The 57,596-nt window shown below is 36.5% G+C and overlaps 4 protein-coding genes across 4 annotated transcripts; all 4 read left to right on the forward strand.

Moving 5' to 3' along the window:
* The first annotated feature begins 7,249 nt into the window (after positions 1-7,249).
* Positions 7,250-9,368, forward strand: LOC129424584 (uncharacterized). Its single transcript, XM_073856633.1, has 8 exons — positions 7,250-7,552; positions 7,693-7,755; positions 7,864-7,889; positions 8,011-8,419; positions 8,509-8,603; positions 8,682-8,791; positions 8,870-9,043; positions 9,270-9,368. The coding sequence occupies exons 4-8, from the start codon at positions 8,277-8,279 to the stop codon at positions 9,366-9,368; spliced, it is 621 nt and encodes a 206-aa protein (XP_073712734.1). The 5' UTR covers positions 7,250-7,552; positions 7,693-7,755; positions 7,864-7,889; positions 8,011-8,276.
* A 1,894-nt stretch (positions 9,369-11,262) lies between these two features.
* On the forward strand, positions 11,263-16,033 carry LOC141351023 (uncharacterized). The gene is made up of 7 exons (XM_073857026.1): positions 11,263-11,516; positions 11,598-11,667; positions 12,076-12,207; positions 12,287-12,477; positions 14,958-15,061; positions 15,327-15,788; positions 15,881-16,033. Exons 1-6 carry the CDS (start codon positions 11,398-11,400, stop codon positions 15,449-15,451), a joined length of 741 nt encoding a protein of 246 aa, XP_073713127.1. The 5' UTR covers positions 11,263-11,397; the 3' UTR covers positions 15,452-15,788; positions 15,881-16,033.
* A 466-nt stretch (positions 16,034-16,499) lies between these two features.
* On the forward strand, positions 16,500-18,688 carry LOC141350828 (uncharacterized). Its single transcript, XM_073856634.1, has 6 exons — positions 16,500-16,640; positions 16,729-16,869; positions 16,995-17,206; positions 17,449-17,555; positions 17,779-17,901; positions 18,501-18,688. The coding sequence occupies exons 1-6, from the start codon at positions 16,515-16,517 to the stop codon at positions 18,686-18,688; spliced, it is 897 nt and encodes a 298-aa protein (XP_073712735.1). The 5' UTR covers positions 16,500-16,514.
* An 826-nt stretch (positions 18,689-19,514) lies between these two features.
* On the forward strand, positions 19,515-56,208 carry mslna (mesothelin a). The gene is made up of 37 exons (XM_073856635.1): positions 19,515-19,538; positions 19,624-19,724; positions 23,741-23,763; positions 23,865-23,886; positions 23,978-24,005; positions 24,091-24,190; positions 24,277-24,417; positions 39,001-39,212; positions 39,315-39,454; positions 39,842-39,960; positions 40,041-40,196; positions 40,286-40,494; positions 40,609-40,694; positions 43,561-43,691; positions 43,766-43,891; positions 44,008-44,198; positions 44,299-44,390; positions 44,682-44,814; positions 44,910-45,035; positions 45,117-45,234; positions 47,172-47,387; positions 48,820-48,990; positions 49,096-49,248; positions 49,339-49,388; positions 50,421-50,553; positions 50,650-50,732; positions 50,819-50,948; positions 51,027-51,217; positions 51,332-51,422; positions 51,520-51,643; positions 51,745-51,932; positions 52,018-52,173; positions 52,268-52,401; positions 54,528-54,673; positions 54,929-55,023; positions 55,132-55,378; positions 55,525-56,208. The coding sequence occupies exons 2-37, from the start codon at positions 19,706-19,708 to the stop codon at positions 55,611-55,613; spliced, it is 4,569 nt and encodes a 1,522-aa protein (XP_073712736.1). The 5' UTR covers positions 19,515-19,538; positions 19,624-19,705; the 3' UTR covers positions 55,614-56,208.
* The last annotated feature ends 1,388 nt before the right edge of the window (positions 56,209-57,596 follow it).

The raw sequence follows: 57,596 nt of genomic DNA on the forward strand, positions 1-57,596 counted from the left end.
AACATGATAAATAACAAAAAAATCACTTAGAGCCCATGAAATTGTGAAATACTGACATAGTGTTTTATAGTATTAGATGAAGTTTAAGAATGTACAACAACTTCCCAAACATATTTCATAAACAAGCCATTTATAATTTATATTTATTGCTTCACAGCGATGCCATAGAAGAAACATTTTTGGTTCCTCAAAGAACCATTTAGTCAAAGGTTCTTTAAATAAACATTTCTTTTATACATTTTTATAATCGAAAGAACCTTCAAATGTTAAATGACACACTTAGACAAAAAAGGTTCTTCAATGCCATCGTAAAGCACCTTCATTTTAAAGAGTCTGTTGAACACAATAAAAGATGTGTGAAATGATGAGACCTTGCAGAAATGCACCCCAAGATTGTTTATTACAAGACGTTATTTAAACCGAGATAATTTTTGCATTTGAAAACTTTGCTAAATAATAACCCTTGCGTGCAGACTTGCCTGCTGAACTACATTATTTTAGTAAGATTAGAAAGGTATTTTTAACATGTCTGGTACTATGATATCTCTTTTCAAAAATCCAACTGAGCCGTTGCCATGCGTCACAACCAATCAGACCGAACATACCGCAGACATAAATAACAAGATACACCTGTTTCTTATGTACCAGATTGAAAAAAGATGGTTTTCGTGTTTAGTTTTTTTTTCTCCCTTTTAAATCTCACATAGGGGCAGTTTTGCGGACAGAGTTTATCCTAGTCCCATACTTAAATGCATGTTTGAGCTGCCTTCATTTAAAAACACTTTGTACTGACATTATCCTAACATATATCGGTGTCATTGTTTTGTCCCAAGATGCACATCAGAATTGTTTGTGAAAAAGTACTTAAATGTGGCCTAATCCTGGATTAATCTAAACCCTGTTAGAGAAACCACCCCAATGACCCCCTAAAGATAAAGTGCCTGATTATCTTGTGACAGGGTGTGACTATGACTCTGAACACATTTTTGTCATTGTCTTTTTTTCTATTCTATTTCTTTTTGTGGTTGACGTTTCCTGGTTTACAGTTGTTTGGTAGATCTGTTAGATGTTTGCATGTCTACATTTGACATCTTTGGATCTTATTAAGTGGCCTGTGGAGACAGCGTTTTTAAAGTTTTGATCAGTTGGAGTTTTCATTTTGTTCTTTTGTTTCTGTGTTGCCATTCCATTAAATTTCTACCCATCCTCCAACATACAGTTGTTTTGGTCGATACAAGGACGTGTATCAAATTGACAGATTCATAAAATGGTAACAATACCAGCTGTAAAAATGTTTGTGATTGTGTCATCGAAACATAAATTTATAGTGCTATATTAAGAAAATATGCATATCAAAATGTTCAATTAGTAATGCTAACTGTAAGCATATTTGTAGGATTGTAATCAGAATGTTTTATTAATAATATTATTAAGATAATATGTATATCAAATGTGTCCAACCCTGTTCCTGGAGGGCACCTGTCGTGCAGATTTCAGCAAACACCCCTCAACCTGCTAATTAAGTTGTGTAGGGCTACCTGCGCTAGCCCCTGAAAAGATGCATGTGTGTTGAAGAAGGGTTGGAACTAAGTAAATCATGCAAGACAGATGCCCTCCAGGAACAGGGTTGGCGACCCATGTTATAAATCACATTAAAGGGACACTTCACTTTTTTTTGAAAATATGCTCATTTTCCAGCTCACCTATAGGGTTAAACATTTAACCTAGACATTTAACATAAACCCAGAGATCGGCTGAATGGATTCCAAAACGGTAAAAATCAAATGTTTAACATAAAGTGGAGTGTCCCTTTAATATTCTGAAAATTCAAAAAATAAATAAAAATTTGGCAATAATACTATAAAATATACAATAAGCTTCTAAGACCTGGTGTGTCCACATACGTGGACATCACATGTTTTGTTGTTATAAAAAACGTAATACTTAATTCTGTGTTACTGGAACCTGTTGTACACAAACATGGACAATTACACTGCTTCATGTTCAAAGAAAAATATTTGGTTATTATATGTATTCCTAACCCCAAATAGCTGGAAGAAATCTAAAATGCAAGTCAAACCAAAGTTTGGTTCTTACGAGGTTAAGTTTATATTATACGGAGCCCCTGAGGGGACATGGAGCAAAAATGAAATAAAGTTTAGTTTCGCGTGTGCACGTGAAACTTCCGCATGCTTACATGAGACTTTTGTGCGCTCACGTGAGACTTTCGCGCGCTCACGTGAAACTTTTGCGCGCGCACGTGAAACTAAACTTCAAAAAAAAATTCTGCACATGAAACTAAACTTTAGATTTTTTTAGGGCCAGGACTCGATTAAAGCGTAACTAAACCCCTGGTCAGAGCCTGACTCCGCCCACTGGCAATATTTGAAAAATGCAAGAAAAGTGGGCAGATCCCAACGGAGATAGAGAAGTGTGTGGTGAGATCGTAACAAGGGCGTGGTGAGCTTGAATCTGCTTACGTCACGAGTCATTTTTTGGACTCAACATCCAATAGGAAAATTCAACTGCAGTAGCCACCGTTCAACCTGAAGAGGGCAGCACTCATACGTTTTTACACCATATATTGCAGTATTGAAACACTTTATATCCAAATGTCAAAAAACTTATTAAAATCAATGAACAGCTCTAATAAAGCATCATTCTTACAGATCATTAACTAAAAAAAGTTGGTTTAGGGTTTAGTTACTCTTAAAAAAATGTAGCTAATTAATTAGAGGCTTTGTAATTAATTAATCGAAATTAATAATATTTTAATCGCATATAAGTATTTGACCTGAGAACAGTGAGAAGTTACTTTTTTCACATGGATTTTTAGCATACCATTGAATACATAAGCTTAACCGATAAAATATTGTTTATTTTTGTTCAATAAAGTCCAACAGACTAATCCAATTTTTGCCATTAAGCGTAGCAATAACATATTTAAAAAGAAATATAGTACATTGTACATAGTACATGAGATGATACTTGAGGCTTGATGTGCTGCGGTGATATGCGAATTCCTTGTTGGTACATTTTTTTTATTTTTGTGTAATTAATTAATCTTAATGAACGCGTTAAAGTCCCGGCCCTAATTTTTTTTACTCCAATGTCACCTTAGGGGCTCGGTAATGTTAGGCATTACTGGTTCAGAAAGAAATAGTAGTGTCTACAAGGTTGAAGTCAGAGCATTAAGAGATATTTGTATATAGTATAACAACCCACTAAAAATCACGTTTACTTAGCATGAAAAAAAAACAAATACTTCATGTAGACACAACATGACTGAATCATATAAACCCAAAACAAAACTGTATAAAACAGTTTGTTTAATTCACGCTTTGATAACTTTTATCTAACTTTTTAAACAATGCACACTGACATGAGGGTCAGAATCAAAAGCTGATCATGGCATTAATTAATATAATGCCTTTAGATTAATGAATGCCTTCAGATCAAGTAACAGTCTGTTCGCCACCTAAAACCTCCAACATAACACAAAATCAACAGAACACTTAAGATTAATATGTTTCCTTATTTGATCTTGATTAAAAATGCACAAAATAGTACTTAATTTCTACATTTGCTATCCTGTGCAAATCATGCTGAATTAAAATGTTTAAAATAAGCAAACTGGATGAAGATCAAATTTTTTTATTTTGAATGTTTGATATACCTGACTGAATCATGTTCTTAATAAAAATAACATCATGTTAAGCCAAATACAATTTCAATTAAGTTTAAAATAATGCAGCTATGTTTGATACAGAAACTGCATTAATCATATATCAAAATTAATTGCTTGAAGTGAATAGTATAAAAAGTAAGTGCATTTCCAGGCGCTACAGATTCTGATCATGATAAATGACTTTCCACAATGAACATTCCACACATTTTTTAACTTATCTTGACATTTTTCTGAGGGTCCAGGTAACTTTTTTTAATGCCATTCATTTTTGTAACATGCACTCTGAATGTGTATGTACCTATATGACTTCATCAGATTTAATTTTGTAACACAGAAATGGGTCATAAATGCATGTACTTTTCTGCAGATTATTATATGCATTTTTGACTGTTCTTCAAGTATTTTGGTTATGTTTTGATTTTACTACTGGAAATACATTAAATATGCACACAAAATGTGAAAATAAAATAAAATGACTTTTTTTTGGCAATGGTCAGTATTTAGTGTGACCTTTTTTGGCACTTAATGCTGACATCTTTTGACCAAATTAAAGTCCTGAAGTCATTCGATTAGAATTAGAAATTAGGATGTTATTTAATTTAGGTTTAAGAGAGACGGCAGGTTTCTGGGTTGTAAGAGGAAGTCACACCAAATATTTTTCACTTAAGCTTATAATTTCATTCTGCTTTTAAGACTGCATACAAATGTACTGTAGTTTCTGGTTCTATTCTAATAAAGAGACTGTGAAATAATTATTATATAAAACATTTACTGGATTTATGGTGTCCTAGTACTTGCACAGTAGCATATTTCTCAAGAGCCATGGCAGTGCACACCAGATGAGCTACAGCAAAGCAGCAATGTGAATTAACATATCCAAATTGTTTTTCCATTGGATTCCTTAACAGTGAAATGTCACTCAACTTTATTAACATCATTCAAATCACAAGAATCTCAGCTTTAAAGATATGTGATATGTTTAGCTAAGTTTTCTGTCAAACAATGCAGTGTTCCTCTCACGGTACATTGCAACTTTAAGTGGTTTAATACATGTGTTACAATGCATACAACTGTCCTACTATTGTCAGAAAATACCTCATCAGTTGTATTTATTTAAATTACATGGCAAATTTCTACATAAAATTATTAGGTCAACATAAAAAGAGTTTAGTTTCATCCAACAAACATATACACCTATATGCAACATAAAATAATTTTACGTGAAAATTTGCCATTTAAGTTTTATAAACTAAACTGTTCTCACTTTAATTGAACAATTTAAGGTGAATAAACTTATTTAAAAATGTATTTATTTAAAAATATTTAACCTTAAATATTTAAACATTTTTTAACTTACATTTTTCACTCAAATGTTTAGGTTTTACCAATTGATCCAACTTTTACTGTTTACAGTGTATCATCCGTTATCTCACTTGAACTTTAAGTGCAAGATTAAGAGTGCAAGATTAACAGCTGAAACAGGTTTGGTTTGAGAATCATTGATTGTTTTAAGTGACACTTGTCTTTCAGTCATAACTTAAAAGCACTTAAATGCTTTTGTCTCAAAGTATGTTGTAAAATAGTACTCAAATAGTAAGCACATTTTATGAAGTGTATTATACAGATCACTTAGTTTATTATAGGATATAGGGGTGGTTTCACGGACAAAGATTAGTTTAAGCCATGACTAGACTTTAGTTTAATTAGGAAAAATTACTAGTTTTAACAAACATGCCTTACTAAAACCTTTACTTGTGTATTTTGAGGTAAAACAAAGGGCACTGATGTATTTTAAGAAATGTCATTGCAAGTTGTTTTCAGTTTGGAAAGCTCTTAAATTTATTTTAGTCTAGGACTAATCCCATCCGGGAAACTGCCCTTAGTGTTTTGTCATTTTACTATAAAAATATATATATATTTCATGTGGAGGTATGCATGATAATAAAATAACCTAATGAAATATAAAAAATATAAGTATAAAAAAACAATTGAAAAGGGTGTAAAGAAAACAGGTATTTCATTTCGGAAATAGGGAAATGTTAATAGAATATTAGAATAGAATAAAAATATTAATAGCTGAAAAGAAACCAAAAGTTAAACAGACATATTCTGCCCCCACTCTTTTGTTTACCCCATACTGTATTGTACAATTGTTGTTGGTCTTGTTTTGAGTGACTGACGTAAGTGAGGAGGTTTAAATATAAATGCTGTAAAGAGAAAAGTAAAATGGACTATACACTAACGAAATTCCTGATGCCATTGGCTCATCTGTCCAAAATTTTAAGAATATTTTGGAATTCACTTGATAATTTATTTTGGAAAAGAAACATACAAATATTAATTACAAACAAGAAATAATAAACAAAATAAGATAAAAAATATATATATTAAATGTTTTATTAAAATACAAGTATTTATTGATAAAAACATCAACATTTGGGAATTTTTCCACAGTCACAAAAATCAAAAACCGAACATATTTTAACATTATGAACAGAAGAATGCAGATTTGATACTTTGATAAGAATATAAGAGTTAAAGTCTCCACTAAAAAAATTAGCTCTTTTTTATTGTAGAAAACTTTGGTGACCGTGAAGGAAGTTTTGTCGTGACCACGGCATATTAACTTGTGGGAACGTGAAAATATGAAGTGGCCACGAAATATAAATTCATGGGAACACCATATATCTTAAGGGCACGATATGTTAACTCGTGGGAACATGAAAATATGCCGCAGCCACAAGATCATTTTGTCATTTGATTTGACATTTGATGACATTTATGTTGAGAGAATGACATCAGACACAAGAAGACTACACTGAAAAAAATGATTCATTGAATTTAATCAATTTTTTTAAGGTAAGTGGTTGCAATCAATTTATTTAAGCTACATTTAAACAAAAAAGATTAGTAACGTAAAATGAAATATAAAACTTTTGTTTTAATGTAGCTTAAATAAATTGATTGCAACCACTTACCTTAAAAAAATTGATTAAATTCAATGAATCATTTTTTTCAGTGTAATACGTCTTTTTCATATGCATTTAGCTGGTTGCATATGAGATCTTCAAATGCAATTTAATCCTGGCATAAGCAGGAATTCCTTAATATAATTTATTCACATATTGTCGCAGTTATATTGTAAGATTTATTTCATGAAAATTTTGTTTACAGAAAGCTTGTTGCACTTTAAGTTTATCGTGAATTGCTGCTAATTTAGTTCTATTGTAAAATAAATCAAAAAGGACAAGCAAGATGTTTAATTTTAAGAAAAAATCATTCAGATTCATGTCTTAGGATCAACGGGAAAGCCAAAGTAAAGCACGGTTAACTTCAGTGAAGTCTCAGCCTGATGTTGTTCCCTCAACATAACATTTCATGGCCATGAGAAGATGATGTTGTTTCCTCAACATAAGAATTCAAACAAAGGACACTGCATTAAATCGCATAGCCATGGCAACAAGTTTGTTTTTACCTCGACAAAATGATCGGCATATTTTCACATTCCCAAAGTCAACACACCATGCCCCCAACATACTTTAGTGTTACAAATTAATATTTCGTGGCCACTATAGAACATAATAATATAAGACAATATTTAAGCAAAAAGGTTGGAAATTGAAAATCTATTTTACATCATATCAGATAATCAAAATAGACAGAAAGAAATAAAAGAAACGTTTCCTGCTTCCACTCTTTTGTTTATCTCAGTACTTGTAGTTAACGGTTGGTGTTGGTATTGTTTTGAGTGACGTAAGCAATGAGTGAGCATTTAGTTGATCTGCACACATTTAATACCTCACTTGACAGCTGTGCACCTGTAGGGAAGACTGACGGACACACACACAGATACTCCTGTAACTGGTAAGTCATAACATTTTTGTTGAGTAAATGTGAATCAGAATATGAAAGGGCTTAACTTAATCTGGTTATTTAATAATACATTTAATAATTGATAAATACAATCTATAAGAAATAATACCACGCACCTGTTTTTTGTTTAGATCAGGGGTGTCAAAGTGTGAAAATGAGGCACTTTCAGCTTTGTCTTGTCCTTTTTGGATTTGGTAAGTGAAGCAATTCTTATCACTTACATAGTATGACCTTTAATACACTTTTTCTTATAATATTTATAGATGCTATGTTGATATATATACAATGTGTCTGTTTAACAGGCTTTATCACAGTGACAAACAGCCAGGTATTTAGCACTTTCTAAACTTTCAGAGATGTTGCTTATAAGGCATTTGTTGTGAGATATTTAAAAAAAAAAGCTTTGCTTATTCTGCACTGTTAAAAATAATTCCCAATTTCTTTTACAGTATACGGATGCCACACTAAATAGCACTCTTAGCTGTTCAGGGATTCCCCTCACAGATGCCAGCAATCTCAAGGGATTCACAGATGCCACCTTTGATTTGTACACTGCACTGGTAAACATCAACATCAGCATATATAAAACTCTTTTCATTCTTTTAAGGCAAGTCAATGACTTTTTAACCCTTTGTAATCATCCACACTGAGATCCAAAGTTTCAGTGAGTCCCAATGTCAGCAGCGTGATTGACACCATCAGGGCTGGATCTCAGATGTCGGTTTTGTTAAATGATTTGACTAATGCAAGGACTTATTTCAACCTGAAGTTGAATCCATACCTCCCATCGTCGTTGCCCAAAGAGACCCTCTTCTGTCTGAGTCAAAGCAGCCTAAGCTGCGATACCTTTCAATTTTTGTATGTATTTACAGACTATACTATTTACACAGATTCAATAGACACAACATTGTCAAAGAACTTACCATTGAAAATGTATTGTGTTTCAGTGTAAGAAATTTTGATACGTCAACTAGCCCTGAAAGGAAAAAGATGGTATATCAGAACTTCATAAAATCTTTCCTGACAAGAAACGATATTGATGGTAATTTTTTCTTATGCATTTTTTGTTTTGCCACAATTGTCGTCTTATAATGCTAAAGTTCAGTTTTTTTCTTTAAAGTTCGCTGCAGCAACACATCGGATCAGGAATGGCTTTTGCAAAACTTCCACAATTTTTCCACTTTCGCAACATATGAAGATTTTCTAACTTTGAAGCCAGATTTTAATGGGGTAAAGAACGGAGCTATTTATAGTTTAATATTACATATTGTTCAGAATTGTTGCTGAATACTTTTTGCCTTTTTGCAGGTGAATGTCGTAACACAGCTCACCCCAGAGCAGAGAGCCGAGTTGACATTTAATCTTCTAGCATCTGGTACTTTAAACAATGACACTGCCTATGCGATATTCAGCAGTTTCCTTAATGATCTCCAGGGCGTAACACTTAACCTAACCATCGGAAATTCAGATGGACTTAGTAAGGTTAGATTTGAGTTTTGTGAACTGATTCATTTTTCAGCTTTCATTTGGTCAGTAAAAAATGCGGCATAAAGTTAAAACAACTTGGTTGTCAATTCAACCTATTATTTGAAGTTTTGACCTAATAGTTTTAAAAACAATTTAATTTTTTTAGAATAAAAATGTATACTGATTTAATAAAATAATGCGCCACTCAGCTAAATCTCATTCTTTTCTCATTCTTGTTCAGAATCTCACAGACTTTCTGGTTTTACTGAAACCATTTGGAAGATTCGTCAAATCATCAGTGAATAAAATTATAAGTTTTGTCTCTTTAGAATTTCGCTGACACCTGATAACCATTTATTATCTGATTATTTCAAATGCATAGTTTTGCACTCTCATCTGCTATTTTTAGACTGATTTTACTTCCTGGTCATGTTGTCCCAAAACACTCGTACTGTGTATATGGAAATAATAGTGAACAATTTGAAACTAACCTGTTGTGGTAAATCACTTTTGCACGCTTCCCATAAGCACCCTAGAACATTAACCTTTATAAATAGAAATATGTGATCCTACATGTGAAAACCAGCTAAAGTCTTTTTTATTCACTGATAAAATAATTGAACATAATGTCAGAACATCTTGTGAAAATATAACCGTGATATTTTTAATATTGACTGCACTTTGTATTGTATGCGGTAACTCACTGGCAACGTGTTACTGTAACTGCCCCATTACAGTACCATAACAGTACATGTTTTTTACAGTATGATGCCTTTACCGCAGTTCCATTTTACAGTATAATACCATTACTGTAACCTAGTTTTAAAAAATATATTGCGTTGAAGGGGAATCGAAACTCAGGTCGCCCGTGTCATAGGTCCGTAACACTACCACAGTGCCACAGAGTCACTTAATAAAAGTTACTCGCTACACTCCCCCGACACTCCGAGGAGCGAAATCTTTATTTTTCCATTTTATCACTGTAAAACAAATTCCGTAGAAATTGCAGCTGGGTTGCCGGTAACTTACCGTAGATTTAAATATATGTTTTTTACTGGCAACATTTTGTTCAAAGTTAAATGAACATTAAGCATTTACAAGTCTTTGTCTTTACAGAGTAAAACTAAAAAAACAGCATCAAGCAAAACATTCTGGGAAACAAAATCAGAAGTAAAAAAACAGAAAAAGATTGATGATGATTTCTGGTTCCCAGAATGCTTTGCATGAGGCTGTTTTTGTATAGTTTTATTCTGTAAAGATAAATACTTGTTAATATTTAAAATGTATTTAACTTTGAACAAACTCTTGCCAGTAAAGAACATATATTTAAATCTACGGTAAATTACCGGCAACCCAGCTGCAATAACATTGTAATTTCTATGGAATTTTTTTACAGTGTGCTTTTATAACACTGTTTTATTCAACTACAGTAGCACTACTGCTGTTTTACAGCAGTCTACCGCAAATTTAAAACATACAGTAAATAACTGTAAATTAAATGTTAATACCCATAATGCAATGCATATTACAGTAATGAACCGGAAAAGAAAATGATGGTATTTTACTGGGCATTTTGTGGTAAGTAACTGTAGAAGTTACAGTTAAGTCTAACAGTGTGAGCAAGTCGTGTCAAAAATTAAAATCATATAGAAATGAAAGATTAAAACAAACTTTAATAAGCGTTATCTCAGAATTCGATTTTTTGAGACTTTAGCACTGTTTTTCATGTGTTTAAAAACATGCTACACTGTAAAAAATTAGCTGTAATTATGCTGGTTGCCAGTAACCTACTGTAGAAGATAAAGACTGAAAATGTTTCATGTTCATTTAACTTTGAACAAAGTTGCCAGTTAATAACATAAATATAAAATCTACAGTAAGTTACTGGCAGCTAGTTCCCAGTAATATTGTAATTTCTACAATTTTTTTTTTAGTTTACCCTAAAAACTTGACACATCAGTTTACATGTTAATACAGTTTTTAATACTACATACACATTTCCTGTATTTTCTGGATGTATTCTATTTAAGAGACTGAGAAACAATTATATGATCACTATAACATTGCAAAAACAACTAATCTAATTATGGCATGGTGGCTTAAGACTTTTGCACGTATCTGTAGGCATGAATTGGTAACTGCTTTTATCAAAGTGACTTTGCAGTGCATTACAATATATACATTTTTTTGCAGTACACTGTCAACACTGGGGTGGTATCCTTGTTGTAAGAGATATATAACGTAATTGCTTCTGTGTATCTCTTTTTCAGATAAATACACCCAGTCTGAGTAGCAATGTAACACAGCTGTTGAACTTGACGCTGAACTATCTTCATCTAAGCGTGTCTGTGGATACCATATTAACTGCTATGAACAGCACCAATATTACTGACTGGACACAGAATATCATTATTCCTGTGGTGCAAATGTATCTGGCAAGTGGCCAGACTTTACCAAGCATAACCTCAGACATAAACAGCATTGTCCTGTGAGTAGAACATATGTAAGTGTATTTTATTTTTTAACTGTTGCAGTTTTTTTAACTGTTATATGTTTATGATTTGTTCAGTGCCACAGACCCTCCGCTCACAGATCCTGCTGCAATCTGCACAGTGCCCAGCAGTATCAGCACTTGTCGCGTGAGTTGTCACCTTTCAATCATGCACACTAACTAACCGCACCTGACCAGGTCCAACAGGCCATCTGGCTTGTCATACATCTAAAGAATGTGAAAATTGAGACTACTACATAGTGCGGTTTTGTTCTCAGTCCAAAAACTGGAACAACTTGTAAATGATGAATTGTGCAGATATCAGTTTTCCACAAAACTTGTTCTGTTAAAATGCAGATAGGAGTTACGGTATTTTGTTACCTGACCTTAAAATGAATTTAGTTTACCTCCTTCCATCCGTTCAAAATATACAGCTGTAGGTTGATTTAGTCATAAAATATGAGACATTTTTACCAAATTAAGCACATTTGTATTGTTTTTTTCCAAACATGTTTTACGGTTCATAAAGCTAATTATACATTTTCTTCTATCACAGACTGCAGAACAGTTCGCCAAAGCACTGAACTGTTTTGCTAATTCAAATTTAATTGTATCTGAGGACAACCTGCGACTTCTGATCGCCGGACTGAACAACAAAGTGCTGACAGCGGCCAGTCAGTCCACCGGGGTAAATTTTTTTTTTACTTTATGTGGTATAATCAAAAAGACTGCTTTCTAAAACGCATATCGATGTTATTTCATTGTAGAACTCGAGCAGCCTTTCAGCTTTATATGGAGAACTTCCAGCTGACAGCTTTTCACCTGAAAATCTTGTTGATGTGGATTTCGTGAACTTTTGGTTTCAAATCAAGATGATACCCTTACTACCCACCGTCTCGGGAGAATACCTGTCTTGCTTGAGCACACGAGAGTTCAGCTGTCAGGTCTACAGGCAACTGTATGTTTGTCACGTTCACTTATATCTGATAATCATTTATTATCTGATTATTACAAATGCATATTTTTGTCAAACCCTTATCTGATGTTTTCAGATTGATTTACTTTCTGGTCATGTTTATTCTAGAAACTCTTACACTAAATATATAGAATTAATAGGAATCAATTTGAAATTAAATTTGAAACTAACTTTTAACTATATGTAAACATGCTACATACACTGTAAAAAGTAAAAGTTGGATCAATTTGAAAAATTACTTTAATTGGTAATGTTAACTTCAAAGTTCTTTCAACTTTAAGTGAAAACTCACTTTAACGCTTTCACCGCCACTGATGAGTTATCTCGTCAATTAAGAGAAAACATTTCCCTGCCAATGACGCTTTCTTGATGAGTTTTTACAGTAATCTGCAATTCCGCTATTATCCACTAGATGGATATTACCCAATTTATAAAAAATTTAAGGAAAAACAAAATTTTCAACAATTTAATCTCTGTGCATGTTTTGATAATCGTTCTGAATCTGATCTCTAACAAAATTCCTTCACAAAAATTATTTCAGCTTTTTGCTCAAAATTTGGCATTTTTGATAAAACATACCCATATTTAAAGGACAAGTTCAGTATTTTACACTTAAAGCCCTGTTTTCTGATTGTTTATGATGAAATAAAACGGAAATTTGGACATATGATGCTGGCCTGAGAATTTTTGGATGTTTGTTGTTTCACCTCCCACCTCTACAATGGGTGTATAGATGCACTGGAACAATCATTCCTAAAATGCATTAAACTTTCGTTTACAAAGACGTGAAACTCACCGAGTGGTCAGGGGTGTTCACTGATATGCTCTCACAAACATCACTGTAAAAGTTGCATTCTAACAGGTGTTTTAGCATTCGTTGTAAACTTGTGGACCTATTTTTCCAAACGCCCTACACCCGTACATTCTTCCGTTGAGAGCTTGAATAATTGACACTCCAGCCCAGTTGGTGGCGATAATCCGCCTTTGCCAATTGCAAGAATACAAACAAAGTTCCAGACGCGGACTAATACCAATACCGTACCTCACAGCACATCTGATACAAGTCAATGGAGTTGGACAAAAACTACCATAAAACCTGTTGGAAAGCATCTTTTGCAGTGATTTTTGTGTGAGCATATCAGTGAACACCCCTGATCACTCGGTGAGTTTCACGTCTTTGTAAATGAAAGTTTAATGCCTTTTAGGAAGGATTGTTCCAGTGCACCTATACACCCATTGTAGAGGTGGGAGGTGAAACAACAAACACCCGAAAATTCGCGGAACAGCATCATATGTCCAAATTACAGTCAAAACCGTTCTATTTCATCATAAACAATCTGAAAACAGGGCTTTAAGTGTAAAATACCGAACTTGTCCTTTAAGGTTAAAAAAGAGAACAAATGAAGATAGGATGAAAACGATTCTTTATTTGATATATTTGTATGTTTAAATATTATAAAAAAGGCATTTTGTGAAACTTTTGTGTTAAACACAAAAAATGCTGACGGGCAACTTTTTTTAAAAAGGCTGGTGAGGAAAAGGTTAATTGAAAAGTTTAAGTTGAAAATATTTAAATATTTAAGGTATTTTCAATTGAATACATTTTTTTAAGTAGAGCAGCTTTCACTTTTTACAGTGTAGTACAAATGCTAAATTATTACACAATTAGGAAAGTCAATTAAATGTGTAGTAAATGTACTGATTATTTCTTCATCCCCATGTCACTCAAGTCTTTTTTTCTTCAGCTGAACACAATCAGAGTTATAATCAATTATATCCTGGCTCATTCCTACCTTATAATGGCCTTGTGGATCAATGTTTCGAAGCTCCAAACGTGCATCCATCCATCATTAAAGCACGTAAGCAGTGATTGACGACAGGCCATTGAATTGTAAGAAAATAATGCACACCCATTACACCGCGGGTGTGCATTGTTTTCAAATGATTCAGGGGACTGGAGTCAATTATTCTGCTTATACCACGGTTACAACAAAGATTGCTCTGGTGCCTATTTTTAAGACATTTGACATGTTAGGTGTGCGGTTATCAAAAATAATGCATGCTCGTGAAACATTTCTCAACAGCATATGGTATAATCCATACATAACTTTTTTAAGAAAAATATTAATATTTTGAGCTTTTAGCAATAGTTACGACACATATATAACGTAAAGAGACAATAACAACTGTAGATTTTAATATGGCTTCATGTGAAATCGCGTTGACTAGTCATCATATGAGTTATGACGAAATGAGACATGCGAGAACCAATGCGATAACTCTGTTTGTGTTTGGCTAAACAAAGAGAGACATAAACATTTTGGATGACATGGGGGTGAGTATATAATCAGTCATTCTTTCATTTAACCATTTAAATGCTTGTAATTTGTGGTCAATGTTACATAAATACATTTTAATATTAAACATGGCTTATTTCATGTCTTCCTGTTTTACTTTTGCAGTGTTGCTGGTTTAAGTAACAATAGTGCACTGATGGGCAATCCGACCCAAAGGCTGGTCTACAATAACCTTATCCGTCCATTCCTGACAAGAAGACTAAACACAAGTATGTCATACCAATCTCATGGCACTTCGTACATATAGTACGAGGTGGAATTGGTTAGGGCTCGGGTTTTATTGTTGTTTTATAATGATAATCTTACATTTTTGTATGATTCACTTTGCACAGATTCTTGACAAGTTCTCATGAAATTAGGCTGGTCATACTTATTGGCTTGAACAAACTTAACTGATAAAGATAGCTTCTGTATATTGAGCTGGCCCAATACTGCAGTCCTGAATTTTAATTTGGTACACTTTTTTATTTTCAGGTGGTGACTGCACACTCAACAACAGTGTGGACTTCATTCTGCAGAATTTTGGGAGCTTCTCCGCTTTTGCACAGCTTCAAGATTTCTACAATTTAAGCCTATATTTCTCAGCAGTGAGTCAATAGATTTTCTTTTGCTTATACAATGAAAACGTATTTTCTTCTATGATGAACGAGTAATTGCTGACCTTACATATATACAGTATACCTAGACTTAACACATCAAGCATGTCAATTCTTTGTCAATTTGAGTAAACTGAGAGCATCTCTTATCTAATTCTCAGCACTGGATGCTATTCCTGCTCTCTCAGTGGATCAACTAAGTCAACTTGTGTTCACACCTCCTGCTAGAGTAGGTGACAGAAATGAAGTCCTCAGAAGAGTCTTTGACTTCCTTCTTCAACCATCTAACAGAGACAAACTCATCAACTTCCTGCCTTTTCTTCAGACACAAGCCCGCCTGGTATCTTAACTCTTAACTTACTAACTAGTGTGTGAAAATGTTAGTTATTTGTTCCTATTTAACAATGTAGTAAACTTTCTTTGGTCCCGCAGACAAACTTCAGTTGTGAAAATTACAGAACCATGTAAGTGATTGGAAATATTTAAAACAATGAATGTTCAGGTTACATTAGCTTGAATTTATGTTTTTCTTTCTTTGTGAACCATCTTTGACAGAATAGATCAGACTTTATCATCAGTCCTTCCTAACCAGACTGACGCTCTGCTAACTATTAGAGATTCAATAATGATGATTCCTCCTGATGGTGAGACACACATTTAACAAATCAAATGTGCTCTCAAATAATCTGATAACAAAAAAATCCTTAAAGTTTGAATTCTGTTTTATTTCTCTCCAGAGTGCATATTGAGAGACAGTCAAGTAAGTGATGATAGACGAAAAGATAATGTTCATGTTTTATTTATATCCGTTTTATTATATTTCAGTCTTTACTTCAGTTAATAAAGTTTGTTTTGATTTCTTACAGTGTGCAGTAACTCCTGTAAATGGTAAATGACTCTGATGATGTTATTATGATTTTAACTTGAATGATTTTAGATGTTATGAGCTCTCTAACATTGACTCTCTTCTCTTTTACAGAAGCTGTCATCTGTTCAAGTGTCAACAGGTGAGATGTTTAATCTAAAAGTTTAAAACACTGAAGACACAAATGTGAGTTTATATTAAATGTTTTCTGTTTTTCTGGTCAACAGCTCTGCTTTGAGTCAGTTCTTGAATACAGTAACTGTGAATGCAGCAGGATCACTAAATGTTTGCAACTTCAGCGTCCAGCAGTTTGCCTGTCTGCCAACGGTAATATTGCATTAAAGAAACTCAATACATTTCATTGTCTTATTATTATTTCTGTATGTGTGTGTCATTGTTTTATTTTTGATATCAGGTTTCAAGGTTGAACCCTCAACAAGTTGCTGATCTGTTGGCGTGTTCACTGTCCACTAATGTGACAAAAGACATCTGGAAACTTTTCTTCAGCAAACTCGGCACACAACTTGATGATGCACTGCAGAGATTCACTAACACGGTATGATGCTCATGATTGAGACACATCTGGAAATATTAACATGTACTTAAACATCACTTTGGCCAATGAAATGAAGTCCTACAGTATCTTTAACAGTATATATTATAATTTTTTGTATATATTAGACTCAGAGTCCCAGAAACATTTCCTTGTCCAGTGTTATGGATGTGATCGTTGAGGTCCGGATTGATCGCTTGAGTCCTCAGAGACTGAGAGATCCTGCCTTCGTTGACACATGGATGCAGGGGAAACTAAGACCCTTCTTACCATCACTATCTCAAGGAGCTCTGTCCTGTCTCAGCACCAAAAACTTCAGCTGTGAAAGTTATCGTGCTATGTAAGTTTATCTTTGGTGTATTTAAAATGACAGTATGTTCAGTTTTATGACATTTTCATAGCAGTAAAACAATGTTTGTTAGTTTGTTTCTCATTAAAGGGCTTTAGGGATCCAGTACACAACATTAGACTTAAATGTTTTGGAGTGCAATAATTTGTAAACAGTCTAATTCAGATGTAATATTGCAAATATAAATTATGCATCATGCCTCATTATATCTCAAACTCTTTTACTTTCTCAAGTTTTATGGCGCTAAATAATAATAATACTGGACCGATGGGCAATCCGACTCAAGAGCTGATCTACACAAACTTCATTCGTTCATTCCTGACACAAAGACTGAACTCAGGTAGATTTTCCTGTTTGATGAATTGTGAAGAAGTTACAATAATGATGTAGCTTTTCTCCATGAATAAAGCAAATACGATATAAACATTAAGAGAACAATCATTATCACAATTTAAAATTATAATTTCTTTATCTTGTTTTAGTCACATGAATTGTCATGTAAACCTCATGTTAATGCCAGTCAGTTTTGAAGTTTTATGAAGTATTTTATTTATTTATTTCAGGTGGTGACTGCACATTGCCATTTAACAACAGTTTGGACTTCATCCTGCAAAACTTTGGGGTTTTCTCTCATTTTGCACAACTTCAAGATTACTACAATTTAAGCAGCAGTTTCTCAGCCGTGAGTAAAAAGATTATCAGTGATGATTAACTCTTTCGTTGCCAGCTATTTTTTTAGAAATTGCCAGTCAGCGCCAGCATTTTTTATGAGTTTCACAAAAGTTTAATGCCTTCCCGAAAATGTTCTTCTTTAAATATATAACCATACAAATATATTAAATGAAAGAACGAAGCCTCTGCTTAAAAAAAAGTTTCATCCTACCTTGATTAGTTCTCTTTTATCACCTCTCAATTATGGGTGGGTTTCTTCAAAAATACAAACTTTTAACCAAAAAGCTGAGATAATTGCATTTTTGTGAAGGTCTTTTGATAGAGATCAGATTCAGAGCGATCTTCAAAACATACACAGAGTTTTTACTGTTTGCCCAAAGGGTTGCTTCTGGGCTTTATAAGTTGGGTAAGAGCACTACCTGGTAGATAATAGCGGTATTGCGGATTGCAGGAAAAACACGTGATTGACATGTTTTATATTAATTGATGAGTTAACTCTTCAATGGCGGGGAAAGAGTTAAAATGAATACTTCCTTTAAAATCTGTATATAATCTGAAGAATGTCAATGCATTTAAATAAGTTTAAGTTAAATATCTCTTATCTTATTTTCAGCCCTGGATGCTCTTTCTGTTCTCACACCGATGCAACTGAATGATTTGGTGTTCACACCTCCTGCTAGAGCGGGAGACAGAAACGAAATCCTCAGAAGAGTCTTTGACTTCCTTCTTCAACCATCTAACAGAGACAAACTCATCAACTTCCTGCCTTCTCTTCAGACACAAGCACGCCCAGTAACTTAACTTTCTTACTAGTGTAAAGAAATACTCAAAGGGACACTCCAGTCTTTTTTTAAAAATAGGCACATTTTCCAGCTCCCCTAGAGTTAAACATTTGATTTTTTCCGTTTTGGAATCCATTCAGCTGATCTCTGGGTCTGGCGCTAGCACTTTAAGCTTAGCTTAGCGCAATCCATTGAATCTGATTGGACCATTGGCATCGCGCTAAAAAATAACCAAAGAGTTTCGATGTTTTTCCTATTCAAAACTTGACTCTTCTGTAGTTACATCGTGTACTAAGAACGACGGGAAATTAAAAGTTGATATTACGCACTGCCAGAAAATAGTCCCCTTGGTTACTTTCAATAGCAGTGGAGTATTTTCAGGCACTACATAATATCATTGCGCCTCCTGCAACCTTGTTACAGCAGCAAAGTCCTTGATTATTACGCCAGTTTGATAGTATAGGTCTTAGCCATATCTGCCTAGAAAATCGCAACTTTTAATTTCCCATCGGTCTTAGTGCACGATGTAACTACAGAAGAGTCAAGTTTTAAATAGGAAAAATATCGAAACTCTTTTGTTATTTTTTAGTGCAATGCTAATGGTCTAATCAGATTCAATGAATTATGCTAAGCTATGCTAAAAGTGCTAGCGCCAGACCCAGAGATCAGCTGAATGGATTCCAAAACGAGTAAAAATCATGTTTAACTCTAGGGGAGCTGGAAAATGAACATATTTTCTAAAAAAGTGGAGTGTCTTTTTATTATTTGCTCAGCCTCGATTATCTCTCTATAATCTTTGTTTCCCAAAAACAGTTTAGTAAACTTTCTTTTGTCCCGCAGACAAACTTCAGTTGTGAAAATTACAGAAACATGTAAGTAGTTTTCTGAAAATATTTAAAACAATGAATGTTCAGGTTACATTAGCTTGAATTTATTTTTTCTTTCTTTGTGAATCATCTTTGACAGAATAGATCAGACTTTATCATCACTCCTTCCTAACCAGACTGACGCTCTGCTGACTATTAGAGATTCAATAATGATGATTCCTCCTGATGGTGAGACACACATTTATTAGTTGTAAGATTTAATAACAAAATATCTGTAAATTAGTTGATCACATCAAAATAATATAATATAAAAAAAAATTAATTTGAATTCTGTTTTTTTTTCTTCTTTCCAGAGTGCATATTGAGAGCCAGTCAAGTAAGTGATGATAGACAAAAAGATAATGTTCATGTTTTATTTATATCTGTTTTATTATATTTCAGTCTTTAATGCAGTTAATAAAGTTTGTTTTGATTTCTTACAGTGTGCAGTAACTCCTGTAAATGGTAAATGACTCTGATGATGTTATTATGATTTTAACTTAAATGATTTTAGATGTTATGAGCTCTCTAACATTGACTCTCTTCTCTTTTTCAGAAACTGTCATCTGTGCAAGTGTCAACAGGTGAGATGTTTTATCTAAAAGTTGAAAACACTGAAGACACAAATGTGGGTTTATATTAAATGTTTTATGTTTTTCTGGTCAACAGCTCTGCTTTGAGTCAGTTCTTGAATACAGTAACTGTGAATGCAACAGGATCACTAAATGTTTGCAACTTCAGCGTCCAGCAGTTTGCCTGTCTGCCAACGGTAATATCATATTAAAGAAACTCAATACATTTCATTGTCTTATTATTATTTCTGTGTGTCATTGTTTTATTTTTGGCATCAGGTTTCAAGGTTGAGAACTCATCAAGTTGCTGATCTGTTGGCGTGTTCACTGTCCAGTAATGTGACAAAAGACACCTGGAAACTTTTCTTCAGCAAACTCGGCACACAACTTGATGATGCACTGCAGAGATTCACTAACACGGTATGATGCTCATGATTGAGACACATCTGGAAATATTAACATGTACTTATACATCACTTTGGCAAATTAAATGAAGTCAAAAAGTATCTTTAACAATATATTTTATATTTTTTTGTATATATCAGACTCAAATTCCCAGAAACGTCTCCTTGTCCAGTGTTATGGATGTGATCGTTGAGGTCCGGATTGATCGCTTGAGTCCTCAGAGACTGAGAGATCCTGCCTTCGTTGACACATGGATGCAGGGGAAACTAAGACCCTTCTTACCATCACTATCTCAAGGAGCTCTGTCCTGTATCACTACCAAAAACTTCAGCTGTGAAAGTTATCGTGCTATGTAAGTTTATCTTTGGTGTGTTAAAATGACAGTTTTATGTTCAGTTTTATGGCATGTTTATAGCAGTAAAAAAAAATTGTTAGTTTGTTTCTCATTAAAGGGCTTTAGGGATCCAGTACACAACATTAGAGTTAAATGTTTTAGAGTGCAAGTAATTTGTAAGCAGTCTAATTCAGATGTAATATTTCAGATATAAAGTTTGCATCATTGCCTCATTATATCTCAAACTCTTTTACTTTCTCAAGTTTTATGGCGCTAAATAATAATAATACTGGACCGATGGGCAATCCGACTCAAGGGCTGATCTACACAAACTTCATTCGTCCATTCCTGACACAAAGACTGAACTCAGGTAGATTTTCCTGTTTGATGAATTGTGAAGATGTTACAATAATGATGAAGCTTTTCTTCATGAATAAAGCAAATATGGTATAAACATATAGAAAACAATCATTATAGATATACACAGTTTAAAAAGATAATGTCTTAAGTCACATGAATTATCATGTAAACCTCATGTTAATGCCAGTCAGTTTTGAAGTTTTATAAAGTATTTTATTTATTTATTTCAGGTGGTGACTGCACATTGCCATTTATCAACAGTTTGGACTTCATCCTGCAGAACTTTGGGATTTTCTCTCCGTTAGCACAACTTCAAGATTTCTACAATTTAGGCAGCAATTTCTCAGCCGTGAGTCAAAAGATTATCAGTGATGATTAACTCTTTCAGCACCAGCGATAAAAAAAATTTCAGCCAGCGCCAGCATTTTTTATGATTTTCACAAAACTTGAATGTCTTCCAGAAAATGTTCTTCTTTAAATATATAAGCATACAAATTTATTAAATGAAAGAAAGGATCCTCCACTTTCAAAAAAAGTTTCATCCTACCTTTATTTGTTCTCTTTTATCACCTCTCAAATATGGGTGGGTTTCTTCAAAAATACAAACTTTTAAGCAAAAAGCAGATAATTGCATTTTTGTGAAGGACTTTTGATAGAGATCAGATTCAGAGCGATCTTCAAAACATACACAGAGTTTTTACTGTTTGCCCAAAGGGTTGCTTCTGGGCTTTATAAGTTGGGTAAGAGCACCACCTGGTAGATAATAGCGGTATTGCGGATTTCAGGAAAAACTCGCGATTGGCATGTTTTATATTAATTGATGAGTTAACTCTTCAATGGCGGGGAAAGAGTTAAAATGAATACTTCCTTTAAAATCTGTATATAATCTGAAGGATGTCTATGCATTTAAATAAGTTTAAGTTAAATATCTCTTATCTTATTCTCAGCCCTGGATGCTCTTTCTGTTCTCACACCGATGCAACTGAATGATTTGGTGTTCACACCTCCTGCTAGAGTAGGAGACAGAAATGAAGTCCTCAGAAGAGTCTTTGACTTCCTTCTTCAACCATCTAACAGAGACAAACTCATCAACTTCCTGCCTTCTCTTCAGACACAAGCACGCCCGGTAACTTTCTAACTAGTGTAAAGAAATACTCAAAGGGACACTCCAGTTTTTTTAAAAATAGGCTAATTTTCCAGCTCCCCTAGTGTTAAACATTTGATTTTTACCATTTTGGAATCCATTCAGCTGATCTCTGGGTCTGGTGCTAGCACTTTTAGCATAGCTTAGCACAATCCACTGAATCCGACTAGACCACCAGCACCGCGCCAAAAACAACCAAAGAGTTTCAACATTTCCCCAATTCAAAACTTGACTCTTCTGTAGTTACATCGTGCACTAAGAACGACGGGAAATTAAAAGTTGATATTACGCACTGCCAGAAAATAGTATCCTTGGTTACTTTCAATAGCAGTGGAGTATTTTCAGGCACTACATAATATCATTGCGCCTCCTGCAACCTTGTTACAGCAGCAAAGTCACTGATTATTATGCCAGTTTGATAGTATAGGTCTTAGCCATATCTGCCTAGAAAATCACAACTTTTAATTTCCCATCGGTCTTAGTGCACGATGTAACTACAGAAGAGTCAAGTTTTAAATAGGAAAAATATCGAAACTCTTTTGTTATTTTTTAGTGCAATGCTAATGGTCTAATCAGATTATGCTAAGCTATGCTAAAAGTGCTAGCGCCAGACCTGGAGATCAGCTGAATGGATTCCAAAACGAGTAAAAAACATGTTTAACTCTAGGGGAGCTGTAAAATGAGCATATTTTCAAAAAAAGTGGAGTGTCTTTTTATTTTTTGCTCAGCCTCGATTATCTCTCTATAATCTTTGTTTTCCAAAAACATTTTAGTAAACTTTCTTTTGTCCTACAGTCAAACTTCAGTTGTGAAAATTACCGAAACATGTAAGTGGTTTTCTGAAAATATTTAAAACAATGAATGTTCAGGTTACATTAGCTTGAATTTATGTTTTCTTTCTCTGTGAACCATCTTTGACAGAATAGATCAGACTTTATCATCACTCCTTCCTAACCAGACTGACGCTCTGCTGACTATTAGAGATTCAATAATGATGATTCCTCCTGATGAGTGAGACACACATTTATTAGTTGTAAGATTTAATAACAAAATCTCACAAGAATTTGTACATATTTTACAAGTTAGCTACTTCGTATGAATTCATACGACCATATCCGTAAATTTTTGTACAATTTATGAGTTCATACGAAGTTAATCGTGCAAAATCATACGATTCTCAAGAAAGGAAAACAACGAAACCGAACCCCTAACCCCGACTTCACAGCGGTCAAGGCAAATTGTGCAAAAACTTACAAATGTGGTCGTATAAAAAATAAATTAGCCAACTTTTTAAATATGTATGAATTCTTGTGAGATAGCGTTGGTTGATCACATCATATAATATAATGTAAAATTTTTAAATGACGAATTCTGTTTTATTTCTCTCCAGATTGCATATTGAGAGCCAGTCAAGTAAGTGATGATAGACGAAAAGATAATGTTCATGTTTTATTTATATCTGTTTTATTATATTTTTTACTTCAGTTAATAAAGTTTGTTTTGATTTCTTACAGTGTGCAGTAACTCCTGTAAATGGTAAATGACTCTGATGATGTTATTATGGTTTTAACTTGAATGATTTTAGATGTTATGAGCTCTCTAACATTGACTCTCTTCTCTTTTACAGAAACTGTCATCTGTGCAAGTGTCAACAGGTGAGATGTTTTATCTAAAAGTTTAAAACACTGAAGACACAAATGTGGGTTTATATTAAATGTTTTATGTTTTTCTGGTCAACAGCTCTGCTTTGAGTCAGTTCTTGAATACAGTAACTGTGAATGCAACAGGATCACTAAATGTTTGCAACTTCAGCGTCCAGCAGTTTGCCTGTCTGCCAACGGTAATATCACATTAAAGAAACTCAATAAATGTCATTGTCTTATTATTATTTCTGTATGTGTGTCATTGTTTTATTTTTTGCATCAGATTTCAAGGTTGAACCCTCAACAAGTTGCTGATCTGTTGGCGTGTTCACTGTCCAGTAATGTGACAAAAGACACCTGGAAACTTTTCTTCAGCAAACTCGGCACACAACTTGATGATGCACTGCAGAGATTCACTAACATGGTATGATGATCATGATTGAGACACATCTGGAAATATTAACATGTACTTATACATCACTTTGGCAAATTAAATGAAGTCAAAAAGTATCTTTAACAATAATTATTTTATATTTTTTTGTAAATATCAGTCTCAGAGTCCCAGCAACGTCTCCTTGTCCAGTGTTATGGATGTGATCGTTGAGGTCCGGATTGATCGCTTGAGTCCTCAGAGACTGAGAGATCCTGCCTTCGTTGACACATGGATGCAGGGGAAACTAAGACCCTTCTTACCATCACTATCTCAAGCAGCTCTGTCCTGTATCACTACCAAAAACTTCAGCTGTGAAAGTTATCGTGCTATGTAAGTTTATCTTTAGTGTGTTGTATAAAATGACAGTTTTTTTGCAGTTTTGACAATAAGCGATTTTGTCCCTTTTAATTTTCTTAATCTACCCTGTCCAACCTGGTACTAAATTTGGTGTCACCAAAAGTTTTTGTATGTTCACCTTTAAAAGTAAAGTAGTAATGTAACAGAAGAGATTTTCTTTGTATGTAACTCATGTGTTACTCTAAATTTAAATTATGTAACAAGCAAAATACATGTCATTCGAAATAAGCAGTTAAGTTTTAATTTTTTTAATAGTCTGTTTCTAAAAAGTTAAAGGAACGTCTCGGGTTACGAATGTAACCATTGTTCCCCGAGAAGGGAACGAGACGCTGCGTCGCCGAAGCTACGCTATGGGAACGCCCTCTGCGTGATTGCGTCTGAAGCACGTATGTCAAATCAGTCCAATGGTCAAGTGACACGTCATAGGCGGGTGATGTGGGAACCAGGAAGCTATAAAAAGAGCACCCAGCAAGCCAACTTCAGCTAAATTGTGCCGAAGCAAGACGAGACAGGGATGCAGGGAGTATGGCAGGGAGACGCAGCGTCTCGTTCCCTTCTCGGGGAACAATGGTTACATTCGTAACCCGAGACGTTCCCCTTCGAGGGAACTCGAGCTGCGTCGCCGAAGCTACGCTATGGGAACGATGTACCAAAACACCATACTACCAAATGCCTGTCTGTGTGTAAAAACGCGCACAGCTTAAGACATGAGCACCTGGGCTCCAGGCGTAGCACCAACATCTAACTCGTAAAACCGAACAAATGTGAGCGGAGAGGACCAGCCTGCCGCATCACAGACATCCTGCATTGAAGCCCCTAGCCACAGGGCCTTAGAGGCTGCCATACCCCGGGTAGAATGAGCCCTGACGGCGATAGGTGAAGGCCGTCCAGTGGTCTCATAAGCCAGAGAGATAGTCTCAACTATCCACTTACTGAGTGTCTGCTTGGTCGCCGGCAGGCCTTTCTTGGGCGAGCCAAAGCACACAAACAGTTGCTCAGACCTCCTCCACAAAGAAGATCTGTGAACATAGGCATCCAGTGCTCGCACTGGACACACCAAGTTAAGCTTTTCCTGATTCCTATCCCTAAATGGGGGAGGACAGAGGGCCTGAAGTACGACAGGTCGTGGCACATTAGTCGGTACCTTAGGCACATAGCTGGGCCTTGGGTACAAGAAAGCCTTAACCATCCCCGGTGCGAATTCAAGGCACGTAGGGGAAACCGACAGGGCCTGAAGGTCACCCACTCTCCTCAGAGAAGTGACTGCCAACAGAAGTACTGTCTTAAGTGCCACAAACTTGACTGGAACGGTCTCAATGGGCTCAAACGGAGCCATGGACAGACCTTCCAGCACAACGGCCAGGTCCCAAGCTGGGACCCTGGGTCGGACTACAGGCCTCAGCCTCCGAGTGCCACGAAGGAAGCGAACCACCAGCGGGTCTCTCCCAAGGGATTGCCCACCCAAAGGAACATGGTAAGCCGAGATGGCCGCCACATACACCTTCAGTGTAGAAGGAGATAACCCTGCGGTGAACTTTTCCTGCAGAAACTCCAAGACTGTACCAATTGGGCAGTTCACAGGGTCATGCAGGTGTTTGCTGCACCAGGAAGTAAAAACTCTCCATTTAAAGGCATAAAGCTTCCTCGTGGAGGGAGCTCTGGAGTGAAGAATGGTCTCAGCAGCCTCAGCTGAGAGACCAGATTCTATGAGTCTGGCCCCCTCAGAGGCCAGACCCACAGTTTCCATAACTCTGGGCGGGGGTGAAGAATCGAGCCAGAGCGATCGGGGGAAAAGCGTACAGCCGTAGCCTCGGCCATGGCTGAACCATGGCATCCAGTCCCAGCGGTGCTGGATGTGTGAGAGAAAACCATAGCGGACAGTGTGTCGTCTCTCTGGACGCAAACAGATCCACTTCCGCCTGGTAAAATCTCGTCCAGATGGACTCCACCACCTGAGGGTGGAGCCTCCACTCCCCGGGCCTCAGCCCCTGTCTCGACAGGACGTCTGCTCCCCGATTCAGACACCCGGGAATGTATACTGCTCTGAGGGACAGCAACTTCCCCTGTGTCCACAGACGGATATGCCGCGCCAATTTGTACAAAGGGCGTGAACGCAAACCCCCCTGGTGGTTGATGTACGCGACTACCGACGTGTTGTCTGTCCGGACTAACACGTGATGGCCCCGCAGGTGAGGGATGAAACATCTCAGGGCATAAAACACTGCCATCATCTCTAGGCAATTTATATGCCAGCTGAGCTGTCTGGCCCCCCATAATCCATGAGCCAGATGGCTCCCCATAGTTGCTCCCCAGCCTGTGAGGGAAGCATCCGTTGTCAGTGTAACTCGACGGTACTGAGCCCCCAACATCAGACCTTGGGAGAGAAACCATGGTCTCTTCCAAAGATCTAAGGCACGAAGACATCTGCGCGTGACCTTGATCAGACGGAACGGGTTGCCCCTCGGGGAAAACCCTTTGGTTTTGAGCCACCACTGTAGCGGTCTCATGTGAAGCAGCCCAAGGGGTATCACATTGGACGCTGCTGCCATGAGCCCCAACAACCTCTGAAATTGTTTTACAGTGTGTGACTGGCCTAAATTCACTCTGCCTACAGCCAAAAGAATGGATTCCACACGAGCAGGGGACAGATGTGCCTGCATTGTCGTTGAATCCCATATAACGCCAAGAAAAGCTGTCCTCTGTACTGGAGAGAGCATGCTTTTCTTTGCATTTAGCCTTAACCCCAGTTCTCTCATGTGGGTCAGCACAGCATCTCGATGCTGCGCTGCCATACTCTCTGATTGGGCTAAAATTAACCAATCGTCTATGTAGTTTAAGACACGGATGCCCCGGAGTCGTAATGGAGCCAGCGCTGCATCCATGCACTTTGTAAATGTACGGGGTGACAGAGATAGACCGAAAGGGAGAACCCGATATTGGTAAGCCACGCCCCCGGAGGCGAACCTCAGGAATCTCCTGTGTTGCGGGAGGATAGATATGTGAAAGTACGCGTCTTTTAGATCTATCGTCACAAACCAGTCCTCGGATCTGATTTGTGTGACGATCTGCTTTATAGTTAACATCTTGAACTTTAGTTTTGCAACAGACCGGTTCAGATGACGTAGATCTAAAATCGGACGTAACCCCCCGTCTTTCTTTGGAACTATGAAATAGCGGCTGTAAAACCCTGACTCCCTGTTGTGAGGAGGAACACATTCTATGGCTTCCTTGCACAAGAGAGTTTCTACTTCTTGTTCCATTGTTAGAGTCTGCCCAGCACCCACTATGGTAGATAACACGCCGTTGAATTGGGGTGGCTGGTTGCAAAACTGAATTTTGTAGCCCTTTTCTATTATTTGCAGAACCCACTGAGACACGTTTGGCAGGAGTTTCCATGCTGCCAAATTTTCTATAAGGGGGACCAGCCTCTCGAGACTGGCTTTTTGTGTACTGCTTAAACTTTTCCCGGTGCCCTGAACCAGACTGGCAGGGTTCAAACTGGGTGATATTAATGCCTCCCTCCTCGGAGAGAGGTGTTGCGTGCCCCGCGCACGAGGCACACAAGAATATGAAGCCGCTGTGCCCCGAAACACACACTGCGGCGGGGTTAACACACTGGCATCCCGAGGGCATCGAGAAGAGACGGGCACCGTGTTGTGAGGTGACTGCCGGCTCTCCCCGATTGGGGGCTGCCCTCGGAAATATGACACTACGTCCCTCAGGACTTCTTTTTAGCCGACGCCTTCCTCGCCATAATAACAGCCCTCAGGTCTGTTTTCTGCTTGGATGATGTCTGAGTACGACCGCCCGAACCCCAGTTCTTTTGAGGGGGACCACGAGTGGCAACACTATGCTTTTGCGATGCTCTATATGATGTCGATGGCTGCTCCCGCCCAGCAGCCCTAGAATCAAGAGCACGGCGGGGGAGATAGCGTTCGAACGCCGCCGACTGCTTACGAGCCTCCGCAAATCTCTCGACGACAGTATTAACGGCATCGCCGAAAAGACCGGAGGGCGCAACTGGCGCGTCTAAGAGAAATGCCCTATCTGAGGTTTTAAGCTCGGACAGATTAAGCCATAAATGGCGTTCCGTGGCTACGAGAGCTCCCATAGATCTACCCACGGCTTTCGCAGTCTCTTTAATCGCCCTGAGTGACACATCAGTGACTCGACGAAGCTCTTTAAATATATCAGACGTACCCCCCGCCTCGGCATCTAAATCTTTAAGCAATTCTGCTTGGTACGCCTGTAAGACAGCTAAGGTATGCAATGAAGCCCCAGCCTGCCCTGCAGACTTATAAGCTTTGCCCACTAACGATGAAGTTAACCTAACCGGTTTCGTGGGAAGCGAAGGTGATTTCAATGATGACGCCGCAGCGGGGGAGAGATAGCTCGCAAGCGTCTGCTCCACCCGGAGCATCGTTAAATATCCGTGTTCACCCATCCCCACAATGTTGGAATACATGGTGGCGTGAGGGGTATGAACACGGGCTGAATACGGAGCTTTCCATGATCTCCAGGTTTCTGTTTTAAAAAGCGCTCGTCTAACATGCTCTGAGGACGCGCGCTCTGTGTCTCCGCCGGCCAGTCTAATTTTAAGCGAGCCACGGCATTAGTGACAACCTCCAATAAATCATCGAACGCGGGGGACGAATGAGAGGGCTCCTCAGCGTCCACCACGTCTACAGACATAATATCGACTTCCTCGGACGACGATAAATGCAAATCTGGGCTCCCGCCCTGGGCGGAAGAAACCGCAGCGCGGGCTTCCGAATCCAGAGACGGGGCACTAGATCCCGCGGGTGAAGGCTGAGAAAGGGGAAGACCCGTCTCAAGCTCGTCCGCGAGATCTAGTTGTGATCCCCACGATCGCAGCTTCCGCTCTGCCTCGGCAGCAGCGGGGCCAGAACCGTGGGGAACACGCGGCTCACCACCCTCCTCGAAGAGTGCGAGCCGCGAGCGCAACGTACGGAGCGGCATCCTATCACAATGTGCACAACCACCCCTCTCAAGAGACGATCGTGCGTGTTGTGCCCCGAGGCACATAACACAGAGATGATGCGAGTCCTCGCTCGTAATGAAACGAGGACACGGGGAAGCACACTCCTTAAAACTTTGTTTGGACTTAGACATGACACACACTCGCTTGCTGAGGCACAAAGAGCTGAAGTTGGCTTGCTGGGTGCTCTTTTTATAGCTTCCTGGTTCCCACGTCACCCGCCTATGACGTGTCACTTGACCATTGGACTGATTTGACATACGTGCTTCAGACGCAATCACGCAGAGGGCGTTCCCATAGCGTAGCTTCGGCGACGCAGCTCGAGTTCCCTCGAAGGGGAACTTAGAAACCCAGTACACACACAACAGCTGTGTCCCAATTCAAAGGCTGCGACCTTCTAAGGACGTATTTTAAGACCGATTGCGTCACAGCAGCGCGACTTAAGGCCAGTAAGGCCGTCCCATTTCAAAGAATGCTTAGAATGAAGCCTCAAAATGCGTCCTCATTTCTCCGCGCTGTTAAGGATAGAACGAATGGATCCTTAACAGCCGAGGATATCCCAAGAGTCATTGCGCGTCTGCAACGGCGGCATATAATGGGTGGATATTCTAAAATAAACAATTAAAACCTTTATTAAATAAAAGTGTATTTATCAGAAAACATTTTTTCTTCTCACTGTTTTATAAGTTATGTTTTGTGTTAATAATATTCTTTTTATGTTGCGTATATTTATATGGTTGATTAATTTGGTATACTGTTGAATAGTTTAATATACATCAACGTGTCATATTTCTAAAATAAATTAATAATTTTTCTGATGTCATATTTATTTCAATAAGTCAGAAACGTGCAGGTGGGCGCGTGCAGCAGGTGACGCTAATTATGGGTCCTCCGAAGGTTAGACCGTATCATTTCAGTTCTCTTCGCGAACTTCTGAGGCTTCCACCTTGAAAGACCGAGTGCTCACCTTTTAAGGTCGAATGCTCATAAGGTTGCAGCCCTTGAATTGGGACACAGCTAACATTCGATTTAAATGTTTTTAGTAACAGTGCAAGTAATTTGTAAACAGTCTAATTCAGATGTAATATTTCAGATATAAAGTATGCATCATGCCTCATTATATCTCAAACTCTTTTACTTTCTCAAGTTTTATGGCGCTAAATAATAATAATACTGGACCGATGGGCAATCCGACTCAAGGGCTGATCTACACAAACTTCATTCGTCCATTCCTGACACAAAGACTGAACTCAGGTAGATTTTCCTGTTTGATGAATTGTGAAGATGTTACAATAATGATGAAGCTTTTCTTCATGAATAAAGCAAATATGGTGTAAACATTTAGAAAACAATCATTATAGATATACTATATTTCTTAAGTCACATGAACTATCATGTAAACCTCATGTTAATGCCAGTCAGTTTTGAAGTTTTATAAAGTATTTTATTTATTTATTTTAGGTGGTGACTGCACATTGCCATTTAACAACAGTTTGGACTTCATCCTGCAGAACTTTGGGATTTTCTCTCCTTTTGCACAACTTCAAGATTTCTACAATTTAAGCAGCAGTTTCTCAGCCGTGAGTCAAAAGATTCACCACTAGCAATTTAAAAAAATTGCCTGCCAGTGTTTTTTATGATTTTTACAATAGTTGAATGTCTTCCAGAAAATGTTCTTTTTTAAATATATAAACATACAAATATATCAAATGAAAGAACGGAGCCTCTGCTTTAAAAAAAAGAGGTTTGGGTTTTATAAGCTGAGTAAGAGCACCATCGGGTGGATAATAGCGTTATTGCTGATTGCCGGAAAAACTTGTAATTGGCTGGGAAGCGTTTTCTCTTAATTGATGAGTTATCTCGTTAATGGCGGGGAAAGAGTTAAAATTTAGGTTTCCTTTAAATATTCAAATTCTGTATATAATCTGAATGATGTCAATGCTGTAAATCAGTGTAAGATAAATATATCTTTATCTCATTTTTAGCTGGATGCTCTTTCTGTTCTCACACCGATGCAACTGAATGATTTGGTGTTCACACCTCCTGCTAGAGCGGGAGACAGAAACGAAATCCTCAGAAGAGTCTTTGACTTCCTTCTTCAACCATCTAACAGAGACAAACTCATCAACTTCCTGCCTTCTCTTCAGACACAAGCACGCCCGGTAACTTACTAACTAGTTTGAAGAAATACTTAATATTTGTTTAGTCTCTATTATTGTTTAAATAATACAATTATATTGTTCAAAACAAATACCTAGTTCAGTCATGAAACTCTAGAGGTGCAGGCTTAGTTCATGGTTTTATTTTCCACGAACCTATCAGCTTGCACATCAGCATGACTAAAAGTGATTGGCTTTTAAGGCAATTCATATTTAAAGCCACTGACTGCTTCTTTTACAACTACATTTAAATAGTCATGAATAGGGCTGGGTATCGATTCAGATTTTCCAGACCGATTCGATTTCAATACGCGATCCGATTTTCAATTACGATTCTCGGTTTGATTTTTATACTCTATTCTCGATTCAACTCAATGTATATAGATTATATAGAATATTATAATAAATTAGAATATAGACTGACAGAATGAATGACTGGCCCGCCTCTCGCTCCTTGGTAACATTGCACAAGGCAAAAAAAAGGGTGACATCTAGTGGAGAAGACTAGTAATTAGATTAACGTTAATCTTACGTTCAATGTTTGCAGAAATGAAATGGGAAATAATAGATTTGTGGCCTGTGAGAATCGATTTTGAAACGACCATGGGGAATAAATGATTAATCGAAAAATCTATTTTTTTGCCCAGCTCTAGTCATGAATGACATATCATGAACACTTACATGCTAAAACTTATAATTGTTTATCCTTTCTTTTGTCCTAGTCAAACTTCAGTTGTGAAAATTACAGAAACATGTAAGTGGTTTTCTGAAAATATTTAAAACAGTGAATGTTCAGGTTATATTAGCTTGAATTTATGTTTTTCTTTCTCTGTGAACCATCTTTGACAGAATAGATCAGACTTTATCATCACTCCTTCCTAACCAGACTGACGCTCTGCTGACTATTAGAGATTCAATAATGATGATTCCTCCTGATGGTGAGACACACATTTATTAGTTGTAGGATTTAATAACAAAATATCTGTAAATTAGTTGATCACATCATATAATATAATGTAAAAGATTTTAAGTTTGAATTCTGTTTTTTTTTTCTTTCCAGAGTGCATATTGAGAGCCAGTCAAGTAAGTGATGATAGACAAAAAGATAATGTTCATGTTTTATTTATATCTGTTTTATTATATTTCAGTCTTTACTTCAGTTAATAAAGTTTGTTTTCATTTCTTACAGTGTGCAGTAACTCCTGTAAATGGTAAATGACTCTGATGATATTATTATGATTTTAACTTGAATGATTTTAGATGTTATGAGCTCTCTAACATTGACTCTCTTCTCTTTTACAGAAACTGTCATCTGTGCAAGTGTCAACAGGTGAGATGTTTTATCTAAAAGTTCAAAACACTGAAGACACAAATGTGAGTTTATATTAAATGTTTTCTGTTTTTCTGGTCGACAGCTCTGCTTTGAGTCAGTTCTTGAATACAGTAACTGTGAATGCAACAGGATCACTAAATGTTTGCAACTTCAGCGTCCAGCAGTTTGCCTGTCTGCCAACGGTAATATCACATTAAAGAAACTCAATACATTTCATTGTCTTATTATTATTTATGCATGTGTGTGTCATTGTTTCATTTTTGATATTAGGTTTCAAGGTTGAGCACTCAACAAGTTGCTGATCTGTTGGCGTGTTCACTGTCCAGTAATGTGACAAAAGACACCTGGAAACTTTTCTTCAGCAAACTCGGCACACAACTTGATGATGCACTGCAGAGATTCACTAACACGGTATGATGCTCATGATTGAGACACATCTGTGATTATTAACATTTACTTATACATCACTTTGGCCAATGAAATGAAGTCAAACAGTATCTTTAAAAGTAAATATTTTATATTTTTTTGTATGTATCAGACTCAGAGTCCCAGTAACGTCTCCTTGTCCAGTGTTATGGATGTGATTGTTGAGGTCCGGATTGATCGCTTGAGTCCTCAGAGACTGAGAGATCCTGCCTTCGTTGACACATGGATGCAGGGGAAACTAAGACCCTTCTTACCATCACTATCTCAAGGAGCTCTGTCCTGTCTCAGCACCAAAAACTTCAGCTGTGAAAGTTATCGTGCTGTGTAAGTTTATCTTTGGTGTGTTTAAAATGTGCGTATTTTGCAACTGCAAATTTTAACAATAACTGATTTTAATCTTTTACACTGTCCAAAGTGGTACCAAATTTGGTTTTACCAAAATGTTTTTGTATGTTCATCTTTAAAAGTAAAGTAGTATATCAATGACGTAAAAGAATATTACTGTAAAGAAGGGATTATGATTAAATATAAAATTTCAGTGTTGTATGTGTACATTTTAACTTGGTTGTCGTTCCAATTTTTTTTTGTGGTCTCTTTTTTAAAGAGCTTTGGGGAATCCAATACACAACATTAGAGTTAAATGTTTTAGAGCGCAAGTAATTTGTAAACAGTCTAATACAGATGTAATATTTCAGATATAAATTATGCATCACTGCCTCATTATATCTCAAACTCTTTTACTTTCTCAAGTTTTATGGCCCTAAATGATAATACTGGACCGATGGGCAATCCGACTCAAGAGCTGATCTACACAAACTTCATTCGTCCATTCCTGACACAAAGACTGAACTCAGGTAGATTTTCCTGTTTGATAAATTGTGAAGATGTTACAATAATGATGTAGCTTGATCCATGAATAAAGTAAATATGGTATGAACATAAAAAAACAATCATTATAGATCTACAATGTTTAAAATGATAATTTCTTGTGTTAGTCTTATGATTTTTCATATAAATAGTTTAGGTGGTCTCTTTAAAAGTTCAGCCAGTTCTTGAACTATTATTGTTTATTTCAGGTGGTGACTGCACATTGCCATTTAACAACAGTGTGGACTTCATCCTGCAGAACTTTGGGATTTTCTCTCCGTTAGCACAACTTCAAGATTTCTACAATTTAGGCAGCAATTTCTCAGCCGTGAGTTAATAGATTATCAATGATGATTAATGAGCCCATATTACTTTGCAAAAAATTACATTATTTAGTGTATTTGGTGTAATGCAATGTGTTTACGTAGTTTATGGTTAAAAAAACATTATTTTCCACACACCGTGCATTATTGTTGCTCCTCTATGCCTCACCTTTCTGAAACGCATTGATTTCTACAAAGCTTATTGGCCCTCATTTATCATTCTTGCGTAGAAACGGGCGTATATGTTGGCGTAAGATTATGCTTACACTCCTCTCACCGCCTGATTTATAAAGCTGTGCGTACCTTGGCAATTCAGGTGTACGCAATAAATGCCGCGGCTGAAAACGATCGTGATTAGAATAACACGTCCATATAAATTCAAGTCTCCACCTCTCCAACGCCCTCATTTTACGACACTGACTCACGGAAGACGGCAAAGAAGAGAAACCAGCGAAGTGGAAAGAAATACAATTGTTTTATTTGGGAGTTTAAATAGTGGGATTAAAGACGCATTAATAATTGCATGACATTTTTGTATATTTGTATTATTATTTTTATTATTTATGATGCTTATTGATATTTAGAAGAATAATTATTTATTATTATTATTATTTTTATTATTATTTACTGTTGCCTACATCTAAATTATATGTCTGCTTAATGGTTCAGTTAATTTTTTTTAAATAATATTTTAAAATGATGAGGTACCTTTTGTAGTGTGTTGTTTTGTATTTACATACAGTTGTTTGTTAGCTAAGATCCAGTTTGATACGGAGCTCCGGATATAATTCAAATTAACAATTTGTTTCCACGACATCCTCATGTTTTACTAGGCTAATTCATAATTTGAAGTAATAATAATTGTAATAGTAATTACGAAATATTATAATAATTAATTCCAAGAAACAAACTGTTGAACTAATTCTAAATGTATGGCCATACTTTAGACTAAATAAGAAAAATAAGTGTCCATAATGTAGCATAAAAGATAAATCATGGCCATGGTTTTTACGGCTCCGTTCAACACAAGCATTTTACCTTAACTATTCATGTGTAGCTATTTATCATCGAATGGTACGTAACTAGCTTACCTTTTGATGCATTATTACCATGTTTTCGTAACACATCCTTGTGCTTTCTTGCAATGTGATTTCAGGATGAATATTTGCTAACTCTTACAGTCTCTCCGCACTCCCTTTCAATTTTTTCTTCCTGTCCAATCTTAACTTTGATTTTTACTTTACATTTATGTATAAGGCTTGAATTCCATAACTTATTGCTAGACGTTTTTACAGATTCTCGAACTAGCAAATTATCAAAGGGCGTTCTGGGTTCAACGAGCGGTGCTGAGCAAGCGGAATTTTCGGAAAGGCGCTTTGATGGTAATATTACCGCACCGCTCAACGCTCCGCTCCCACTAAGCTCCGTTCACATGCTCGCTCTGAAACATCAGGTAAAGCGCACAGGCTCTCAACTGAAGGAATACATATACGTACAAATCAAATGCTTTGGTAAAGTCACACAAATTAAACATTAGTCCATGTTGCTTAAAATATACACTGATGTTTATAATTACTATGTTGTTGTTGTTTTTTTACAGTGGGTCATAATATATCATATATTTTAGTTTGTCAGGGCGTTTTGTGGTGTTAGGAATTGTTTGCGCATTTCCGCACTAACTCAAAAAGTGCTTACACCACCTCCTGAGCTGGCGTAGGATTTGAGCGTGCCGTACGCCAACGTCAACATTGATAAATCTCAAAGTCATCGTGGTTTTGGGTGTACGCCAGGTGTACGCTGGAAATTTGGTGTACGCACTTTTGATAAATGTGGGCCATTGTTCTGAGAAAGCATGGCGTGCTCCGATTGGCCATCTATCCAGTACACTGTGAATACCTCAATCATGTTCTGTTAATGTGACTCTTCTTACCATATTTGGAAGATCAGCTCCCAACAGGAGATAATATCGTCTTTATTACCTTATCAATACAAGCCCAAATTGGAGACAATAACTTACATCATCATAAACTTTGGGATTTGTAACTTTGCATATCATTAACATGTACTACATTTGCATACCAAAAGAAATGTAAAATCATGAAAAGGAAAATAGGGGTTCTTTAAAATAATGGCTGCCTTTACATATTTAAAATCTGTATATAATCTGAAAAATGTCAATGCTGTAAATCAGTGTAAGATAAATATCTCTTATCTTATTTTCAGCTGGATGCTCTTTCTTTCCTCACACCGATGCAACGGAATGATTTGGTGTTCACACCTCCTGCTAGAGCGGGAGACAGAAACGAAATCCTCAGAAAAGTCTTTGACTTCCTTCTTCAAGCACCTAACAAACTCAACAACTTCCTCCCTTCTCTTCAGACACAAGCACGCCCGGTAACTTACTAACTAGTTTGAAGAAATACTTAATGTTTAGTCTCTTTTATTGTTTAAATAATACAAGTGTATTGTTCAAAACAAATACCTAGTTCAGTCATGAAACTCTAAAGGTGCAGGCTGAGTTCATGGTCTTATTTTTCACAAACCTATCAGCTTACACATCAGCATGACTTAAAGTGATTGGCTTTTAAAGCAATTCATATTTAAAGCCAGTGAATGCTTCTTTTACAACTACATTTAAATAGTCATGTTGAATGACATGTCATGAACACTATCCCAGATAGCAATTTTGTTCCGGCCCAGCTCCGGCCCACAAAACCAGTTTTCCTTGGCCCACATACAACGAGGAATGACGGCCCTACAGTGGCCCAGTTCTGGATTACAGACAATAGCCCATAACTGGGGTTAGTCTGTTCTGGCCCAGTTATGGGCTATTGTCTGTAATCCAGAACTGGCCCACTGTAGGGCCGTCATTCTTCATTGTATCTGGGCCGAGGAAAACTGGTTGTGTGGGCCGGAGCTGGGCCGGAACAAAATTGCTATCTGGGAACATGCTAAAATGTATAATTGTTTATCCTTAAAAAGTTGACAGCAAACTTTCTTTTGTCCTACAGTCAAACTTCAGTTGTGACAATTACAGAAACATGTAAGTGGTTTACTGAAAATATTTAAAACAATGAATGTTCAGGTTACATTAGCTTAAATTTGTGTTTTTCTTTCTCTGTGAATCATCTTTGACAGAATAGATCAGACTTTATCATCACTCCTTCCTAACCAGACTGACGCTCTGCTAACTATTAGAGATTCAATAATGATGATTCCTCCTGATGGTGAGACACACAATTAACAAAGCAAATGTGCTCTCAAATAATCTCATAACAACAAGATCCTTAAAGTTTGAATTCTGTTTTATTTCTCTCCAGAGTGCATATTGAGAGCCAGTCAAGTAAGTGATGATAGACGAAAAGATAATGTTCATGTTTTATTTATATCTGTTTTATTATATTTCAGTCTTTACTTCAGTTAATAAAGTTTGTTTTCATTTCTTACAGTGTGCAGTAACTCCTGTAAATGGTAAATGACTCTGATGATATTATTATGATTTTAACTTGAATGATTTTAGATGTTATGAGCTCTCTAACATTGACTCTCTTCTCTTTTACAGAAGCTGCCATCTGTGCAAGTGTCAACAGGTGAGATGTTTTATCTAAAAGTTTAAAACACTAAATACACAAATGTGAGTTTATATTAAATGTTTTCTGTTTTTCTGGTCGACAGCTCTGCTTTGAGTCAGTTCTTGAATACAGTAACTGTGAATGCAACAGGATCACTAAATGTTTGCAACTTCAGCGTCCAGCAGTTTGCCTGTCTGCCAATGGTAATATCATATTAAAGAAACTCAATAAATGTCATCGTCTTGATATTATTTATGCATGTGTGTGTCATTGTTTTCTTTTTTGCATCAGTTTTCAAAGTTGAACCCTCAACAAGTTGCTGATCTGTTGGCGTGTTCACTGTCCAGCAATGTGTCAAAAGACACCTGGAAACTTTTCTTCAGCAAACTCGGCACACAACTTGATGATGCACTGCAGAGATTCACTAACACGGTATGATGATCATGATTGAGACACATCTGTGATTATTAACATGTATTTATACATCACTTAAGCCAACGATATATATCTAATAGTGTGCATTTCTTCAATATATCAGGCCCAGAGTCCCATCAACGTCTCCTTGTCTGATGTTCTGGATGTGATCGTTGACGTCCGGATTGATCGCTTGAGTCCTCAGAGACTGAAAGATCCTGCCTTCATTGGCACATGGTTTCAGGGAAGACTAACCCCCTTCTTACCATCACTATCTCAAGGAGCTCTGTCCTGTCTCAGCACCAAAAACCTAACTTGTGAAACTTATCGCAGAATGTGAGTTCATCTTTAATTAATAATTATCATTATTATGTCTGAAGTAACAATGCAGTACTGCAGCTGCTAAAATAGTAAGTGAATATGTTTGTAAACTTTTAGTGTTGGAGCTTTCGTAAATGTAGTTCCACAAGACGGCCAAGATGTCTGCAAACCCTTGCAATCCACAACTATCACCCAAAGACAGGATCTGATCTACACACAATTCATTAATGCTTTCCTCTCTCGCAACGACACTGACGGTGAGTTTGAAATGTTATGCTGATCGACCACACTGGGGATTTTTCAACTATTATCAGAGACATTATAAATCAACAAGAAACTACTTCTAACAAAACAGATACATTTAACTTCAAGCTCTCTGAAAGTGGTATGCTAATATGACCGTGAGTGACTTAGATAATATTTAAAAATTCATTATTAGTGACAAAGAAATGTGTAAATAGGGTCTTTCAAGAGTACACTTTAAAAAATGTTGGACAAACCCAACCACTGATTTAAATGAACCTCTTAGACAATGTCCATATTTGACTCAAACTGACACTCAGCAAGTCCACAACTGTCACATCACTCACACATTCATATATATATAAAAATATAAAACTATAAAATTCTTCTGCCCATTCTAGATCCCAGATGTCTTAGAGATTCAGTCAACACCTCACAGTGGCTTGCTAGAAACTTTGGTCCGTTTGCGCGGTCAGCTCGTCTAATGGCACTTCAGACACTCAACAGAAACTTTTCAGCCGTGAGTGTTATGTATTATCTTTATAATTCATCCATTTTTATTAAAAACAAATCATTTAAATGACATTTAAATTTTGATAGGTTGAGGTTCTGCCTTCTTTGACTGTGAGCCAACTATCTGAGTTTGCTGCCACTCCCGGATCACTGACAGACCCTTCAGGTGTCAACACCACGATGCAGTATGTTAAGGATTGCCAGTTGGGTGTTTTCTTTGACCTGTTTTCCCCAGCAGTCCAGGTGTGTACAAGTCAGGCATTAATATAGACTCGAATCATACAAAAGATTCAAACGTATTCCTGCAATCATTTACCTTTTCTCATCATCAGGGTGTCCCGCTCACACAAGATGTGAAAACCACATTGATACAACAGATATTTAATAGAGCTAACCTGTCTAATGTAAACACCAGCAATGATGAAGTTCTCAGTTGGATAAATACTAGATTGAATCCTCTGCTAACCAACCTTACCGACAGCCTCGTCACTCCGTTGTTCGGCATCCTCGGCACAAGAGACTGCAACATCACTCAAGCTGCGTAAGTGGTTATTCTGTATACATTAAATCTTGTGAATATTACTGTACATTTTATCATAGCCTGACCAGTTCATGAACACACTTTAAAATGTACAATTTCCATTTTTGTTAACAGAGTGAACCTTTTAGATGTTGTCCGACCTTCAATGCCAAACAATACCAAAAATGCAGTCTACAATAACATTCTTCTGTCCTTCAGAGGTATTTCTTTATGTGAAATTTATGGCAATCTATTCCATCGAAGATGGTCGGGTTATGATTATTTCTAAAAAAAAAAAACGGTTCAAGACGCAAATCAAAAATTAAATATACTGGGTTCAAGCCAAAAAGGGCACAGAATGAAGTATTGGTGATGACGGTCATGATTTTAGATCAAAATTTTCAGTAGATTAAGGCAAAAATAGCATTTTTCACAAATCTTGAGACCACTAGGTGGCGTTGTGGCGAAACAATGGATTTTGCCTCAGGTCATGCTTATGATGACATCCACCAAAATTGGTGTAAATACGATAAAGTGATCCAGAGATATAGCCTAAAATCTCTTGACCACTAGGGGGGCGCTGAAATGTTTACAAGGGCTTTCAGAACATGTCACTGATGAACCATTCCAAGTTTTGTAGCGATATGCCATTGCATTCGTCAAATACGGAACTTAATGACAAAATTCTAAATGGCCGACCAAAAACCAAAATACCACTATCATGATTTTAGAGTCAATTATGAAGTAGTTATAAGCAAAAATAGCCATTTTTCAAATCTCGTGAACAGTAGGTGTCTCTAGATGCTACACACTGATTTTTACGCAAATTGGACAAAAGCTTTAGGACGAGTTTGAAAAAGTAGGTTTTACGAACAGATCAAAATATCGGAAAAATTTGCATGACGGAAAATGACGCCATGGTGCAATCGAATGGCCATGAGCCATTTTTCAAATCTCGTGAACACTAGGTGTCTCTAGATGCTACACACAGATTTTTACGCAAATCGGACAAAAGCTCTAGGACAAGTTTGAAAAAGTAGGTTTTACGAACAATTCAAAATATCAAAAAAATTGCATGACGGAAAATGACGACATGGTGCAATTGAATCAGCATGAGTCATTTTTCAAATCTCGTCAACACTAGGTGTCTCTAGATGCCACACACCGATTTTTACGCAAATCGGACAAAAGCTCTAGGACAAGTTTGAAAAAGTAGGTTTTACGAACAATTCAAAATATCAAAAAAATTGCATGATGGAAAATGACGACATGGAGCAATCGAATCGGCATGCGCCATTTTTCAAATCTTCTGGACACTAGGTGTCTCTAGATGCTACACACTGATTTTTACCCAAATCGGACAAAATCTCTAGGACGAGTTTGGAAAAATAGGTTTTACGAACAATTCAAAATATCGAAAAAATTGCATGACGGAAAATGACGACATGGTGCAATTGAATCGGCATGAGGCATTTTTCAAATCTCGTGAACACTAGGTGTCTCTAGATGCCACACACCGATTTTTACGCAAATCGGACAAAAGCTCTAGGACGAGTTTGAAAAAGTAGGTTTTACGAACAATTCAAAATATCAAAAAAATTGCATGATGGAAAATGACGACATGGTGGAATCGAATCGGCATGAGCCATTTTTCAAATCTCGTGAACACTAGGTGTCTCTAGATGCTACACACTGATTTTTACGCGAATCTGACAAAAGCTCTAGGACGAGTTCGAAAAAGTAGGTTTTACGAACAGTTAAAAATATCGGAAAAATTTGCATGACGGAAAATGACGACATGGTGCAATTGAATCAGCATGACCCAATTCCGTTTCTACGACGTACAGGTCAAAAGTTATAACCAAAAATTTAAGTGCAAATTTGGACTGTTGGTGGCGCTAGCGGGTTTGACATAGAGACTCCAAATTTGGTGTGGTGACTATTTGGACTGTCCTCTATCAGTTGGGCTTGACCCCAATTAGTTTGTAGCGAGAAATAATTTTTATATTGAATGTACTGTATATATGAAGAGTTTGGTTCCAAAACGCAATAAACGCCATTTTTGAAAAAAATGAGTTACTGCCAAAATCAGTATTATATCAGGTCAGTAGTTAAAAGTAAATTCTTAATTTTACGCAAAATCCAATATCCGCCGTGTTATTCTGTCATCTTTTCTCCCTTTTTTCCCAAAATGCGACAAACGCCACTCCCACTTTTTTACAGAACGCAATAACTCCATTTCTGATATTACAGCCCACCGTTCACGCAATGTAAACAAGCAATGGCGGACGCGCGTAGTACACGGAGTCCTGGTTTTCCTCATCTACTTTGTACTACGTGATCAACAAACAAAACAAAATAATACTTTAATTGCATCGCTAAACCTGTGATGGTTTTCTGTGATGGGAAAGAAACGTAAGCCATCAGCATCTAACAACCTCCCCGAGAGGCACCCGGGAGACGGGTGCTTGTTCTCCCGACAGCATCAAGCTTCTCATGCTAACACATTGACCCCAGAGGATCTTATGAAAAACTTTACATTATTTTACTCAAAGTCAATGAAAATCGAGCAGGACCAAAAACATTTTACAGTCGATCGCTGTGAAAGACGTTAAGCGAAGACGTCAAGTAACCGCAATGACAGGGTTCTTAATATGACAAAGTAAGTGTTTTGATTAATAACATTAATGTTTATATTTTTAATTAGTGTGTACAACTAGTCAACTAAATGAATATAACATGGCAAAGATGAATGCACATTTATATAGGCTAGTGATTCAATAGATTTATAGCATTTTGAATAAAAACTTGTCATGGATTTATTGCATTTTGTGGAAAAAATAATCCGTTTTTATAATAAATCTTTGAAAATCAACTTATGGATTTGAATTTTTTATGTTTTTATAACCTAAAGATGCTGTGTGAAAGTTTGTAACAGAAAATAGTTGTTTTCATCTTGTCACTTTCTTGGTATAGAAAACACGTTTTTACCAAAATTTGTCAAAATGGATTTATTGCGTTTTGGAACCAAACTCTTCATATGTTACAGTAAAGAATTTGGTATAGTTATATCTCTTTTTCTTGCAGGGCCAGCTCCTCTGAGGTGCTACAGAAACAACAGCTTCATCGCTTTCTTAAATGGAAGCCTTTTGGGATTTGGGCCTCTTCCAAACGTGACCACCCTTCTCTCTTTGATACCACCACCTCGCATAACAGAGGCAAGCTTCATAGTCGGCTCTACGGGTTTATTTTCATTGTAGACGTGAACTGACGTTTTATTCGTTTATTTCAGATTGTGAATTCTGTAGCTCCTCCTGAGCTAGGAAACTACCTCGCACAACCAAATGTGGTGGACGGTGAAACAGAAATCTGTGTCATCTTCAAAAACTTGGTCAAAACTCCCGTGTTTTTGGAAACTGTAAGTTCTGCTTTTTGTTAAAAATCCATTCAGGTGGAGGAAAACACAAAGCTTTCTATGTCATATCTATGGTGGTACGGTACATATAATAATTTAGTTGATATTTCTTTTAACAGGTGGACGTACCAGATAATGTTAAAAGCACGATCCTTCCATGCGTCTGGCCTCTCGCATTGTCCAGTGACAATCAAACTGAGATTGACTTGTGGTTTGATCGTAGACTTAGGCTCTATTTGCAGTTCCTGAACATGGATATACTAGGGTCAAATGACACAATGAATGCATCGTGCCAATCGTACAAGAAAATGTAAGTGTTATTAAGCTGCTAACATAATACTGCTATGCCCAAATGTGTTTCCTCAGAGGTTTGAAAATTAAGTCTCATGCACCGTACTTTCTTCTTTTAGGGTGAATGTTTTGGGCAGTCAATTCTTTAATTCTTCCCAGCTTAACAGTACGGATATATACAACAGCGCCATTAAGACATATCTGACTACAGGTGAATTTTTATAATCAGTATCTAGTGTAATTTTAAATGCAAGTATGTGACCCTGCTTGTGACAAACCAGCTATATTTGTGATGTACTGTTTTCTACATAATGTTAAGATCATTGTTTGAAAATATAACCTTGATATCATTAATATTGACCGAGTAATTGAAACATCGATCCTCCTTAACTCATTAGATTTTGCCTGTTTTAAAAGACAGGGTCACATTTATAGCTTACTATATGGATACTATTTTTACAGTAATATTGATGGTGCTTAATATGATTTCATCCAATTTCAGACTCTCAACCAAAGTGTTTCAGTGTCAATGACCCAAGATTGAACTCAACTTCGTGGTTCGTCGATTACATCGGTGTCAATTTCATCAGCTTTGTGAGCATAGACGATCTGTACTCTTTCGGGCCCGAGACCACGATGAACTGAATATTTCCCTCAGCTCACCTTTTGTACATTGTTCAATGTGGAAAATCAACACTCATCTCATTTCTCCCACATTTTGTGACTCGCAGATGAAACAGTTCAGCGTGAATCCCGACAACATAAAGCTGTTCAATCAACCAGGAATTTCCAAAAAAGTTTTAAGCCGCTACACTGAGCTCATCTTCCTGCAAAACGTCAACTTTGATCTGTTTAGGTACGTTTGAAGAGGAAAACTGGAGAAAATGTCTATTCAGTTAATTTAACAAGGTTTTAACCATTTTTTGTGCTCCACTAGCTTGCCTTCGACATTGCAGTGCGATGCCCCTGTGTCAGTCTTCACTAATATAAATGAAAATCAGACTAATGTCATTCTTGCAAACTTTAAAACATCTTGCTCCGATGTGGATCCTCAGGTAAGCACTAATCCAATAAAAAATGTGTCAGGTTTAACTTCAATTGATACCCATTGTGGGATAGTGTTGGTTATAGCAACAAACATTACTTTACCATTGTTAGTCAGGGTAATAAAGTTGTATTATTGCATGTAACTTTGCATGGATAACGTTAATAAGCCAATTTATTTCAATAAAAATATGGGGTGCGTTCTCCGAAACTACCTTAACGCTACGTCGTTCTTAAGTTGTACCTTAAGCTGTACCTTATCGCTAATACGTGTTTTCCGAAACGTTCTTAGTTACGTATCACTTCTGTAAGTCGTTCGTTCGTAAGGTTGGTCTGGAGCACTCTTAGCTATACGTTATCCCACATGATCTCCACTAGGGGCCATCACTTTCATAAAAGCTTACATTGCAGTCTATATAACTAAATATTTGTAAAAAAAAAATGCAATACACTCCGTGTTTAATTAGGCAAATATTTTTATATTTAAATAATAAAACATTTACATAATTAGACATCATTACATTGATGGTTGTTAGATTTTTAATTATGTTTTCCAAAGGGACATCAACTGCGAACTATTAAATGCTACAGGATTAAGAAACTATTTAAAAAAGATATTTTGGGTGATGGAGTTGGTGAAAATGGCAGCTATACAGCGAATCCTATATTTCATTTGTGCATTTCATATCCGTTAAATCTTAGTCTAACGGCTAGTATTTTAGCTGCATAAATAAATCGGGTAAAATTACAAAAAATAATTATGATTATTAATGTTAATTCGACTTTGCATCGAAGTTTTTTTAATGTTTTATAACTTTGAGGCAACTGCATGCCATATTCTTTATAAACATTCAAAATAAACTGTGCACTTAATTACTGCTTGTATAGTCAAAGGTCAACAAAATTTCCACATTAAAACTAATCAAAGCTAAAATCTAAAGCAATCATACTATATATTTATAGGCTATTATATAATATTTGATATGTTATATTTAGACAGACAGGCTCCAGAAATGCGTCCATTAAGGTTTATCCACATTGTTAACGCGCTGCTTGTGCATACAGTGTCCAAGCACAATAAACGCGTGAACTAATGAACAACAGCAGTTTGTTTTTATATACTTTAAGTGTAATGCACAGCCAAGTACTTGCACAACCCACTTTTTTCCTCCGTGCAACGTACTTATTGGGAACCCCTTATATAAATGATCCTTTCAAGGCATAGCGGATGAATTGGAGCAGTTTAAACATGATATGTTTAGAGATAAAGTTGCGGGTTTTGCACGGGTTTGATATAAAATATAGAAGGTTGAATTTAGTTGTTTGCAATTTGAAATATTTTTTTTACCAGATATTCCTAATAAATTTAACTTGAACTATTTCTAAAATGTTTATTTAATAAAGAACACCGCTATCTCATAACGCAGCGAAACCTATTACATGAAGTGAATAATTGATTGTCGAGCAATCGATATCAACCTATTCAGCACCTCCACCATGGACAGCACCCGCTAAGGTCGAACTTGAGAAGGTTTACCTTAAGCAACATCCTAAGGTATAGTTCGGAGAACACACGTAGGAAAGGTATACCTGTAGTTAAGGTTTAACTTAAGAGTCTTCGTAGCGCGCTAAGAGACAACGTTATCGGAGAACGCACCCCTGGTAACATGTATAACAGTAAAGATTATGTCTTGTCGCAATACTTTTTAAATTGTGTATTTTGCCATTTAACATTGCAAGTGTCTCACTGTAACCATAGCAGCAATCAACAAATGTTGCGTTAAAAATAATTTTGGTGATAATCAACATTATGCCATTAATGCTGTTTTGCATAAAATTAGATTTTATAAAATTAGATAAAATTATTGTTAAAATTAGTATTTTAACAATTAAAGTACTCTATAATACTTGCTATCCTTACTAACCTGTCAATAATCCATGTTTTTAGATATCTGCTGTCCTTGTTGGAAAATTACCAAAAACCATAAATGCTGATATTATTAAAAACTTGGGAAAAGAAAGTGTCGGACTAACCACAGTACAAATAACCAATGCAGATCCATCAGTTATAATCGATAGTCTCTCAACATTGGGCAGTGCAACTGGCTGGAATCTTGGACAGGCCCAGGCCATCATAACAGTGATCCTTAATGGAAACTTTCAGGTAAACTTTAATCAAGTATACTTTATCATTTTTGGGGCAAACACTTGGCTAAATTTGTTTTTGAGTTTATTTTTCTCTTTCAGCGGTTCATGCTTAAAAAGCATTGGTAGATTAATGAATAATGACTAGGGCTGTGACTAGGGTGGCCATTCGTGCCAGTTCCGCCGGACACGTCCCGAACATGTTTTCGGGTGCGTTCTCCGGAAGTGGCGTTGCTCGAACGCATACGTCATCGAGGTTCTCACATTTCAGTTAAAATACATTAGAAAATTAAGATTTATTTCTTTTAAGACATACAATCATTGTATTTTCATTCTTACCTTGAAATGTAACGGTTGCTTTTCTGAAATTAAACCGGAAATATTAAACCTTGATGACGCATGCGGTCGACCAACGCGACTTCCGGAGAACGAACCCGAAAACATGTTTGGGACGTGTCCGGCGGAACTGGCACGAATGGCCACCCTAGCTGTGACGATACATCGCGTTCCCATTAAAAATACCTGCCTAAAATTGATTCTGAAATTGAGTCGTGTATGACGTGAGTTTAAAAAAGCAACACGCAAACGCAATCATTCAAAATATTTGTATTATCATGAAAATACCTGAAACAATTTGAAGAAGAGCGATATAAACATAGATATGTATAAAGGCTAGATGTCTCGTCCGCGCTGCTGCCCGGTTGAGTGGAACGTCTGCATTTTGGCAGCCATCTTACCACGGGGCGCTCGCTCATTTGTAGCATTGAGTTTTAATGATGCAGGTACTTTTAAATGACCATAACTTGCTTAATTTTTTACCGATTTTCAAACGGTTTGGTTTGTTATAAACGTCAAAGATGTACCTATGACACTGCTTACCTATACTAAAAATAATAAAAAATTCATGAAACATGTTAAAGCAAGCATCCAGAATTATAGCCACGTTAATAACGTGTGTAAAAAACCAAACCGTTTGAAAATCGTTAGAAAATTGAGCAAGTTATGGTCATTTAAAAGTACCTGCACCATTAAACTCCATGGTACAAGTGAGCGAGCGCCCCGTGGTAAGATGGCCGCCTGGTGATGCCATTAGGGACTCGGCCGTAAGACATCTAGCCTTATACATATATATGGATATAAATATCCCTTCAGACATTTCCTGGAATAACGTTTATAATGCTACTTCTTCTGTGGCACAAATGGCGTTTCTACACGAGAGCGCCCTCTGGCATTTGGATGTGGCGGCATTTCACCGTAATTCATTCAAATTCATTCATTGAGAAAACGCGCATTTGCACGATATATTATTGAAAGTGCACACTTAAGGATATAATTTAAGACATTTTCCAGTCATTTTCCATCCACTGATGCATTATATTGTTTGATCCATACCTTGAGAAAAAAAGTTAGAGGCTAATGAAATATTGATTTAAAAAATATTTTATTTTCAGCTCAACAGTAGCAGCAGTTTGGAGAGTCTAGGATCTCTTATTGGAGGAATCCCTTCAGAAAAGCTGACTGCTATTGCTCCACAACAACTTCTTGAAACATCTAAAAACCCAACATTTATTAAAAACATACTCGTAGCCCCAGAGATTATTCAGATGACCTATGTGACTCAGGTACTGTGTGTAAACTTGATTCCTGCACGTTTTGGGTGCTTATTGTGTATCGAAACCATACTTTGGACAAACATTTTATAGATTTAATTGTCTTTTTATCCTCAGATTATCACCATCAGCACATCTGTGTCTGCTCTAATGGAAAATGTTCCCAATGAGATGGCTCTGCAAATTCCAAGAAACCTTCTGATTATTCCCCCCAATGCTGATGAAAATGTTAAGAAACAATTTAATCACAAAAAGTGGAAACCTGAACAGGTACTGTGAAAATAGTACACTGCATAAATAAGTAAATAAATAAAAAGTATTTTCTGGTAAAATAATTGATTTGCTTTAAATTCTTTATAGGCAGTTCTGTTCTTCGATACCGTCGCTGATGCGTTTAATGATTCTGATCAGTAAGTGTTTCTGAAAATGACATTTTTAAATCATTGATAAAAATGCATTTTGAATTAGCACTGATAGCAGTGCCGGTCTTGCCCATACGCAAATTATGCCATTTGCATAGGGCCCCGCACCACTAGGGGGCACCCTTGATCTCAGAATTATTTAAAACCATTATACCAAATAAAAATTATTATTATGTTTAATGAAAACAAGAGCTATAATTTAAATAATTTGCAAACTTCCGAATGTATGCAGGTTTTTACAAATACTTAATGATTTCTTTAATCACTGATATGTACTCGGACAACATGCAGGCCGTTTCTCAAGGTCACATTTGTAGGCTGCATATGCGTCATAAAAACGTATTTCAGAATATTAACAATTATAATGTTGACTATTATTCTTAGTTAATGGTTAATTGTTATAATATGCTTATGACTTGCAAATGAAATGCTAATTTAACTTAAATAAGCATTAAAACGATGTATATATAATTAATTTAATTTGATTCATTACATTATTTAAATTTAAATCAGGTTTATTTTTAGTGCTTCTCACAACACATTTTAAATCAAAACAACTTTACAGCAAATACATGTTTCATGTTATAATAAGCAAGTTTATCAGTCAGTGTTTCAAAGTAGTGTGCATATGGGAATAATATACAGCTATAAGATACACTATGTGGTTAGTTAACAACTAACTAACAGCAACATTGAATGTGTTTTACCCAGATAGCACAGGTACATCTGTAAGATTCTAAATCTAAAAACGTCTTGCAGACATCTTCAATATGTCTATATGACATCTTTTAGGAGACGTCTCACAGATGTACTGCAGATGAGAAAGCAATCTAAATAAGATGTCTTGCAGATGTAAACACAGACATCAAATAGATGTGTCCGAGTTGTATGTGTGCTATCAGGGTATGAATGCACTGACAGAGGGCCCCTCACAAAGGTTTGCTTAGGGCCCCCCAGCATCTAGGACCGGCACTGACTGATAGAAAGAATGGTGAAAAAACTTTTGTTGATTGTCCACAGACTGTCAGTGGATGTATTGCAAGGATTCACATGTGCTCGAGTGCAGACATACTCAACAGTCAAAGCCGTGGGATTTGTCAAGGCCTGCCGTCACAGAGGAGACAGACCTAAGGTCGTACTGAGTGAGTCTCAGGTAAGCGCCTACCTAAATGAAAATTGTTTTAACATGTATTGAGTGATGATTGAAGACAAGACTCAATAATCGTGACTTGTTTCAAAAACATTTTAGCTGACGTGCATGTACAACTTAGTCAAAAATGATTTGCCATTGGATTTTGTCAACTATCCTAGAGATATGTTGCTGTACTACAAGTAAGTGTTATTTGTAAACTTCTAAATAACACTTTAACAGAGAATGATTGTGTATAGATCAAATATTTTCTCTGTTTCCTTTTCAGTTATAACGCGATCCCAAGTAGCAACTGTACATCATATTTTACTCAAGTAGGATTAGCCGATTTCTCAGTCCTCTCGACCGAACTGCAAGGGAAACGGGACACTTTGTGGAGTAATGCTCAAGGCTGCCTTGTAAGTAATGTCAGATGATGAAAATCATTTAGAGATTATTTCATATTATATGTTTACATTTTCATCATTTTATTTTAGAAAATTGTTGGAACAAGTATCAAGAAAACAGAATTGGCAGTGCTGGGCAATTTGGTATGTGCTGCAAGCAAAGACTACATTTTAAACTCTGACCCTGAAATCCTTGAAAACTTGAAGAAATGCAAAGATCTCTCAGACCTGCAGTTGGCAGCCATGGAAACGGTTCTCTTGGCTGGAAATACAACATACGGGTAAGTTATCGTTATCGAGTCGGTTGTAAATGCTCTGCACGTTTATCCTTTCAGGTCCGATACTTTACGAAAAGATAATCACAGTAATTAATTTACAACACTTGCATTTTTCAGACCACCAAGCACATGGGACCAGAAAACACTTGCCGATCTCGGAAATCTTCCTTTGTATTTCTCGCAAAAATTCTGGGGATCATTCAAATCGGTACAGTAAAATACAAACATCCTACATTGCTTGGCCAAACAAGAAACGCTTTCTGACATGGACTGAACCCTCATGCATTTTATACTTGTTTAAACAGAGCGATTTAGCCAAGTTCTTGAAAACCTTCCTGAAATCACTGCGTGACAATAACACCCCAAAACCACGAATGAAGAGACTGTTTAACGCTCTCATTGTAACTACAACAGCGCCCACCAGGGCAGGTATACGGTCTTGATCTCGTTTATATTCTTATCTTTTTATAAATCTTTTGTTTTACTCTTAATACTTTTCTGAAAATAATAACGATCACTTGTGTTTTAAGGGGAAACCTGTACTAAGGGCAACATCACAAATGTTGAGATAAGTGATGACGCCTTCCCCTTTGGATATACTGCAACACAGTTCAAGCTATGTATGAGTGCTCAGGTAGCAAGTGACAACCTTGCTGCGCTGTGTGAGAAAATCGACATAAGTGATTTTCAGAGAATCATTTTGGACAAACTCAATGAGGTAATGTTGAAAATATTAAGGTTTGTTGAAATCCAGCATCAACATCCAGGACAGTTTGAATGTTTTGCATTCTCTGATCCATCAGATATCACCAAATGGCCTTTCAGAAAGTCAGGTTAAGGTGCTGGGTGCAGTGTCCAGAAATGCAACATTGGGTGAAATAAATAAATGGAACATCACAAAAGCAGACACACTGGGTGCATTGATGGATGCAAACAATGGCGAATGGACCTCTGGACAGGTAAAGATGTATTAATTGTATTAATTTGTTATCAATTATTACAATATTGGGATGAGATGTTTATTTTATATTGCCACTGTAATTTGTGTTTCAGAGCAACCTAATCATTACGAAGTACCTAAACGCTAACAATAATCTGACTGCAACTGAGCTGAATCTAGTGAAAGGACCAAACCTTTGCTCTCTGAATAGCAGCACCTTGAGCTCGATATCACCTGATAGCATTAAGTAAGTCAATTTTTTGTTGGATTTCTATAAAATCAAATTAATAGATAATGCTGGATCTTATTCTGGTGTGCTAGTCAAGTAATAAAGTAATTCAATTAAAGCATTTCAAAGCACCCAAAGGCAGCTCATTTTCCAGCTCCCCTAGAGTTAAACATTTGATTTTTACCATTTTGGAATCCATTCAGTCGATCTCCGGGTCTGGCGGTACCACTTTTAGCATAGCTTAGCATAATCCATTGAATCTGATTATTAGACCATTTAGCATTGCGATCAAAAATAACGTTTCGATAAGAGTTTCGATATTTTAAAACTTGACTCTTCGGTAGTTACATTGTGTACTAAGACTGACGGAAAATTTAAAGTTGCTAATTTCTGGGTCGATGTGGCTAGGAACTATAATCTCATTCTGGCGTAATAATCAAGGACTTTGTTGCCGTAACATGGCTGCAGCAGGCGCAATGATATTACGTACTGCCTGAAAATAGTCCCCTTTGTAACTTTCAATAGCAGAGGATTATCTTAATTTTACGTTGGTCCTGTTTACATTAAAGAATTTGCGTTTAAAAACGGCATTTTAAAATGAAAACGATCCTTGTTTATACTGGCACTTTAAAAAGAATCTTCATCCACACTATACACCACCATAAACGCATGAAACATGACCAATCACGTAACTGGGCATGCGCATAAAAGTGTAAAACAACTTATTACTCTAATAATAGCTTACCTTTGCGCATTTATGCAGCCTAGGGCTGTGCGATATTGACAACAATTCATACTTGGATTCTTTGCCGGCAACTACAACAGACACTAGCCTATTTTTGAACCTATAAAAATGTGTTTGGGAAAGTCTTCAGCTCCACCCTACAACATATTAATATGATTAATAGGTTAATGTTGATGTTATAAACCAAACAGAAAGGTTTCTATGATTTAAAAAGGAAGCATTCAAGTGAACAGTACTAAACAGTAGCGAACTTGAAGGAAAAAATTTTTTCAGCAAATGCAAACTTCAATCAAACATAATTAGAGGTAAACACCAAATAACTTAGCTTCCCTTACCTGTCGCTGTTCAGCGTGCTATTAATTAATAAAAATGTATATGACGTTAATAGCAACACAGAAATAGCGAAAAGCGCAATTGGCTAAACGAGCATTAAATATTAATATGACGTTGATTTTATTGTTTTTATTAATTTATATTCACAAAACTTATCAACAAAACATCGATTAAAATTAAGAGACAAATTATATTAAATGAAATTCATTTTAAAGTAGCAAACAAAACTTAAATTAAACTCGAAAATAATGTCTGACCCATTACAATTCTCCATTCATATTGGCCTTTACAACGCCCTATATGGCGTTTAAAATTACAGTCTATCTTTCGTAATAAGCTAACTAAATTTAAACAAAGCATAAACAATATTCAAACCCAACAATACTGAAACATAAATATAAAACAGACATTATCTATAATACATGTTAACAATCAGATAGCGTTTATAATAGCTGGTTGATAGATGTTTACTATTTTTGCCAAAACCTCCGTTGCAAACCTCCATTTACCTGAATAAAAATAATTTTTACGTTGAAAATGATGCGCTGTCACGTTAACATCAGCTGTTCGTTTACATAAGACTCCGTCTACGTTCATTTAAACTGCAGCACAACGTCTGAGTTCTCAAACTAAAACAGGATCTGCAGCGTTTGCGAACGAATCCGTTTATGAGGGTGGAAAACGTTGGTGTGTAAATGAAAGGCGTAAACGTAGCAAAAGTAACGCGTTTTAAAGGATAAATGCATTAATGTAAACATAGCCTTAGTACACGATGTAACTACAGAAGAGTTAAGTTTTAAATAGGAAAAATATTTTTGAGCATGATGCTAATGGTCTAATCAGATTCAATGGATTATGCTAAGCTATGCTAAAAGTGGTATCGCCAGACCCGGAGATCAGCTGAATGGATTCCAAAATGGTTAAAACTTTTATTGTCACAGTTTTGGTATATGTTTAAAGTTAACCCAGATTTTCTCACATTATATAATCTAGTTATTTTTCATCATCTGTGAAGCCAGTAATCCATTCAAACGCTTATGCTCACTCTCCATTTTCACAATTACAGGGGAGCCGATGCCTTGGATGTGACAAAATGTTCGTCTGATAACAAGAAAGCGCTCTTCTCCGTAGCTAAACAAGCTTTTCCCCTTTCATCTACCAGAGCGTCAAGTGCCATCCTCAGAGCATTTCAGCTTATTGAGTCCTATATTGGTAAGCAAGCCCTTATGCATTTGGTATACGCTTTCATCCAAAGCGACTTACGGTGCATTACAAGGTGTGCATTTTTTTTTATCAATATATGTGTTACCTCGGTTAAACCCATGACCTTTTGTGTATCTAATGTAATGCTCCACCACTGAGCTATATAGAGGAGCACCAAATGTCGGTTTAGACCCACAGAATGCACATGTGCAGGCTGAAGGACATGTAGTTCACTGCAAGTATTAACTGGTTCTGTGTTTTCAGGGGGTGCAGATTTAGCATACATCAAGACTCTAGCGGGTTTAAACGTCACCATGAGCTTGACCACTTTTATGAAACTGGATACAGACGTTGTCAAGGTGAGCACAGCAAGACATTATATGTTATGCCATTTGCTTTCCCTCATTTTCTATGCTTCATTCACTCTGTGTGTTTAACTTGACGTGACCCCCGCTTATGCATTACAGAATCTCACCGTGTCTGATGTTAGGGGGCTTCTTGGGGTAAATCTGCAGGATCTAAAAACATATGAAAATCAAACGACCGTGCAAAGCTGGATACAATCGCGGCTGCAGTCGGAGCTGGATACTCTGAATATCTCACTGACTGGAGGGAAAGTAACCGCTTCACCAACTACTTCTTCGGTTGTTACAAATGCTACAACAGTAACTGTGGCTGCCACCACCCCTAAAACAACCTCTTCAGGAGCTCCAGGTATGGTCTCGTGCACATGCTATAATTAAACCTGAAACCTCCATTAGATCTGTATATATCAGTCCATGTCATATACTTGGTTTTGGATAAATGTTGCTGTTTATTTCAAAGCAATAACCCCCTTTCTTAATCTTTTGTTTTCATAGGAATCAGACCCAGCAAATGGTCACTTTCATTCACCATTATTGTACTCATTTTTACCATCATCAAAGTGGAGATCACAGAGCACCGCTGATTTCAAATCAGACATACGTGTAATCATCTTTAAGATGGTGTGAGACTATATTGCTGGAATCAATATAAACATATATGTATATAAAGAAAAATACTTAATCTGTTTAAAATGATGATAACAATTGATTATTATTGATCCCAGTGAATATCCTCTCTATATTTATCACTATTAATGTTATTTAGAACTGATATTATTAACATTATGGAACATATCTACTTTTGAATATTACATGATATTAATAGTGACATTGTAATTGTGTATTTTATTCATTAAAATAGGAAATTTGCAGACAGAATATGTAGCATTTTGATTTAAAAAAATGTCTCACACTAAATGGATGTTTAATTTATTTATAATCACTAGAATTATAACTATGCTATACTGAAACTTAATCTGACCTCTGATTGTTTTAAGTTCTACACCAAAACAATTAACATTAACATTAAAAATGATCTTTCTTTGTTTTAAATCACACAAACATTGCATACAAGTTCTATGAATGGTGCCTGTTTATTTGTGACAATGATCATACCTGATGAAGTAAAATATCATCTTTACTACAGAAACAAATAAAAGGTAATCTATGATGAACAAATACAGTTGTTGGTGCAAACCCTTTTGTGTTGTTGTACAGTAGTAGTGAAATGTGTTCTCAAATGAAGTAGTTCCTTCTTTTCTTTCTACTCTTCTTCACCAAGAACTAATGTGATCTATTTTGTTCTTACTTTAAAATTAGGTCAAGCTCAAAATCACTTAATGTTAGGTCTGATTATATCTAAATGATTGGCCTTGGTTTCAGGCTACAAATGGTGAGAACAAGCTAGTCCTGATCAGGGCTGCATTAAAGGTGCCAAAGAATGCATTGATACAATATTTTAAATTATTCTCTGATATCTACATAGAAGTTATGTGACTTTATGAAGTGCAAAAATGATCCAGAGACGGTTTAACATGTCTATTTACAACCCTAGGATTTTTCCCTAGAATAATTTACCTAATTTGGAAGGATCATGACTCATGAATATCAATGTTGAGTTCTGCTCTGATTGGCTGTTTTACAGCAAGACTCATGAGGCTCACATAAAGTAAACAGACCTTAAATGTTTGAGCCTGTATCAAATAAAGATACAAATTTTAAGGAACAACCAATTGTTCAAAGATTGGAAATGGACGTTTCTTAGTGGTAATTTTGTGTTTATGTATGGACCTGCAAAACATAACTGTACCACCAGCCATAGTAGAACTTCAGCCTAAACGCTAGCATATAGCGCTAACTCAGCAGTCACCATTTTGTTTTAGCACTGTAGTAATTTATTGTGTAATTTAATGTTTGTGCGTACATCTCTCGACTGTAACGTTGGTGTTATGTTGAGATTGGACTCTTTTCAGTTGTCTTTTGCATGCACAAGGTTTACATAAGAAGGATGGGAAAAATAGTGTTGGATGCTCACGATTAGGAATGTAACAATTCACGGTAAAAACGTGAAACGGTATGTATTTAAACCGCGGTTCATCAACGCATGAATATTTTGGTGAAGTAACAAAAACAGCAGAGGCTCCGCTAACCACTGCGCGTGACTACTGTAGAAACCAAGCGTGCTGCACAAGCCCTGAAAAGTGAAGCCAAAACGTCTCAATCGCCCCCCCAGTGACTGGTCCCAGTATAGGTCATAAACCCCGCCTCCCCATGTTATTCAATGGGACTTGAGACCAACTAAAAATGTAATTACACTTCAATTATCTTTTTTCCAAAATTGGTTTCTGCCATTTACTGTAGTTTTTATCACGCTGATGTTAATTCAAATGTTTGTATTAAAAATAGTGTTTAGTTAGTTATTTAATGATATAAAAATGGTGGTGTCACGTCATGATTGACAGCTGTGATATCGTGTGATACGCGCATTCTGCATGGGCGGGGTCTTGATTTCGCGGCTTTACTTCCTGCTCACTACTGCGCAGGACTGGTCCCGAAATCGCTACTGC

Source organism: Misgurnus anguillicaudatus, chromosome 19, assembly GCF_027580225.2.
Source record: "Misgurnus anguillicaudatus chromosome 19, ASM2758022v2, whole genome shotgun sequence".
Classification (NCBI taxonomy): domain Eukaryota; kingdom Metazoa; phylum Chordata; class Actinopteri; order Cypriniformes; family Cobitidae; genus Misgurnus; species Misgurnus anguillicaudatus.

What these genes read in the sequence shown, in the direction of transcription:
- mslna (XM_073856635.1), top strand. An exon ending in TGCAGAGATTCACTAACATG is followed by an intron (nt 24,418 to 39,000) that starts GTATGATGATCA and finishes TCAATATATCAG; the next exon opens with GCCCAGAGTCCCATCAACGT. An exon ending in TCGTACTGAGTGAGTCTCAG is followed by an intron (nt 50,554 to 50,649) that starts GTAAGCGCCTAC and finishes AAAACATTTTAG; the next exon opens with CTGACGTGCATGTACAACTT.
- LOC129424584 (XM_073856633.1), top strand. Translation starts at nt 8,277, where the DNA reads ATGTCGGTTTTGTTAAATGATTTGACTAATGCAAGGACTTATTTCAAC. An exon ending in TGCGATACCTTTCAATTTTT is followed by an intron (nt 8,420 to 8,508) that starts GTATGTATTTAC and finishes ATTGTGTTTCAG; the next exon opens with TGTAAGAAATTTTGATACGT. An exon ending in GACAAGAAACGATATTGATG is followed by an intron (nt 8,604 to 8,681) that starts GTAATTTTTTCT and finishes TTTTCTTTAAAG; the next exon opens with TTCGCTGCAGCAACACATCG.
- LOC141351023 (XM_073857026.1), top strand. Translation starts at nt 11,398, where the DNA reads ATGAACAGCACCAATATTACTGACTGGACACAGAATATCATTATTCCT. An exon ending in CGGCCAGTCAGTCCACCGGG is followed by an intron (nt 12,208 to 12,286) that starts GTAAATTTTTTT and finishes ATTTCATTGTAG; the next exon opens with AACTCGAGCAGCCTTTCAGC. An exon ending in TGTCAGGTCTACAGGCAACT is followed by an intron (nt 12,478 to 14,957) that starts GTATGTTTGTCA and finishes TTACTTTTGCAG; the next exon opens with TGTTGCTGGTTTAAGTAACA.
- LOC141350828 (XM_073856634.1), top strand. Translation starts at nt 16,515, where the DNA reads ATGTTTTCTGTTTTTCTGGTCAACAGCTCTGCTTTGAGTCAGTTCTTG. An exon ending in TGCAGAGATTCACTAACACG is followed by an intron (nt 16,870 to 16,994) that starts GTATGATGCTCA and finishes TGTATATATTAG; the next exon opens with ACTCAGAGTCCCAGAAACAT. An exon ending in GACACAAAGACTGAACTCAG is followed by an intron (nt 17,556 to 17,778) that starts GTAGATTTTCCT and finishes TATTTATTTCAG; the next exon opens with GTGGTGACTGCACATTGCCA.